The sequence below is a fragment of the Parambassis ranga genome, chromosome 13 (assembly GCF_900634625.1).
Source record: "Parambassis ranga chromosome 13, fParRan2.1, whole genome shotgun sequence".
Classification (NCBI taxonomy): domain Eukaryota; kingdom Metazoa; phylum Chordata; class Actinopteri; family Ambassidae; genus Parambassis; species Parambassis ranga.
Window position 1 is genome coordinate 18,134,036 of NC_041033.1, and position 54,213 is coordinate 18,188,248.

At 40.2% G+C, this 54,213-nt stretch overlaps 7 protein-coding genes across 11 annotated transcripts; 3 read left to right on the forward strand and 4 right to left on the reverse strand.

Moving 5' to 3' along the window:
• Positions 1 to 494: 494 nt before the first annotated feature.
• On the reverse strand, positions 495 to 7,029 carry LOC114444411 (protein sel-1 homolog 3). Its single transcript, XM_028418924.1, has 23 exons — positions 6,882 to 7,029; positions 6,329 to 6,803; positions 5,716 to 5,842; positions 5,525 to 5,646; positions 5,338 to 5,453; positions 5,201 to 5,262; positions 4,992 to 5,124; positions 4,787 to 4,916; positions 4,538 to 4,675; positions 4,237 to 4,439; positions 3,966 to 4,145; positions 3,612 to 3,731; positions 2,852 to 2,992; positions 2,702 to 2,764; positions 2,442 to 2,615; positions 2,234 to 2,361; positions 2,073 to 2,156; positions 1,899 to 1,989; positions 1,703 to 1,790; positions 1,522 to 1,631; positions 1,314 to 1,441; positions 1,123 to 1,225; positions 495 to 646 (listed from the first exon to the last, which is right to left on the reverse strand). Exons 1-23 carry the CDS (start codon positions 6,933 to 6,935, stop codon positions 557 to 559), a joined length of 3,060 nt encoding a protein of 1,019 aa, XP_028274725.1. The 5' UTR covers positions 6,936 to 7,029; the 3' UTR covers positions 495 to 556.
• A 1,333-nt stretch (positions 7,030 to 8,362) lies between these two features.
• Positions 8,363 to 27,166, reverse strand: stim1a (stromal interaction molecule 1a). Of its 5 annotated transcripts, none has more exons than XM_028418928.1 (14): positions 27,031 to 27,166; positions 26,166 to 26,298; positions 23,314 to 23,444; positions 21,488 to 21,602; positions 20,300 to 20,411; positions 19,988 to 20,103; positions 16,988 to 17,165; positions 13,287 to 13,464; positions 12,586 to 12,753; positions 12,413 to 12,513; positions 12,095 to 12,324; positions 11,172 to 11,252; positions 10,579 to 10,642; positions 8,363 to 9,813 (listed from the first exon to the last, which is right to left on the reverse strand). In XM_028418928.1, exons 2-14 carry the CDS (start codon positions 26,284 to 26,286, stop codon positions 9,315 to 9,317), a joined length of 2,094 nt encoding a protein of 697 aa, XP_028274729.1. In that variant the 5' UTR covers positions 26,287 to 26,298; positions 27,031 to 27,166; the 3' UTR covers positions 8,363 to 9,314. The 5 variants fall into 5 exon arrangements, with proteins under 5 accessions (XP_028274729.1, XP_028274730.1, XP_028274726.1 ...); XM_028418925.1 differs by having other exon boundaries at positions 9,315 to 9,813; positions 10,228 to 10,642; XM_028418930.1 differs by lacking the exon at positions 11,172 to 11,252 and having other exon boundaries at positions 9,315 to 9,813.
• Positions 27,167 to 28,304: 1,138 nt separating this feature from the next.
• Positions 28,305 to 29,781, reverse strand: LOC114444494 (post-GPI attachment to proteins factor 2-like). The gene is made up of 6 exons (XM_028419102.1): positions 29,644 to 29,781; positions 29,352 to 29,522; positions 29,004 to 29,253; positions 28,710 to 28,816; positions 28,528 to 28,636; positions 28,305 to 28,435 (listed from the first exon to the last, which is right to left on the reverse strand). Exons 2-6 carry the CDS (start codon positions 29,517 to 29,519, stop codon positions 28,305 to 28,307), a joined length of 765 nt encoding a protein of 254 aa, XP_028274903.1. The 5' UTR covers positions 29,520 to 29,522; positions 29,644 to 29,781.
• A 490-nt stretch (positions 29,782 to 30,271) lies between these two features.
• Positions 30,272 to 33,910, forward strand: chrna10a (cholinergic receptor, nicotinic, alpha 10a). Its single transcript, XM_028419101.1, has 5 exons — positions 30,272 to 30,397; positions 31,169 to 31,314; positions 31,443 to 31,597; positions 32,607 to 33,139; positions 33,210 to 33,910. Exons 1-5 carry the CDS (start codon positions 30,337 to 30,339, stop codon positions 33,908 to 33,910), a joined length of 1,596 nt encoding a protein of 531 aa, XP_028274902.1. The 5' UTR covers positions 30,272 to 30,336.
• A 1,554-nt stretch (positions 33,911 to 35,464) lies between these two features.
• LOC114445153 (olfactory receptor 52N5-like) lies at positions 35,465 to 36,355 on the reverse strand. The gene is made up of 2 exons (XM_028420111.1): positions 36,082 to 36,355; positions 35,465 to 35,952 (listed from the first exon to the last, which is right to left on the reverse strand). The coding sequence occupies exons 1-2, from the start codon at positions 36,353 to 36,355 to the stop codon at positions 35,465 to 35,467; spliced, it is 762 nt and encodes a 253-aa protein (XP_028275912.1).
• Positions 36,356 to 39,397: 3,042 nt separating this feature from the next.
• LOC114445155 (olfactory receptor 52A1-like) lies at positions 39,398 to 40,354 on the forward strand. The gene has a single exon (XM_028420115.1). It carries the CDS (start codon positions 39,398 to 39,400, stop codon positions 40,352 to 40,354), a length of 957 nt encoding a protein of 318 aa, XP_028275916.1.
• A 2,882-nt stretch (positions 40,355 to 43,236) lies between these two features.
• LOC114445156 (olfactory receptor 52B2-like) lies at positions 43,237 to 44,184 on the forward strand. The gene has a single exon (XM_028420116.1). The coding sequence runs from the start codon at positions 43,237 to 43,239 to the stop codon at positions 44,182 to 44,184; it is 948 nt and encodes a 315-aa protein (XP_028275917.1).
• Positions 44,185 to 54,213: the final 10,029 nt, after the last annotated feature.

Genomic DNA, 54,213 nt, shown 5'->3' on the forward strand with positions numbered 1-54,213 from the left:
TGCTCTTCTTATAAAACCTCTAAATTCAGTTTCAGCTGTAATGACACAATGTTTTCCTAAAAACTGATAAAGAGCATGAATTTCTTTCCATCATTACCCCCAACAACTACTGAGGCATTCCTCCAAACAGGCGCAGAGCAAATGAAACTCTCCCGCTTGTGTTAATGAGATATTGAGTGTTGATTGAAATCAGCCTCATGAGAAGTGTTGCTTGCTTGATTTTTGTCCGTGGAATCCAAATGACTAATGATTCTCTGGCATACTTGATTCTTATGTGGATACACAAAGAAAAAACAGGAAACCCAGATTTTCCAAACTGGAGTCACATGATGCACTTTGAGGTGTAGTGATGGTGGACCTGAGGCCACCTGTAGACAAACAAGGCAAGCCAAAGACTGGTGTCTTATCAAGATATTTTTTTATGAAAATCTCTTTACAATCATATCAATAACATTATACACATATACAAAAATAAGAATCATTCAAACAGTCGCTTTTATTCTTTGCAGTCATCCAGTATGTAAACACTGGCATTCCACACAAAGACCTTGGTTCTCTAGTCAGGAGACTGGACGCGCCTGCGCAGCAAACCAAGGACGATTAGGAACAGGGTTGGAGCTGCGACCACGGCAACAGCAGTGGAGAACTGTGGGAAATAAAACAAGCAACGTTAACAAAACATGTAAGTAAGCAATTCATTAAGGATTTCCTAACATTGTGTACACCGTCCTGCCTTTAAGTGCTTTTATGCCAAACATTGTTGCCTAAAAGCCCAATATTAATCTGATTGAAGGAATGTTGATGGCCTACATATTTGTTTATTAAGCCAAACATTAGTGCTAAATATGACATTTATGATTTCCAAGTGTCAGTCCTCCATCATCCTCAGCCTTTCTTTTATTGATAAGTTTTGGTTGTACATCTACGGCATGTTTATGTGGTCAGACGTAACAGGAAACTGCTCTGATTTCCTTCAGAAACTCACAGCTCTTTATTTTACAAGTGCAAAGAGTGCTTTCACTAATGCACATTCAACCCACAAAGAGCCCATTCTAAAGCAGGGAATTCCTGAGTGTGTACGTGAAAAAGAAAAACGTATGAATAGATCAAAAGCTTCCTTACCTTAATAGCAGCACTATAGTCCTTCTGGAATGACTGCATATAAACTTTGAAGAGGGCAAGGCTGCAAGGCAAGTATGAATCTGTATTTTCTGAGTCTCTGCACCTTTTGGAAGGAAAACAGAAGGTTTTTGTATGTTAAACAACACACTGCACAGCTGAGGAACACACACATACACACACTGTACACACACCTTCCGTATAAAGTGCTTAGAAGCAACCTGTCGTCTGCCAGGTACAGCTCAGAGAGGCCGAGTTTAATCAGCACAGACAGCGGCAGCCTGTAACCTTCTTCTGCCAGGAGGCCGAGGTTGTACCAACCCTGTGGATGTACGAGAAGCACATTCAACCTAACATATATGATCATGAATGAAAACACAACTTCAGAAAATTGAAGCACACCTGAGGATCAGCCCTTAGTGCTGCCTTGGTGTACATCTGTGCTGCAGAAAACAAGTCCGTCCGCCTGTCTCCCTGCCCCTCATAGAGCAGGTCACCCATCCTGATAAAGGCTGGAGAGACAACCGAACTAGAACACTGCACAGGTCTGCAAATATTTAATGTTAAACAGATCATATCTCACCATAAGTGTCAGGAGTTTGGCTTTGGATTGTGAGGTTGTAGTATCTCCACATACAGTTTGAGGCATAAGCAGGATCCAGAAAACCTCCCTAATGGCACACAGTAGTAAAAACTATTACTAAGAATAAGCATAACGGTGAGATAAACCAGGAAAAATAACAACACAAAACTCAAGCTGAAACATTTCCAGGACTCACCGTGTTTTGCTCACACAGATATGCCACATTAAATTGTGCAGCAGCGTACCCTGATTCAGCAGCCATCATGAAATATAACAGAGAAGTGAACCTGCAGAGAAGCTAGAATGTTAGTCTCGTCTCCTCGGCGGACTGATCAGGATCATTGCATGTGTGAAAGAGAGAAATTATTACACATCATTGTCCAGATAGGAGTCCAGGGCTTTCCGTAGGATGCTGCCCAAATACCCGTTGTACTCAGCTGCCCACTTTACCCACCTGCAGGCAGATCAAAAAACATTTTAGTTGAAAACATGAGGAAAGAATGATATAAAGAAAAAAGGCAAGTTGCTGACAGAACAGCGTCTGATGGACGTCTGCTGACGAGGCCAGGTATCCCTGTGTTCCAGGTGTCTGCGAGAAGAATTGCTCCCCTGATGTGTCCCCTCTCTGCAGACTTCAGAAAGTACTTATAGGCCATATACTGTAAGAAACACAAATGATTGGCCGCTTACTTTAAGAACTATAGTGTGTTAGGAGAGCGGTGAATGATGCTGAGCTGACCTGGTCGGCTGCTTTTCCTGGATAAAGACCCTGTGAGTACAAGACGCCGAGATTCAAAGCAGCATCTGGACACTGAAGGAGGTCAGCCTGCTCCCACAGCTGCACTGCCTGCTTGTAGTCCCTCTCATGCTGCTCGTAGTACCAGGCCAGGGCACTGATGGCGGGCACAAAACCCTGAAGGACAGATCACTAAATGAAGCAAGCACGACGGCGCAAAAGTGGACACACCCAACAAAAGTGAACATTCAGCCATACTAAACCTGCTCCTTTGCTTTCTTCAGGAATGTGACAGCTTTTGGAATGTCCTTTTCAACTCCATGACCCTGCAAACAATATTTATATATATTTAACTTACAAAAGAAAGAACGCTCTTAAAGTGGAATAAGATTCTTATAGATCCAAAGCCTGACCTGCAGAAGTACTATTCCATAGTCATACATTGACGTTGGGTCCTCCAGCTGGACAGCTCCTCTTTTGTAGTGTCTCACAGCCTCCTGGATGTTTGGAGACAGTCCTTGTTGACCCCAGAACAGCATGCGGGCGATAGCTTGCTGCAAAAATATAGCACACACATTTCATTACTTATAAGCACACAAAAAGAAGAAAATATCTTGAACAGAAGTTTGAAGTTCTCAGCTGAGGAAATGAGGCCATCCAAGGATGCATCACACTGTCAGAGCGAGAGTGAAGATGACATCACCAAGAAAGGAATGCCATGGCAGACAGGTGTTCCCAGATGTGCTGGCTCATTTAAATAAGGGCAAAGAAATTGGAAAGGTTGACTGAAAATGCACTAGACAAGCCTAGCAGCACCACTGGCTCAGAATGACAGAAATCTGTAGGACCCTGCTGCACCTGGAAAAGCCATTTTTATGGAAGACTCATATCCAAAAATGTATTTCTCTAGAAGCCAGATGGCTCATATATGCATGAGGTTCCATGGGCTGATATGGTCTTGGTTCCATGCAGATCTGGGTCTGCATTTCTGCTAATGGAATCCAGCCAGCATTACATTTGGAAGAGGCAGGTGTTGTTTTAGCCTAAAACACATTCTGACGAGTAATAAAAACAAGACAGCTGAAACAGAGTCCAGATTTCAGCCTCACTGCCAGTCTGGGTTTACATGAAGCAACCTAAACCCACAGAAGAAGAGATATGTTCTGCCTGTACCTCAGCCTCAGCTGCTCCTCGGCGGGCCTGCAGTTTGAGCCACAGGAAGATATGGTGGTCTTCTTTGGTCTGCAGATTCAACATCTCCTCATTGTTCAGGTAAACGGCCTCAACAAATGTCTGAAGAGGGAAAAAGAGAGGACCCGTGTTCAGGTGGACGTATTTTCAGGTCAGAAAGTCACTCTATGCTTTAAATGAAACATGAAGATTTGTAATAACGCCTCCTTTATCTTACAGTTTCATGTGGAAAGCTGAGGCAGACTTATTGATGATAAGAATCTGAGTTGTAATAACTCACAAGGTATATTAAAAATGTGTGGATAAGATGCCTGCATACAAACACACACAAATCACCTGCTGTGGTGTGGGGTTATGACGGTCATAGTTCGTCTGTTTAGCAATATTTGCATAATATGCGTAGGCCAAATCTGTGTCTGCAGGGAGACCGTGCAGTCCCTGGTGGTGCAGGTGCCCGAGCTGCAGAAGTGCCAGCCGGTCGTCCTTCTGGGCGGCCAGCAGAGCCAGGAGCCAGGCCTGCACCAGACACAGCAGGAGGTGAGAAGACGAGAAAAACACCAAAAAAAAAAAAGATGTGTGAGCTAAAGGCTGAATCTGTAAAACACACCTTCATAGGCTGCTTCTGGACTCCCAGGCCAGTACTGTAAAGCACAGAAGACATGTGCAGGGCTTGGTTATCAGCTAGGCATCCAGCTTGAAGCAGCAGCGGTAATATTCTGCTGACCACATCAGTGCTGCTGGCTCTGGCCAGCTTATGAAGCGATAAGGAGTACAGAGCTCGCCCAACAGCTGGTAGAGAAACTCTTCCTCCTGTAAGTCAAATACGTGTCAGGCATCATATGAAGCAGTCAATCAGCAGTCATTACACACCTATGCTGTGCAGCCAAATGCTCATTTTTGTATTTTACCATATTTTACAGCCAGTCGTTTGGCCAGTTTGGCTGCATGTCTTCTGTGAGGGATCTCTGCCTCCCACAGCTCACACTGGAGGTTTAATGGTATCTTCTCCTTTAACATCCACTCATGAAAAACACCACCACATGTTTCTGTAAAAACAACACTTTACTTGTACCCTCAGTACCTCTGCATGTATTTTTGAAGAACATGTGCATACTTTTAGCACCACCTAGTGGGTATAAAAGATAAAAGCCTACTACCAGACTCTGTCCTCTGTTTGGCCTTGAGAGAATAGCCACTGATCCTCACAGCCATCTCCAGACGGAATTCATGGCATGTCCGCAACCATCCAGTCAGGTGCACCTCCTTAATAACATCTGGAACTTCAGACTGCAGAGGACAGAAACCGTCAGATTCAAATGCAGTCGACACAGACAATAACAGTAACAGTAGGAGCTATGTTACCATGCTGCCTGCTGGTATTCTGTTGCGGTAGTATATCACCGGTCCAAAATAACCTTCCACACCTCGTATATATTTCCCCCCACCAATCACAAAATATCCCTGTGTGTCATCAAACAGTACAGCATGGCCCACCCTGTAAGACATGCTGTTGTTAGATAAGCACAGAACACTTGAGCATTAGTCTTAATAATGTAATTAGACAGACTTACATGTAATCCATAGATTCAACTATTCTCTGCTCCTTTTCCAGGCACACCATAGAGACACTCAGCTGGAATACAACGAGTTAATTTTGATTATCTCCGCAGAATACGCCATGATATCTCGTGGTAAAATGGTTACTCACTGTTCTGCCACGAAACGCCACACGAAGCTGGCACCACTCACGTAAAGGCACTTTGAATGAAGAGAGAAATGCAGAGGCCTCCTCAGACTGTCCAGTCACCTGGATGTGCAGCTGGCCTGTAACGATGAGGAGTCTGTCAGCCCAGACCGGGATAACACCTCAGAAAAAAAAACTCCTTTGACTCTACCTGTGTTTGAGAGCAGCACTGTTGGTGTGACATAATTATGACTGGAAGCTATGTGATAAAACACACCACACATCCTCTCCCTGCAGTGTCCGGTCACAAATATCCAGATGGAAAACATACACCTGGATTAAACACAAAAGAAGCACTAAATAATATGTTTTGATCATGATTACACATATTAATTATCGTACCATGGAAAGTCTGTGGCTTTAACACGCAAGTACTCCAGAATCTCACTGCTGTGGGGCTCCAGGGTTTTTGTGATACCGAAACCTTCTCCGGTTGAAGCATAAATTGATGACAGAAGATGTACAGTTTCTATAAAACATAAAGTGTTGACAGGATCAGGTCAATATCCATTCATTGTGATTGTAGGTGCTTCATATGTGGACTAATTTAAAGGGAGAGTTCACCCCATATTTCACCTGTAGCCTACAGTCTAGATTGTTTTTGGTTAAAGCTGAGGATGTGTAGCCCTTTCTGTGTTCTCTCCAATATAACAGATGGCACTTAGCTTGAGGTGCTCAAAGTGCCAGAAAATTACAATTTAAAAACTCATTATCAATGTCTTCCAAAAATCATGACCTAGTGTGCATGAGTGATGGGTGCAGCTGCAGAGGCTGCAGGGCGTAGAATGAAACAAAGGAGGCCATATCTCATACTGTTAGTGAGTTATTGAGTGTGTGTGTTTAGAACTTTAAGCTTCACAAGTCAATGACTCACATTAAAACAATCCAGATGGTTCTTCAGTCCACAGGTGATATATGAGTGTTTGTGGTGAACTGTCCCTTTACTCAGCGTTACCTTGTTCTGCAGCACACTGCTTCTTCAAAAACCGTGGAGTTAACTGCAGCATCTTTGTGCTCCAGGCCACACACAGCTGATGCTGTTTGATAGGTCGACTGAAGAAAGGCTTCAGCTGCAAACTCGCAGCATCCTGAGCAGTGACAGGCCTCACAGTGTCATCTGCTCCATCGTGTCTGATGGAGGCTCGAAGGATGCAACTCAGCACCCACTGAGAGTCTGGAACAATCCCGTCGGCTTGATACACCAGCCAATCCGGCAGGTTCAGCCTCACTGTCCTTTTTTCAGGTTCACCAGGGAAGCATCTCCACCGTCTGAGCGGGAGCGTGGAGGTCAGACCCGTTTCAAAGGTTACAACACAGTCAAGCTGGACTGCAGCAGGTTCATCACAAGAATAAAAGACCTCCAGCGGATGGTCTGGGAGAGTTTCCTCCGGAGGATTCAGGAGGGTCACCTTGTCTAAACACCAAACCACCTGCAAACGACAGAAGAGGTATGCTACATATACATGTCAGAGGCGCCGAGTGTCAGAAGAGGTGAAACCTGCTCCTACCTGCATGCTGAGGCAGACCTGGCAGATGTATGTGTATACAGAATGGAAATCCATGGTCCACTCGATGCCTTCATTAATCTTACCATTAACATGTAGTCAAACTGCAGTGAAACAAGAAGCCTCAAGATCCGGACTTCATCCTGCTCCACCTCTGCCACACTGAACACTAGGTCAATATTTAATGGCACACAGCTCCACCCAATTACTACACACACAGTGTGGTAAAGGTGGAGCTTTGTGACTTGGGTTGCATTCACCTGTTGATGTAGAACGTACACTTTGCTCGTCATCTTGCTTTTTAAGAGAACACAGTGTTCATCTTTCGTTCAAAATAGTTTATTGCTATCATGCAGGAGTGCCATCAAAGTCTAAACCACCACAGTAGATGCAAAATTATCATTTTCTCTGTACAAATATACTTTTCATAAATAGAAGCTGAAAGTAAAGAAAAGGAGAAAATTAGGGGTGGGGACTTTTAAGAGCTTAAGCTGATCCACTCTTTTAACCCAATATAGGTTTCGTTATGACAGTTGACATGCATCAACATTACAGTGCATTATAATGGGAGCAGACAGACGCGCACATACACACACACACACTCACACGTTCAGATGGCATAACGGATTTACAGCTCTGTCGTGCAAAAACGGAACGACTCCTTTTTTTTTTTTTTTTTTAAGTACCAGTAGGAAATCTTTTTAGCTGGTTTCGAAAGTAAAATACTCAAACATGTCTTCTACATCCAGACCACCGCTTACATTATGAGGCTGGGGGAGACTGACTGTGTCTTCTGCAGCACTTTTTGGTTGTTCATTGATCAGGAGCACCCTACGTGTACTGGTGTCCCTACTACTTAATCACCTACAACTACTGATGCATAGTTCTGTGCTCAAACGAAGCAGTCGACATTGAAACTGGCACAAAATTCTTTGTTATCATAATCTGAGGATATCTGTAAAGATTGTAAACATACTGTATTGATGACACCGTTACAGAATTAGACATTCAACGTTAAAAGCTCTGGATATACAGTACTGTAGCTGTTTGTTTCTGTGTAAAAGGGGACTCAAAGGTTTGGACAGACTACAAATACAAAGGCCTCTTGACAGAAATAGGGATTTGGCACTTTTATACGATTGGTCTTCTGCCTCCGTCACTTGATAAGCTCCATAAAAAGTGGATCAGAAGTGGTTACAACTCAAAAATCTCATACAGAGCACACACCCCTTTTTCCTCTTGTAGATGTAGCCCTTACCAGCACCCATCCCTTACCGACTGAGATGCTATTATTTTCCACCTACACAATAATACTAAAAAGAGAGAGAGAAGACGCAGGATAGCAGAAGCCAAAAGCTGAACTCGTACCCTGTTCACCAAATTAACATTTAAAAAGGACAGTACGTGCACCTGTTCAAGAAGCTAGTCTTTGAAAAACAAACACACAGAGGTTTATGTTTCTACCGTGTACAAAGCTAGTACGGTAAGGTGTATCCCAATTTATAAATTAAAGAAACTTTCAGTCATATAAGGTTACATTTCTTGGTATGATAAACACATTTTGTTAAGAATGGATTTTGGTGATTTTTGCCCAATAAATAATATCCCAACATTAAAGCTGGACACTATGAGCCAGGATTTTTATACCCTTCCTGGTCCAGTGAGATCGTGGCTAATTTCAGCAGAGACAGAAGCCTCACATGCACTATATAACCCATAAAATGTCACACTAAAATTGTCTTTTTCCAATTTACCTCTTAGCATAAAATATTTCAACTAGCAACAAATGTCAACTTTTAGTTTCACTTGTAGGGATTATGACAAGTCACCAGAGCATTCTACTGCTGCTGTTCTGTTTAAAGTTCCCCTGAATGTGTCATTTTCTCTGCCATCGACAACAAAAGACAGAAAAACATATTGTACCCATCAATAAAAACAAAGTGTAAAATAACAAAGGAGAGCGCATTCACTTTGGATTTGTAGGCTAGGCGGCTAGGTAGTAATAAAGAAACATCAACTGTTGTTTAAGCAGGTTAACGACAAGAACCAAGCAAACACTAAGAGCATTCTAGTTTCAGTCAAACAAAAGTGAAGACATGCAAAATGTTATAGATTGTAGAACAAGAAAGAAAAACCAAGTGGGAGACACGTTTCCCTTTCAGACTGGCACGACTTCCTGCATAATAAATAATACTTTACATTCCAATATACAAACCTACCCGCTCCCCCCACATACAGTATATTCAACATTGACCAAATAAGCAGAGAAAGCTGAACAGCTGCTTGCTCCCACAGTCTCTCACAGCAGGCATTGTAACCCACAAAAAGATGCAATGGCAACAAATTGTGCCATCGTTTGACCATTGATGAACCCCAAAAACAGGCCAGACAAGAAAACAGTCAGTCAGGTTTGACAGCCTGTAGTTCATGTAGCACTTATTTCTTCTGTTTCTTGAAGATCTTGAAGGTGTGTTTCTTGCGGCTGGCAGTGGAATCTGTGTCTTCTCCCGTTGAGCCGCTGTCTTCCTCCAGAGGGCTCTTCTTGGAGGACAGCTGAGGGATGCGGGTGGCGCCTTTCACCACCACGGCCCCTGTCGGCGATGGTGTGTCGGGTTCGGTGGAGTTCGGGCTGAGGGAGCGGGACGACTCCGACAGGCTGTTGATCTCCGCCAGGCTGGGGGACTTCTCCATGCCATACACCTTCTTCATGAGTATGGGGCTGTCAGACAGAGGCTCAGCAGCAACCCCCTCATAAATGCGGTTCCCTCCATTGGGGGTGTGAGCATGCAGTGAGAGGGCATCTTCTGCCCGGCTGGACAGGCCGTGCATGAGAGAGGTGGGCTTGATAAGGAGGCCTTTGGAGCTGTAGGCAGACAGCCGATCACCAACTTGGGAAAGTGACAGGGAGGAGTCAGAGTCGGAGCGATTCAGGTCCCTGTAGAGGAAAGAAACGCAGAATATTAGAAAAAAATGAAATCTAAGAGAGATCTCTTTAAAAAAAAAAAAAAAACAATGCATGCTTGGACTGTCTACACCACATGCCTGCATAAGCCATAGACATGCTGGGCACAGTCTGGAAGCTGGAAATCCACACTTGTTAGATGAGCAAGCAAAGAACACTGCAAACATGGAGAGGCTGAAAGAGTAAATGCAAAGACTCTGTGACAGATCAGATGCAATGATGTGAGAGCAAAATGAAGAAAAAAAAGTGTGGCAAACATTAGATGAAAATATGAGATAAATTGATGGCGGTATCTACACCATAACACGTGTTACAAAATGAAATGGCAGCAGGTGGTGAAAAAACAACACCCACGCACATGCGATGTGTGTGGAGAGAAATGGGTACCCGAAACTGTCGATGCACGGGGGTACTTTGGAGACATCTGACAAATCAGGAATGGGGTCCATGGGCTGGAAAGAAGTATGATGTATATGGGAGGAATGAGGGGCACCACTGCCACCCACAGAGCTGGGCAAGCAGGAGGAGGAAGCAGACAAGGATGAAAAGGACTGAGGGTTTGGGTTTGAAGCGCAGATGATGGACGGGTGGGAAACGGCTGAGGACAGAGGCGGCAGGGGAAGACACTCCAGCTGCCCAAACGAGTGGCTGCGTGACTGTCTGAGGGTGGCCCTAGACCTGGGCAGGTAAGGAGTTCCCTCTCCCTGCTGCCCTGCCAAGTGGCAACTCTCTACCAACCTCTGGGAGCCCATGGCCAGCTGGGGGTCAATGTGGCGTTGGCGCAGGGACATCATGCTGGGAGCTGTTGGCACAAAAACAGTATTATTAACAACAACTCATGAAATGCAGTCTGATGGAAAAGGCAAAGGGGGATCAGAGGAGAGACAGTCAGATGCTGGGACACGTGAAGTCTCAAAAACAACATTTGAACCGTTAATCATTAACAAATTCCAATAATATCCCAACATCTGTTTTATCTCTCTGTTTAACAAGGAAAAATATTCAATATGCAGTTATTGTTTTTATATTATAAAGACGGAAATCAAAAGGAAGAAGCTCCTGTTTAGAAATAAGAGTGGGAAGAACACAGGGTGCACTGAGGGGGAACAACATTTAGGAGGGAGTACGTGTGCAAGCAAGCAACTAAGACAAGGTCTGGTGTGTTTTTAGATGAACACAGCATGGAGTTGTTTTTTGTTTCCTTATCAGCTGTGTCCATCTGCGGTGAGTTAAAAAAAAACGTATTAAAACTAAGTGTGGCTTTAAGGCAAGGGGGGAGAGAAAGGGGTGCCAGACTGAGGGCTGAACTGGGGCATGAATAAATGGCCAACCAGGATATTTCCACACGGGCTGACAGTCCGAACCAACGGACCACAGGTCACTGGCTCGCCGTTCCAACAGTCGGTTGCCATCTGTAGTTAGGCCAATGAGACAGCAGTGGGAGCCAAAATGCCAGAGAAGAGGGTGGTGGTGGAGGTGGAGGAAGAGAGAGGGGGGACGAGACAGGGAGTGTAATTAATGTTGATTAAACGACTCACTCACTATCGCAGCTGCAAACGGTTTCTGACCTTCCACCTCCAGTTAGTCAAAAGCCTAATGTGTCAAATTTTGTCATTGCAGCAGGTCAAATATATTATGTAACAGCATAACTACAGAACAGCATGGTGGATTTCTGGATGAGATAAACATGTATGAGATGTGTTTACCTGAATCGTCCAAAGTGAAAATAATTAATTACCATTAAGCCGAATTAACGTGCACTGACTGTGTACTTCCTTTTGCGTTAAAGCTGGTGTCTGTAGCAGATATTAGGACACAACCACTACAAATACATCTACACAAAAACGGATTCACTTTAAGAAGTATATTTTTCTTGACAGTTCAATTTCCAGGAGTCACAGATGATTCTTCAGTCTCGAGAACTGGCTGAAAGTCAAGTAAACACTCGTATCAAAAATGAGAACAATTAACAAAAAAGGCAGTCAGCTGGAACTGTGTGTAAAAGAACAAAACAACTGTGTGATTTTACATTATACATATGCACAACAACACTTATTCAATCACAGACATGTTTAGCCCTCACTGCCTCCTTCAGCACGGAGGTCCCAATGACGAATTCTGGCAAAGGTAGCACTAAAAGGTCCAAATTCTCATGTGGGCTGATTTTTGGATTTTCCCAGCAGGGCCTTGGAGTGTTTAGGGATTCGTTTGCTAATCCCCACTGAAGAACCGACAGACTCGACTGAACTCTTACATTGCAGAGTTCCAGGCATGATATCCTCGTCCAGGTCGTCCATGTCGTCTGACATGATGAAGTGCTGAGGTGTAGCTCTGCCGCCCATGAAGCTGGCATCCAGGTTGAGGGCTGAGGCCAGGGAGGGCAGGCCCGGGTTGTTGACGATGGTGAAACCTGTGAGGATCTCTATCTGCTGCCAGCGATGCAGCCTCTCGCGCAGAGCAGCGGTCACCTCGCCGAGGGCCTGTCTGTAACAGAGGAGGAAACTTAGCACACAGTCGTGCTGTATGAAGACAGTAGAGATCCAAATCTGACTTATAACAGAGTTTAACTTACTTTGCTGCTAATATTTTGTGGTCCACATCATCAAGAGAGGAGCTGTGAGCCACATGGAAAGTCCCAAAGAGTGTGTTCCTTTTTTTCTTTATCTTCTCAGCCTGTAAGTTAGCCAACATTAGATAAACTTCCTTCCTCTTCTACATTTTAGGCAGACATGTTTGCGTTCTTACCCCTTCTTTGGCCAACAGGAGCTGCCGTTCAGCGTTTTGCTTCTTGATGTTGTAGTACTGCACTTCCACCTCATGGGTGAGCTGCAGCCACTTCTGCAAAGACTCAGGTGGTGACCAGCTACTCCGTGACTCCAATTCCTTCTCTGCTTTCTTCAATGCCATGCGCACCTGCAGCAAGTTACAGGCTTTTTTTTTTACATTTTAATAAACAGATAAGTCCTATAAAATCCTTGGATTTTTCAATCTTACATTCTTAAAAGTTAAATTAAAAAACACTTATAGTTATGTCTTAGGTCAAGCTTTCTGAATATAGAAGTTGAGTAAGTGTTTGCTGGCCATGCTGCACACCACTGAAGTTCCTCTCAAATGGCCTGCAGCTACATGGAAACTGAAGCCCTGCCTGGTTCCAGTTTATCCCTGTGCTTATGAACGAGACAAACACTGTGACACAAAGGTCTGATAATCCTTCAAGCAAATATTGATGTTTTTTGTCTTCATGTGTGGACTGTGCTGTTCCTGCCAAATTCCCAGAGGACAAAGACTCTAGTGGGTGTATTTATACAAAAGCGGACGTGAATGTGATAAACCTAAACATACTGTGTAGCTGCAACCTTGGAAGTTTATATAATTCGGATTCTGTCTGTTTTACTGCCATATCTTTGTGTTTAAATACATTTAACCGAGCAGTCATTGGTCGGTACCTGTTCTAGCTCTTCTTCGGCATACTTTTGGCGGCTCAGTTCATTCTCTGTGCCTTCACGCAGCTCTCTCAGACGCTGAGCCTCCTGCTTGGCTGTATTTATTTCATCCCTCAGCTTCTGCTCCAGGTTAACCTTCTCCACTTCCACTGTGCGGTGCTCCTCCTGGGCAATCTGCAGCCTGAGGACAGGGTGTGAGAGATGGGGATAAACAGTTAGACGTCATTTTGTCTTTGAAGTAAAACACTGGAGGCTTCTCATTAGAGCCATGCAAAGAGACTTAGCCTACTTGGTGCCAGTTTCATTTTCCAATTGGCAGACATTCCGTGTAAGCATGTGAGTGCCATGTATGTGTGGAATGTAGGCACTTCATCAGTTGTGCATCACCGGAAACAATGGCTATCATGTAGAAAGCAAAGGGCCATGTGGTCAGCTGCTAGGCAGCTCACAATAAACTAACATCAAGAGGGTGCAGAGCCAGGAATGGCAACAGCTGTCAGTGTGTAACTTTAGACCAGTACAGTGTTTTACCCAGTGCTCCTGTAGTAACCAGGAGAACATATGTGTTGGTGGAATATTTTTAGACAAGTCTCATCAAACTCATGATATAATTATTTCTGTTTAGACTGTAAAAAGCTGGCCTCCGACTGAAGGTATTATAATTTAATACTTATAGTATCTAATAAAAGTTGTTAGCATGCAAAATTGTGGATTCAGGTTGTTATTCAATTATTCAAATGGAGGTGTGTGGCATTATACGAGTACCACATTGTCACACAAAACAAATTCAGCCTTAAAACTTTTCTTTTAATGTTTTTGTAGCATATAAGGGACTGAGGTAACACCTCCTTTCAGTCACTAGGGAGCAGCACTTTCCTCCTGTTAGGCTGAACACAATGGCAAATAGAGCAGAGAAATGAAAGTTGATCCAGTCCACTAGCTATGGAAAATGTGGCCAGTGGGCAGTGGGCTTTCCACCCTGACCTCTGCCATTCTCTAGCTTAAATTTTAAAGCACTGGCACAGCTACAATGTCAAGACTAAACGCTGTTCCGGAGGACTACTACAGCACTCACATGACACAGACTCCGTGCCGCCACAGACTCTACAGGAAAATTGTATTACATCATTATTCATTGTAAACTTGACAAATAAAGGCGTCGTCTTCCCTGTCGCCAGTGATTTTTTTCAGGACGCCATGTGTCAGCATGCCACACAAATCCAAATGTAGGTGAAATGGGGGAGCTGACATATTAGGCAGTCATGCTTAACACCATCACCCAGCAGCGAGGCAGGGACTGGGTCAATCTGTCCTGGAAAAGGCACCCAGGAAATCCAGCTCTTGTCAAAGCTTCCTCCCACTGTCTCCCTACAAGGGAGCCATGTCTGGGCTACTTGATACCACCACAGGATCTGCTTGAAGGTATGGAAAGAGTGCAGCTGGCAGCAGGGATCAGGAAGAAAGGCACAGCTCCAGACAGAGGACATACTTCTGTTTTTCTCTCTCTCCCAGCCTTAGAATCATACCCTCAGCAAGATGAAGGTCTCTTTCTGCTGGTCACTACACAATATAATATGAACTCCAACATGCCTGTAAAGGCTGCAATACATGTAGCAGAATTTTGAGATTGTAGTAACTTGTTTTTGCCAGTAGAATCTCCAAAATTGTTCTTCTACTGACATAGTGCATTTGGTTTGTTCGGCCCATCTCTGTGCTCTTGCCTACCGCAGATTAGCTGCAAAAGCAGCTGCACAACATTTTTAAATTATACTGCAATGCTGAACAAATAACTCAGGGACATGAGCAGAATGCAGCCTCTGCACTGGATAAAGTTCTTTATGTGAAGCACCACAACACTGCCCCAAATAACGAACAAGGTATTACAAGCAGCTATGGTAAGTCTGAATACTTGTGCTGCATGCTGAACAATGTCTGCACTTGCTGACTCTTAGTATTTAAAAAAAGGCTCCCTGGTTTGATCTGCAGAGAAGAAGTAAGTATGAGAAATTATAGCTTAGCAAGTCAGGTACATTAAAGCCCTCTTCAAAGTTGGTAGTGGCATATGTGTTACAAGTGATCAAAGTATAAAACCCACAGAGGCAAGAACACACAGATTAACCTGGCAGTTAATCAGACAGAATTTGACCTGACTTATTTGTCCCCCGCTGCAGCGGTCAGTCTGCTCTGCTGGCAGATCCCACAAAATCACTTTCACCTCCCATATTACATCTCATTGTGGTTACACATAATACACACACAAAGGAGGTATGGGTCTATCTTTCGTAGCAGACACTCATGTTACAAAAACATGTGTCCTACACAGCCAGCTGATAATAAGGGTAGCAAGCGTAAAACTAGTTGCCTCTCTCCCTCTGTTCAAAGTCCTAAAGCATCAAGGCAGGAATGTCATGCAGTCATGTGGCAACCACTGTCATTTCTCCTTCCTGAGGGCGGATAGCTTGCCTGAGATGATCTCCAGTTTTTAATCTAACAAAACATGACATTCCCAGAGGTTAAACTCTCTCACACCTGATTAAAAAAATATTAAAACATTTTAGTGGAGCACCAATTGTCAGTCTCTTTCCCTCTTCTAGACTTCATGGTGCCATGCAGGTGTCTATTAAAATTCTTGTCCTCTGTCTATGTACTGCTAAATGTAAAACCCCACTGAACTGTTATTAAATTGTTCTTCAATAGAGATATTTTGGTTGCACAATCCCAGCGTCCTCAATAAACTCTGACCAGTGTAAGAAACACACAGCTGAGTATCCTTTAAAGGAATAAGTGGACACACTGCACGCTTAAAAGCACATTCTAGGCATTCCTTGAAGTATTACCAGGACTAAAATAGTTAAGATTTCTCTTTGTACAGGAACTTTCAATTATACCATCTGAGACAGCCAGGTGCTTATGTGCATTGGCTCATCAGAAACTTTAACCCACAAAGGCTGCAACTGCTTGATGGCCAGAAAATACCAAATACCATGATAGTTGACATCACCCATTTACCCACATTTGTTCCCTCACAACATATAAGATAAGGTTAAGGCCATAGGCAAACTAAAGATACTTAAGTGCTTATCAATAAATGCAGCAAGAATAAATAAATGGAATAAATGGAGAAGATAAATGTACTATCCTGTGATTTTATAGTCACTTCTAGAAGCTGACCTACCCACAATGATACAGCAGCATTTGTTAGTGAGATCAGCCCTCATCTGCTAGTGTTTAAAAAAAAAAACAAATGATAAACCAATTATGCCCCCCGCTTTGATCATCACGGCTCAAAGCAAAGTGTTCTGCATTCATCCAGAGAGTTAAGAATGGATTTAATGAATTCAGTCACTGACTCAAAACATATTTGTTCATTCGTTTTTGCTTTTTGCCTTAAGAAGTCTATATAAAGGAGGTCCTAAAGTAGCCTAATGGTTTGGGCGCATAATACATTACAGCAATAATCCGTTTAGGTCAGCTAGAACATTATTAAGTCATAAATTGCTCTATCCTACCCCTATAAAGCATCTAAAAAGATGATAAAGATATACAAAGTTGACTCAAACATTTATGTTTAAAAGAATTTTAAGTTTGACTGAATCAGATTAATATTAGTCTGTGTAAAAGGCAGGTTAAGGTATAGTATAAATGTATTTTGCATTTTATTAACTCCATGTGAAGTCAAATATTGTGGTGGGAAAAACCCTCACTTCTTTTGTAGGTCATGCAGACTCTGCTCAGCTCTCTGCAGGCCCTCCAGGTCTTTCATCATCTTCTTCATGTGGTCCTTAGAGTAGCGGTTCTGGATATAGGCAAACCAGCAGCCACCCATTCCTATGACTATTGATACCACCAGCATGAAGTCCTTCAAGTGGTTGTGTCTGTTCACTGACAGAAAGAGAAAAACAGATTCATTTAGTAAGGCAATAAACATGAGCTAAACTCAGAGATGCATCATAGCCAGGCAATATACAGTAAATCAAGTTCACAGGATCAGGTCTAACAACAAGCAAGCTTCACAAAGATATGGTGTGAAGCTTGAACGCAGCCCAGTCATAGTGCAAGTGTTGTAGAGGGACACAAATAGAAGAGTCAGTAGCGCAAGTTCAGGTTGCGGTGAGAGAGGCCCAGTGCAACAGACCAGGATGACAGCTTAGCACAGCCTATTTCAGTCTGCTAACAAATGCTAACAATCATGCACAGAAAAATCAAACAAGGGCAACTATAACATCATAGCCCACACGAGGCACTGTAGCTGCCATTTATCTGAATAACAATGAGCATATGCAGTCACAGCAGATTTCAAAAAACAAACTACATCGTTTGTGAGACACCTTAGATCAATTTAGAACAACTTTCATCCAAAGATATATCTAAAGGATCTCTTAAAATAAAACATAAAAAAAAAAAACACAAAAGTTCCTTTGTTCTTTAACAAGTCAGTCAACCAGCAGCCATGCAACAACTGCCAAATGGCCTATATTTTAGCCTTGCAAGCTACACAATGAGGCAAGTTTTTCTTACAAAACCTGCGTGGGGGTGTGACTTCAACTTCCTGGAGTGAGTCAAAAGGAAGTAAGTGAAAAAGTCAGTGCCTTTTTTCCCCTTCATATTAGGAAGACATGCCACCTAGAAACACCATTACAAACACATTTCTGCTGTTGACAAATGTTCTTGTAAGACACATGTTTAAGTCTCCAGCTTGTGCTAAATGATCTTTCAGGGGAGCTGTGTATATTCCCGTAGACTTGCTTATATAGTCCAGATCAAACACAGGTTCATCAAGAGTTGGGGGGAACTAGCTGTGCCTAGAAAAACCACAAATGATCTCTTCATATTTCTAAGATCAACATGATTGCACTACAGGACGTGTGCTTGGCTGCTGCACACAGATCATTACACCCTAATCACAAAGAGTCCAAAATGAGGGTATAAATGAACGAGGTACATTTGTCCTGGTGTGCACTGTGACTTAGGAGACAAATAAATAATATAATCACACAAATACCAAGCATTAGGTCTGTGATGCTATGAAATAACTTCCTAATGCGGCTCTCCTGCTGGTCTATTCATTGTTACATACAGTGAACAATCACTCTGAGGAAAACAGAGAGGGGGCATTAAGTTATTTTTAATTAAGCACAACACTGGAAATAACTGGACCCAAATGTACTTGGGTTAATTATTATACAACTGTCCCCTATATTTAGCTCAGCCTATTGTGAAGTGTGTCTTAAAATGCTGCTGCCTGATACAGTCTGTCACACATTCAGAGGGACGCCCTGCCCCTGGCTTTGAGAGGCTGTCAAAGCCAGACATCCCTCGCTAATGTCTTCCCTTTGGCGTGATTCTAACAAAACGGTTTCTCAATGACACATGCCAGACACAGACCACTACACACTGTTCCCCTGTGGAGTTGTTTCTTTTTAAGTCAGATGCCTGTTTGCTATAAGGCTTAAGTATTTTGTTCTTTCTTTAACAGCTGCTTAATATATGTGATCTCAATAATACTCCTGATTAAAGTATGCACCCATCAACTTCTTTTATCATCTAAACTGATCTTCAGAATACAAAATGTACCATTTTGTGTAAACATAAATTCAATAATATCGATCTTGGAGCATGGTCTCCACTGTCAACAGTACATTTTAAAAGAAAATCCAAATTTGACGTGACTGTCTGGAGGTATGTTTAGTTAGAGAGTGAGCCACAATAAACACCTAAAATCTGTGAAGGCAGAATTGCAGCTGTGATGGTGAAGGAGCCAAGGAAGAGGATGAGCAGTATGTTTATTGGTCTCAGTACGCAGAGGGGTGTGTCTGGAATATGGATCAGTGTGGTTACCCCCTTCCTCACTCTCTGACATGGATACAGGATCTTATTGCATGTCAAACGTTGAGCAAGAAAATGAGTCACGATGTAAATGAATGAGAGAGTGAGTGAATGAATGACTATCAACATATGACAGGGCAAAGAGCTGATGAAAACAGCAGCAGCAGGCAACAGCAGTCAGGGTGTTGGCGGCTGTTCATATGAACTCCTTTACAGTATTATTCTTTCTGCAACAAATTCATGTTTCTGTTAAGGAGGTAGACATGTTTAGTTAATTACTTTAGTTGGGGGAAACTCTTTGAATTTTCAGTTCCAGAAACAGATCATTTTGGATAATTGTTATTTAACAAGGACTAAGTTTTGTTTGCTAACACACTTTTATGTTAAGACCACCAATGCAAGGACAAAACCCCTATTGCCCAAGGATTCTGAAATAACTCCCCCAGTGTCTGTGTTTTACCTAAAATGCATATTATCTATCTCATTTTCTGTTAAGTTTGTGTTATTCTGGAGCTTTTTTGTTTTGTTTTTTAGAAGAGGTTCCCACGCTCATTAGGGACATAAATCTACTGAAGTTACATAAAAAACACAGCCTTGAGTGTACTGACGTGGCAGGGTTGCACAGATTAACACCACAAACAGCCTCCACAATTATTTACAAATCACCAGAGGTCCCCTAGTGACAGATGGCACCTCATCTCCAAATCAGACTCTTTGTGGGAAGCAGAGTAAAAAGCCATACGCTGTAACTTGGCATCTGGTTTCTGAGTGTAGCAGTTTTAAGATGCCAAATGTGACCACCTGGTCTGGAACTGAAAATCCTTGATGCAAGTATAGATCAGTGGTGCCAGAGAAATCATAAAAGGAATGTTACATACTCAGGGGTGCTCCAAAGAGTACGGTGTCCAAAGCTTTGAGCTGCAACTTTTGCACATGGCTGCGATCCAAAATCTTCAGAATAGAGAGTGTCAGTGTGGTGTTCTTTACAGCAAGCCTGAGAGAGAACAGACACATTCTCATTTTGCAGGAAATAGGAAGAAAGAGCAAAGGCTGCAATCCATTTTAAGCTTAGTGTAATGTGATCCCTTCAAAAGTCTTCTACAAATCCAGGAAGTAGTAATGGTTGCTGGATATGTTAATTGTGATTTCTTTGTTTGGAAAAAACCCACATACTTCATCAATTTTCTTACCTTGCCATAGAACTTCCATTGAAACTCATCTTCCGAAAAGCGTCCACATACTGCGGAAGTTCTACGTAGGTGATGAGCCATTCCACCACCTTATCCACTGTCCAATTATACACTGGGGGCAAGAGGCAAAAAGGGTTCAAAGTTAGTAGTTAACCCACACGCCTATGCCAACAAACTTAGCAAAATGCATGCAGTGTGTCAAGTTAAGTGCTTCAAGCAAATAGCAACAGTTTTTTTCTCCCCTAATAAATCAGCTTCACAACACAGGCAACAACATGCCTACAGAAAGTAGTCAGCAAACAATGCAGAGTTAGCAAACAGAAAAGTTAGAACAGACACAAATGTCCTCTAAAGTGCTTTTTCTGTCTATTCTGCTGGTCAGAAATGTTTAAATTTTAAACCAGTGTGACACTATTGCAACATATTTAACTCGGATGTATATACAGCTTGACAAAAGGTGTGTTATATGACTGTGTGATATGAGCTACACCATTACATAACACACAGTGTCTTGCCCACAGTAATAATGGGAGAAGTAGAAATATATGAACTCCCCACCTGCGGGCAGGCAGTCAGCCGTTGCCTGTGTTAACGTGTTAGTGTGGGTTGCCTGTGTTAATGTGTTAGTGTGGGTTGCCTGTGTTAATGTGTTGCTCTCTTGACAAAAACCCCATTTCCTGGCTGAAAACCCCCTGAGCCTTGTCAAGAAACTGCAATGCAGGGTAAGTCTGCGCTGCGAGCAGAAAAAAAAGAGGGAATAAAAGCAGCCAGAGGAAAAAAGGGTGTGAACAGACATGAGTGCCAGATACAGCACAGCTCATGAAACATGCTCTCAGTAAGTACACGATAGCCAGACAGATAGTCAGAAGGAAGTGTGAGTGTGGATGTGACTTTTCTGCTGACAGGCTCAATGATGTCTACTCTGTCACTGACTGCAGCTGATAAGTAGACTGCACTGTGTCTGACATGCAGGCTGATCTAACACAAAAGAAAGAACACTCAACAACTCCTAGAAAGACATTTGAGTTATCAGTACACTAACAAACAGTCAGTACTGGTAGAGGATGGTAGACATAATGTGCAAAACAAGATTTTCATTCCGCAACTCAGACTCATAAATACTAAGAAAAGCCTGTTTGTGCAGCCACTGCTTCCCTTTAGGGGAAAAAAGTAGCCTCGGTGCACTACCTTCAGAGCCCCTCCATGCATTCCACAGGTCCTCCACACTGATAAACTGGTCATCCCCGTGAAAGCTGTTGTGCTTGGCTTTAGGGTCATGGTAGTTTAAGTCTTCTCTCAGGAACTGTAAGAAAATAAGGACATTTTCAGTAATGAAAGTAGTAACAAACTCTTGGTTTCTGTTCCTCCTAATTCAGGAACCTAATGTTGTGATGTAATACTGTAGTAAATATGTACAAATTGAACAGTCAGACTGAGTGTGGGCTTCATTGAATGAAAAAGCTGGACCACAAAGGCCACACGTTGTAATGGTATTGAGGGTTGAATTTACTGTGAGCACTGTGACCAATCACTGCTGTGATCTTTACAACCCTCATAAAAGTAAGAAACGCAGTTATTGTGGCTTGTGTGTGTGTGTATCTGCCATACTCACTGTGAAAGTAATATAAAACTCAATAAATAACTGAAACATGACTTAAAAAATATTCCACTCACTGTTTAATAGAGCAGAGCAGCCCAGAACGCCCTCCTGACTCTGGATAATAACCATTATGACATCACTTGTGCTGATCACCAGCAGCTAAAAGCCACACTGTGACACTCAGGCAAAAACGAATACTTCCTGTATATTTCACTGTGCTTTTTTTAGTGCAGCCACGTGTGAATAATCAGTTATGTACTTGCCAAAACTATATTTAAATAATAGGAAAAACATCTACACATTAAACTTAGAAAGCCTGGGAAAAGATTACACGCAACAGCTGCTGATGGATTCCTAGTTGCGCAAGCTTTCACAAGATGCATTCAAGGACCACAGAAACTTTGAAGTTAAAATTACTATTTTGTTTTTACAGTTTCTGGCAGTAAAGAATGGGCTACCCTTTTTCAAATGTGTATATTAAAGCTCATCTCTGCTTGGTTTGAACAGTTAATGTTCATTTTAGGGGGAATTTATTTGTAGTATTTGCCAGCCATTGATAGGTTGGTGAGCTCCTTCTGACAAAATAAGTATATAGAATATTTCTGTATTAAAATGAGAACTCTGCATACTTATTAAACATAAATTAAACCAGGATAATACAATGGGTTTCATTCTTTTACCTACTGTAAAAGTAACTGTCAGAGCTCTGGCCTATGGAACCACACTGTGCTGAATGCCCACTAGATTGTAGGTTTTCTTTTTTCTAAATAAACCCTGAGTAACACCTACCATTCCCACATAAGCTGAGTCATACAACATGGGTGAAAGACAGTAATAAGCGATGATGCCTTCCTTTCTTGATAAAATTGTGTGGGAAGATTTACTACAGTGGAGAGCGAGAACCCGTCTGTGCTACAGGTAAAAAAAACTGCACAAAATATATTCCCAGGAAAACTGACAGGACTTTATACTGATGCAGATAAACTGCCCCCTTTATTTAATCACTGTGCAACAAAAGGAAACAGGAACACTGTCCTGAAGTTCTCCTAATGATTCTGAGCTTTCTGCTTCATGGTATAAAAACCACTGCAGACACGAGTGGTCAACTCATTCTCTGCGTTAAGGGTAACTGCATGCCAAGTGTCCACAAAATGGAAAGAAGCTCCATCAAAAGTCAACTCAAGGCCACAATCTGGACCAAGGATGTTAGAAAAAAAGAGCTACAAGCATAATCCTGCCCATGATGTCAGTGTTTAATGTGATAAATCCAGTGACGTATCAGATGACAGGACATCAGTAATGATGTCCGTAAGCCTCTTCAGGCTGGATGAAGACTTTGTGACTGCGCCAGCCAGACTTAAGACACCTTCCCTTTAACAGTGCTGCTGCTGATGATGATGCTGCTGGTACTTACACCGTCTGTCTCCACCACGTCTACGTTGCCGTTTGCGTCATCATCCATCTGTTTATGGATACTACGAATGGCCTCGAAGCTGAGGATGGCGTTCTCATCCTTGCATAGTGGCTCATCGATGCGACAAAAATCTGGAGGGAAAACAAAGTTGTTTCAAGTCAAGCTGTACACGTGTCAACATTTTCCTCAACTGACTGTCACATTTTTCTACAAATACTTGGACTGTTTTTACTGAACTGAATCACTCTCGAAAATTACAATTATGATGCTTAACATCACTTACAAAGGTTGCACTTAATTTGACATCCAGACAAGTAGACCTGAACAAATCCTTTGAACTATGGTTCGTTGCATTTAATATTGTGTGCTATTTTGCACAAATGCCAAAAAGGTCTGCTCACAGTCCCGTCAGACTGCCCTCACGCAACTCACTGGTGCTTGCAAAGATAACTAAACTGCAAAATTCTTTGGCTGCAGACAAACGTTGTGTTTATATAAGGCCTTTTACTCAATGCTGGGATGTTAGCAAGAAGTCTGCATCTGTCAGATATATCTGGATCTGTTTATAGACCAAACAACAGGCCATGCACCAAGGCGGGTCAGTCTTAAATATTGATGGGTTTTCTATTCCAATATACTGTGTATTGTGAATATTAATAACATTTATGTACAGATAATTATAGAATATCTGTGTGAATGAATTATGAATTTGTCAGCCCACAGTGTTCCCTCCGCTTCCTGAGGGACCACAAATCCTCAGTCATAGATCAGAGATAACGCTGCCACTCCCAATAAAGGAAACAAGTTTTGGTATGTACTGCAGACACACAAGAGTTGCCAAATAGCACGAGGTGCTACCTGCGACAACAAGAAGAATTCACTGAAAAGGGGACAGCGAAAGCTTCGGTATATGCTGTGTTTCTATATTTTATTTACAGCTGCTATCTTGGTCCAGATGCTGTTATAGATTGAAAAAAAATGTACCTCAGTGATGTATTTCCCTCATTAAATTATGTTTTATAAGAAGCATTATTAGAACAACGTGTGCTTTGTTTCACTGCATTACACCCACAATAGAGGAAGATAAGGGTCAGGGTTAAGCAGGAAGTTGCTTTTGCCCACCAATATAAAACAGCAGCAGACTTCCTGGCTCTGAGTGTATTTGTTATTTTTCTTTTTTATCTTGAACACACTTCTGAAGAAATATAGAAAAAGAGATTGACCAATTCCAGTCAGTCACACAACCTTTTCAGCCGTTAGTGTGTGGGTATGATCTGTTTTTCATGTTGCCTGAATCATCCTCACAACGACAAGTGTGGAAATTACACTCACTTCCTCTTGTCCTCAGGTCCATATATCTCAATGGATGTTATCAGCAGTAAGCATTACTAACAGAACTGTGGCGGAATAATTGTAGGCATTTATGTTTCCCCCTCCCACTAATTGACTCATCGTATGATCGAAGTGAAACTTCACAGAAATTAAATTCTAAAAATGTTAAGTCCATGGAAGTGGGCCTGCAGTTTTTTTGCTGTTGGCAAACTGTATATGCCTCAAGTGAAACCACTAAACCAGAACTTGGAAAGCTGAACGTAAACTTCCTCATAGAGAGAAGTTAATTTTTGAGCCACGGTGTGCAAACTCTTCAGCTTTAGCAAACCTGCAAAGCCACATGCCACAAAGGCAATTGCTTTCTCTCCATGTTAAACAAAGAATGACAGTTAACCTAGTGAAAAGTCTACCACCTGCAACCCTCTCATACACCCAACCTGGCCCTCTTTCTCATTTGGCTTGCAAACCGCCGGAGACACAAGATAAGATATTTACATACCAGTCAGCCTGCCTTATTTAAGAGCTCAGGTTACGCAAGCTATTCTGTGAGCCTGCATGCAGATGAAGAATATACTGCACAACTCGGCCAACTCATTACTGCAACAGATTCTATTGGTTGTCGCCTTTATAACAATTGCCAAGTTTTAAAAATCACTGTTGCATGGAAAAATTAATCATATCACACACTGTGGCATGTTGAGACTACCGGTCATCGTAAAACCGTGTGTAGCACATTTTTACAAATGTGTGAAAGCATGTTGGACAATTTCCCAGCAGTTCTCATTTAACCACACTGTTAGCAAGACACCCAAAAGAGCCCAACTGAGCAAGACAGTAGCAGCAAGTTCTTGCCCAGTAGCTGCATAAGTTAAGTAAATTATAACAACCACCTAATTATACACATTTATTAAACAGACACAAACTGTTACTCTAAGGCGTGGTATGTGGTAAATGGCTCATATGAGCAACAGATGCAACCAGTAAAATTACTTCATGGACTAAGAAAATCACAAAGATACACCATCTTACAAAGATATTTATCATTAAAAAGGAGCATGCAATCTCACACAGCATGTCTGTACTTGCTAAAATACATGTGTGACTCATGGCAGTAAGTCCCTGCAGGAATATGCTACGAAGAACAGAAGAGACTCTGTACACATATTAATAATAATGATTTAATATTTGATCATTCGAGTTCTGAAGCAAATTCTCTGAACATTAGTTTTCATATTTTATGACTTAACTTAAGAATTAGTTAAAATCTAGTAACTTCCTAAACCTCGCTGCACATTAGACCAATTACCTCCTGTTTGACTAGGTGGCTTGATCCATGTTGGAGGACAGAGCTTAATGGCAAATGCCAGCTGGACTATTCTCAGCGTGGCCACATTTAGTGACTGCACAATCACAAAGATGTGGCACAAACAGTACTACTCTGTAACTGCCAGTCCTTAAACAGGTAGAGGAAAATAGACTTTAAAAATCTTACCACAGAACACTGCTGTTTCATTACTCACCTGACACCCCATTATCAACACCCGGACTGTCTGTTGTTGATGAACTTTGTTTTTCAGTCCAACTTTCTCCAACAAGACAAAAACAAAATATCCACAAGGTCACCAATTTGTGGAGCTCCATGGCTGGTGAGTGCTGTGAGGAAGAAACAGAAGAACCCATTGATATTTAAGATAATTCCAGCAGAAATAATAAGCAGTTCTGTCCAGGATCATTAATATGCAACGCAATTATGCAACTGGGTTGATCCTTGGGACATATGACAGCTTTCCCAGGGAGAGGAAACTAAACCAACCGGCTATGAGCAGATGTAAGTTATCTAAAAGAAAAAAAAGAAAGAAATCCTTTCACAAGTGTAATTCTTCTTCCTGAATGAACCAACAGTTTATAGTTAGCTTGCTAATACCTGGGGTTAGCTAAAGAAGCCACTGAACCCTTTCCTTTATCTGTTTAGCTGTGATTTGGGATTCTTCGCCGCATGTTTGTAAACACTTGTCACCTCAGGGTGAAAAATGACAACATTAAGAATAGTAACACCAGCCTGTTCGGTCTACGTTTTGTGGTTATGTGTTCAGAAGTCTCGGCTAGCTAGCTAGTTAGCTAAACATTTTTGCGAACTAGGAAATAAAAGTGTAATTTAAAAAGGGGGAAGATAACAGACCTCCACAGAAATGCTTCTGTGTTTTTACAGATAAGTTAATTCGGTGTCGGCTCGCTACATTTCCTACAGACGCGCATTAGCCTCGCAGACGTTTAGCTAACCACAAGACACTGACCGCTCATGAATTGTAGTTTTAGCTAGGCTATGTTGTATTGTATTGTTACTACATGGACGTTACGGCGTTCTTTAACTGAAAATAAAGTTACCTGTCATATATCAGAGCCAGCAGATCTGTAGTCTCAACTCTGTGTTAACATTGCAGCAGATGCCTGGTCCCGCGGAGCTGAAGCACTGCGAACTCCACCTCCTGGTTTCGGTCTTCCACCTACCCAGAGACTGAACTGAAAAAGCCGCAGAATGTGGACAGCGAGCTCGTCTTCCTCTACAGCGTAAGGCCACAGTTAACCATAGCGGTGAATGGTGTCCCCTAACGGCCTGGAGTGTTTACTGCACGGCGCAGCAAAAACATACATACAGCAGAGTGGAGCCATCTAGTGGCCATTGCTTATGATCATTTCGCCAAAGTAAAAACATTAAATTAAATTAAATTAAATTAAATTAAATTAAATTAAATTAAATTATTATAGTTAAATATAGTGTTTTTAAGGTTTTGTGTATGCATAACTATGTATCTACTGGATGAATGGATGGATTCCCCTTTTGCATTTCCTTCTTTTATGAGAAGCACAGTAATGAAAAGGCCACAAAGTTCACTGTAAACCCAAATCCTGTTATAAAAACTGGCTTTAGTCTGAAGTCTCCTTTCAGTCGCACTGCCAGTGGGCTGTTGTGTTTATTTTGCCACATCATGATTAACTAGAAACTCTCCATGTGAATATCACAAACCCTGACACAGTGTCAAAAATACTTGAGTAGTTTAACTTCACATTTCACATTTTTAAACATTCTTAGTTGAATTTAATATATTTATATAAATCCAATAAGCTGCAGGCATAACATGACCTTCTTTTGGCATCTCTGGATTACCTACTTTCCTGTGATACCTGTGTTTTTATCCAGCAGTATTAACTTTTAGGTCACTGTTAGGTAAGCAGTACGTAATAATACCTGCAATGGATCAAGAACAGAAGGGCATTAGGGCCTCATGTCATACAGAGATTTCACATGTGAAAACTGCAGCACACATTCCAGCTGACTCCTGTTTTATAGGCTACACATTGGACTGGACAGTTTCTGAGACCCAGAATTGAAATAAAAGCCAATAACACATGAAGAACTGTCTTTACTTCACCACATCTGTTGTGCAATGTACAAAATTTCACGTTTACAAACATACTGTGACACTGAGGCAAAATAAATGCACTCACAGCTAATTGTTCATATTTATTTTACCTCATGGAAAAATATGAAAAAGGCCTTCATCCCACTCCTCCTCCTCCTCCTCCTGAACAGGATCTATACTGTTATCTTCAGGTGATTTAGTGGTTGTACAATCAGTGCTCAGTCCTTGAGTTCCTAGTCAGAAGTCTTTATCTTCAGTAGAGGAAACCACCATGACCTCCCGGCTCTTGAAGTCCCACACAGCTGTGAGGTGGAAGGCCATGTTGGAGAAGACCACCAGATACTCAAACAAGGCAAACAATGTATAACCTATTTAAAAAAACACACACACATGATGACATGATGACACGTTTATTGGCTGAAGATTCTGCTCAGTGAGAGAAAACAGATGAAATACTTACTCCCTGATTCACAGTACATATTGTGCTTCCAGTAAAAGAATCCAGCGAAAGCACAGAAGCACACGTTCATGAGTAAGAAACGCACTTTCCAGTGGTGGGACTTGGCATCCTTTCAGAGAGCAAAAAAACAATAAGATAGCCTGAAATGTTTTTAAAGGACATAATGTGTGATCATATCTTACCTCAGGACTCAGCGAGTACTTCTTAATGGACTTCCACAAACGGCAGGTTATCAGCATGTAGATAATGGAGCTGATGATGAACAGCACGAAACCTTCCTTATGTACAACTGAGAGACAAATAGGAAGAGAAAATGTGGTCATAAAGGAGTGAGAGAGAGAGAGTCATTTATAAACAAGGCTTTCTTTATCATATATACCATCAAATGGATCCTACCTTATTTATTTATTTATTAAAGCTTCACAATGTGCAGCGGCATAAACAAAAAGCCTCTACAAAAGATGCAGGTTACTCACAGTATGTCTCAGTTGATGACACGTACGTTAGGAGCAGCAGGCCGAGGTTTTCAGAAATAGAAAAGGCCAGGTTCAAGTAGCTGAGAGGACGCTCAGGACTCTTAGAGGCAAAGCGTGTCTTGTAAAACTTAAAGTAAGTAAAAGCCACAAGTATCCTCGGAGCAGAGTGCAGTCCGATGCAGAACCTCCATATGTGGCACTCAGGACTCAGGCTTATCGAGGCACTGATGGATGGCAGGTAGTTAGGAACCTGAAAACACACACACACACACACACACATGGGGAATTAGTGTTTTGCATCAGAAACCACATGGTGAGAAGAAAAAAAACCTGACTAGCATCTTTCACCTGGCAATGTGTGCCAGTAGCATCCTCAAAATGGAAAACGGAGGAAATGAAGACACAGGTTATGAGTCCGAGCAGCGGCAGGCACACGGTCCCCAGAACACAGGTGGCGAAGGAGACCCTGATGACCAGGGGCCTCTCATGCCCCAAGATATTTGAACCCTGCAGCATCTTCTGCAACAATGAAAAACACTGAGGCTTGCAAAGGTGATCACACACACACACACAGGCACTGGGTGTGGCAAATACGAAAATATGTGTAAAATCTATGCAAAGGTGTCTAAAGTCAGCCTACCTGCTCTCTGTGAACCACCGCCTCCTGCCCAGCTACACGCACTGACTGAACAATGATCACGCTGCTACGACATTCACATTCATTGCGTCAGGCTGCACACTGGACCCTCTCAGACACCATTAAAAGGGGCAAACAAACAGGACCATCTTAAATCCCTGCGACATTTCTACACGCGTAAGATTCCAGCTGGATGCTCCCAGCAGATGATGAGAGGCCGGAGGCAGCAGCATCCTCCGTGTGTGAGGAGGAGGAGAATGAAGGGGGGGCAGCAGCACCCGGAAGAGAAAGAGAGCGGAGGACAGTGATCGGATGGCCTGTCAAAATAATGCACGGAGCACATGCTGAATAATGTATAAAATATGAGTAAATGTAGCCTGAAGACAAAGCGTCACCTGGTAACAGCGTGTCTGTTTGTTTGTTTGTTTGTTTGTCTGTCTGTAGCTCGGAGCTCTCCGCGGTGCTGAACCGCAGCAAAAACATGATTGTTTTTTAATTCACATATTTCTTCTGCTGTGTTTGTTTTCTTTTCGAGGTTAACATGTGGTGCCAATCCCCTGCCCCGCCTCTCTCCCTCTTTTTTTCAGCGCATTACAGCTGAGCCGCCATCAGTTCGCTGTATTTGCGCTGAATGAAAGTCGTTTGGCGCAGAACAGCTCAGATGGTCTTTGGATCGTGATAACTGTCGTCAGCAAGATGAAACGATGGAGGCTTCAGTCTTTGTGTCGCTTGTTTCTGTGTGTCAGTATTCTACCAGGTAAGTCTGGATTTTTCTTGGATCTAATGTTATGGAACATTTTGGTTTGATGAACTCCTGTTACTTGCTGTCCCAGCAAAAGATGACAGTTTTGTAATTTATTGAAATGTTCATAAAGTTTGTCCACCTTCATTTTCTTCTCAGATTTCTCTTCCTCTTCTATTCAGGCTCTTACTTACAGCCAGTTGTTCAGGGATTAATCCCACAGACCGTCTTTGTATCCAGCTCAAAGGTTTTATTTCAGGGCCAACATCTGGCTGGTCCAAATCCACTGCTGACACCGGAAACAAGCTCCAGCTATGATACAAATCATAATGTTTATTTATTATTTACACAACTTTGTTTTGAATTTTAATAAACATATCATTTGCTTAGCAAATATGAGTTTTAGAGGTGCATGTAGCATACTATCCACCATGGCTGTCTGTGATCTGATTCCTATAAACTGCATGTTTAGTCTCATTTGATTCTCATATGTTATGTGTCCAGTGGATTAAGCTTTCAATCAACACATGTTAGATTCCACATGCAGCCTCCGCAGGCAGGAGGAGAGAACATCACTGTCTAATGGCAGATTTGCCTGATCTCTTTCCAGAGCGTAGGGCACTCTAACCCCACATCCCCTTTGTCCCCGTCCACCATCTGTCATGCATACACATTTAGTCTCATGCATGTCTCTCAGTTTGTCCCACCACAGCAGCATCGACCTGTACAGTAATAACAGCAGTGAGGTGACCTTTTAATTAAAAAGCGTTTCTCTTCCTGTTCCAGCATGTTGGTGTGCTCATGGGAAGTATGCTCAGAAGCTCCTGAAAGATTTATTCACCAACTACACCAGCGCTCTGAGGCCTGTGGAGGACACGAACAAGATCCTGAACGTGACTCTGCAGGTTACACTGTCCCAAATCATCGACATGGTACAACAACACAGTGATTGTCTGAGTGAACATGACACCCACACAGCAACATGACATCATCTGCTGTTTTATTTGCGACGTCTCCTCTGTTGTTGTCATGACTTTTCTCAGTTGTTGATATTTTCCAGGACGAGCGAAACCAAATTTTGACTGCATATTTATGGATACGGCGAGTGTGGGTTGATGCACACCTCAAATGGAAAAAAGATGATTACGATGGACTCGATACCATCCGCATACCTAGTAGTTATGTATGGAGACCTGATATAGTCCTATATAACAAGTAGGTCGGACTGGTATTGGGTTAATCATAAATCAGTTATTATCAGAGGATGGTTCTTGCCGGTCAGAGGAAAAGGCACAAGCTGAACATGCCTTAAAGCCATGTTACAGGAGTGTTCAGGCCTCTGTCTGCTCTTTATACCTCAGTAATGCAACCTACACAGTCGTCTGGCTTAAAACAGAAACAAGAATAACATATTTAAATTTGATCGCAGCTGCTGCAACTGCTCCTGCTCTTAAAAAAGCAAGCCCTATTTATCGTAGGCAAAAATCTACATCAGGTGTTGAACCTACAACCTAAAACATACGTTTGATTAGTAGGACATATTAGCCAGTGCAGTAATATGGCATCCTAGTAAAACTATCACTCAAATATGAAATTATTCATGAGCATGCAAACTCAGCTTGGTCTAAGCTGCACTGAATGATTTTGCAACATTAGCTGACAAAGTACAGTAGTACACAGTAATTTTATTATCTTAGATAGCTAGCAAGCTAATGTTAGCACTTGACACTCAGGTGCAAGCGTTCTGTGCAGAAACTCCAGCTTTCAAATCAGTCCACGAGTCTCATTTTTTAAGTTATACATTACAAACTGTTCCCACATCGAGTTACATCTGTGAACTTCAAATGGTCTCATATGGAAAATCAGAAGCACTGCATTCATTAGTTATTGAATAGTAACCCTATGAAGATTCGTGGCCAAGCAGTGTAACTTCTTGATTTTGATGATCGGATTATACTGATTACCACAACCTAAACATCATGCAGCCATATTTATATAAGCACATGTTGCATTATTGAAAATATATAAGTAGCAGACTCAAAGTTGAGGACTGAGTGCAAAATGTCTTGACTCCCTCCTCAGCTGGTGAACTTGTGCCTTTGTATCCTGCCCAAGTTTCTCTCTCCAGCTCCCTCCATTAAGCTTATTCTCCCCCTCCTGCTGTAAATATAAACTGTGTTGCTCTAATGTCTTTTTTTCCAGACCAGTTTTCTTTGTTTTTCAGCGCAGACGATCATTTCACTGGCCCCATGGACACCAATGTGGTGATCCGACATGATGGCCAGATAATGTGGGATTCCCCTGCTATCACCAAGAGTTCCTGCAAAGTGGATGTGTCTTTCTTCCCCTTCGATGCTCAGCAGTGCAGGTTCACATACGGCTCCTGGACCTACAACGGTAACCAGCTGGACATACTGAACACCATGGACAGTGCTGACCTGGCTGACCTAGTGGAGAATGTCGAGTGGGAGGTGCTTGGCATGCCAGCTAAGAGAAGCATTGTTCTGTATGGCTGCTGTGCTGATCCATACCCGGACGTGACCTACACATTGAAACTGAAGAGAAGAGCATCCTTCTATGTCTTCAACCTGCTCATACCCTGTGTGATGATCTCTTTTCTGGCTCCACTTGGCTTCTACCTGCCTGCAGACTCTGGAGAGAAGGTTTCTCTGGGTGTCACTGTGATGCTGGCACTCACTGTCTTCCAGCTGTTGGTTGCAGAGATCATGCCACCTTCTGAGAATGTGCCACTTATCGGTAAGGACTGATTAACTCTTTATATGGGTGATGACAACAATGTGTAACATTTCATTATTTCCTTCAACAGGAAAGTATTACATTGCAACAATGACCATGATCACAGCCTCCACTGCCCTCACTATCTTTATCATGAACATACATCACTGTGGCCCAGATGCTAAGCCTGTTCCAAAGTGGGCAAAGAAGATCATCCTGCAGTACCTCGCCAGGATGTGCTTTGTTTATGAAGTTGGTGAGACCTGCATGTCGCCACAGCCGGAGAAACAGGAGCCGCCGCTTGCAAAAAACACCAACGCAACCATGAATGGTCAGGCAGGTCCATGCAGAGAGGAGTGTGTCTTCAAAATGGAGAGAGGACAAGAGACAGCAAGCACCATGACCGCAGAGGAGAGAGAGGACCTGGATCAGATGATGAGTCCGATAGGTTCAATTGGGAAGAACCCTACCAACCTTTACAGCACATGGAAGAATGGCATGTTCATGAGCATGGACTGTGGGGATACAGGCGGCCCGAGGAGGTGCAGGAAGGGAGGCGTGAGTGATGGAGACAGAAAAGACAAAGAGGTTTCCTGCAATGCACAGTGCAATGAGAGGCAGCTGCTGCGTAACATAGAGTACATCGCCAACTGCTACAGAGAGCAGAGGGCCACACAGAAAAGGACTGGGGAGTGGAAGAAGGTGGCCAAGGTTTTAGACCGTTTCTTCATGTGGATATTTTTTATAATGGTGTTTCTCATGAGCCTTCTCATCATGGGCAAAGCCATCTAACCTGTAGGACTGTCTAAAAGCTGATCTCAGTAACAAATGCTGTACATAAAAGTGAAATAATTTTATCACCAGTCGGTGCTGTTAGACGGGCTGTGTCACCCCTTACTGGAGTCCTACCTGTGAGTAGAGTTGTATGTGGATGTTTAAGGGTTTTGTTATTGGACTTTTGCCCCCATGCTAAGTGAAAGTATCCACAAAAAGTAAAACATCTAAACATCAATAACATTTTCTAATAAAAGTTGTGTTTTCACAACTTCTAAGCTTTGTGTTTTCCTTTAAATAAACAAAATACATAAAAAAGAAATGCATGGCGTGATTGAGCCCCACCTTAGGTCGATATATTTAGCAGTATGCTACACTATCATCCCACTAAATGGCTGTCATCACCTACTTATATATCTTATTAAAAGTCTACCAGTAGGTGCATTATCATTCATTCCAATAAGTCTTCTACACTTAATAACCCTAAACTATCCTCATCTAACTCAATCGTCTTGTTGTTGGTCAGGTGTTAATTTGGTTATATTTGGACTTGGTTATGTTTAGAAATAGATCATGCTGCATGTTAAAAATTCACTTTTACACAAATACCTTAAGGCATCGACAGACAAATGACCCACATGGGGTTCTGTACAGAAATGATCTCAATACATGACAAACAGCCACAGAAACAAAGGATGATGAATAAAACCTCACTGTCTGTGTAGGGCCTCTGGCCTCCAGATAATATTAAGAGGGCCCGGATGACCTAAGTAAATGTGGAATAAATGCAAAAATCCTCAAACACGACTATGAGCCTGAAGAGACTATAACAGTAATCAGCAAAAAAGTACACAACTCAATTACCGTATATAGGAGATTTAAATTGATAAACAACCAGCTCTGTGTGCAAAGAAAGAAAGAAAGAAAGAAAGAAAGTCTCAGTATAACTGTATAACTCAGATTAACAGATTATCTGTTAAATCCTCTGGATTGTGCCCATTTGCCTTACTCTTCATGTGTATCATCCCTGGTCTTTATGTTGGCAAATTTTTCTTTAATCCCAATCCGAAAAGGAAAAATAGAACAGTGCACTAAAATGGACAAAGTGACCACCAGAGCTGGAGGATCCTGTGACCTGTGCTATGATGACAACATCCCTCATCTGTCACTCAACATTAGTAGTTGTCATTTTTTCATGAGTTTATGAACCACATATAATAAAATATTTTTTTCATTGTATTATATTAAAGCAAAAAAAAACATCACAAGCTCTTCTGAGTTTATAGTTTAATAATGCAATGCAATAATGCAAATTAGTGAACAAACATGCATGCATATAATCTAACAGCATATTTTTTAACATTAAATATAGAAATATCTGTCAATAGAAGTGTGCTTTTATTTGCAGTGATCAAAAGTATTGAGGTGTGTTTATACGAGAGGTAGATAAAAAACATTGGATTGTAGTTCACAGGGCTTTTAGTGTAATTCCCTCACTGTATAGTCATAAGATGCTGTTAAGCACACACACTCATCTGCAACTTTTACTTAGAAATTACCTAGAAATGTAAATTATCTATGTATGTCTTTATGTTGAAGCCTTGGAGCCACTTTGCGCTGCAGAATTTGGAGAATTTTATCCCGTAATGATCTTGTTTGCATCCCATAAATGATTGGATTCAAATTAGCAGGAACAACATGAAATAAAATATATGCAATCTTTCTTAAATCTGGGTAATCTGGGAAACGGTGTAATATTATAGTCAAAAAGCCCGACCAAAGCATGATAAGATACAGAACAAGGTGGCTTGTGCAGGTTTGCAGAGCTTTGTTATTCATTTCTTTGTTTTTCCTCACCCAACAGATGAGAGCTATTCTCAAATAGGTGACAGCAATGCCTCCAATGGAACACGAAAACAGCAACACAGTGAAAAAGAGTCCATAGATGTTGTTGATGGACACATCCTCACAAGAAAGCTTGAACAGTGAGGCGTTGTCGCAGTAAGCGTTTTGTATGACTGATCTACAGCGAGACAGCCTCACTGTCAGACCTATCAGCACAGACACAAGAACCAAGGACACCCCCCACGCCGTAGCCGACAGTGAAGCCACAGCTCTGGTTGTCATGATTGAGCTGTACCTTAAAGGATGACATATAGCCACGTATCTGTCAATTGCCATGATGACGAGGATCATATGTGAGGCTGATCCGAACGTGTGGCTGTGAAAGGCTTGAAGCACGCACTGTTTGTAGGTGATAAACCGCTCGGTGGAAAGGATGTGAGCCATCAGCTGTGGCAGCAGCACTGTGTTACCTATCAGATCATTAACAGACAGATTACAGAAGAGAATGTACATTGGTTGGTGCAAACTCTTCTCAGTGACGATAAGTGCAAGAACCCCAATGTTAGAAAAGAGCAGGCAAACATAGACAAACAGCAGCAAGAAAAACAGTGGATACATGTATTCTGGAGAAATGTCAAATCCTTGTATCTGTAGGATATCAGAAGGAGCTGTTGTGTTTTTTTCCATCATGTTTGACTGGTGGAATGATTTGAACCTGCAAAAATAAAAATATTGAAACATGCACATTTGAATTTAAGGATTAATCCTAGCTTGAAACACTTGGGTCATGGCTTCAATTGTGATCTGCAAAGGCAGATAAATCAGACATAAACATACAGTATATACATTAAGGCTCAGATGTTACACCATAATGATGCTGATTTTTTCTCTTCAACACATCCTTACAGTCACAGTGTTGTAAAGCATGTTAAGGTAAGTACCTTGCCTGTTGAGGAGTGAATCCCAAGTCAGCAACCAGGGCTTGACTACTTTTATATTCAGCGTGACTAACATGACATGAAATCAATGTCCCACATGTATATGCCTGAAGTCTCTCACAGCAACATTTTTTACATTTCAGAGAGAATGAGATGACTTTTACAGCTCTGGTTACATGCACATAGTTTTTACTGCCTAAGAGAGAGAGAGATGGAAAAATGATCCCTATCCTTAAACAAGCAACAAGTACAAATGACCAAGGTGTCAGCTCACTGTGGTCCTAAAACTGTGGACCTGATGAGAGAAGCACACACACATCTGTCATGTTTCTGTTGAGACATAGCTCCATCACTTCCAACAAGAGATACAAAAGCGGTCAAAACAGTCTCACCCAGCCTATTCACCTGGCATGTTAAGAGTGCTATCTGAAGATGAATGATGAACACTGTGTGATTAGCAATTTGACCTTGTAGATGTTGACATGCTAACTGATCTGGACTACAAAATAATGGAGTCCCAGGCTTGTGCTCTTTTATAATTCTGTAGAATCATAGCCTACTTTTAATCTAGTCCAACCTGTCCAAGAGAAATACTTCTTCTTCTTCTTCTTCTTGGTCCCTGAACTCACACTAGTGGTAAACCATGTTAGCGAGTGGAGCTACCTTTGCTCACATGTAACAAATGTGTATATCTGAAAATAAACTTTAACTGTATTTACGTGTAAACTTATCAATGAGAGAGCAGATACACACCCTCGCATGTAAAACCCTTAGGCCTTTCACTGACAAAAGATAATGTAAACTGCACAAAACTATTAAAACTCTCACACAACGACTTCAGAGCCAAGTGATATCAAATATTATGAACACACAAAATAACATCCATGTGGATATTTCACTTAAATTTAACACAAAAACCCTGCAGACTTAAACACAGGCCTGAGACAGCAGAGCGGCTCTCATGCTAATCCAGAGAAAGAGCACAAAGCCATCAGAGGGTCAAATCAATTATCAAAGTGGCTCAAGACCAAATCGTGTCCATTTCTCAGGGGTGAGATAATTAGCCTGTCCTAATGTCCTAAATGCCCTTCCTGTGTGACTGAACACTCCTTGTTCCCAGAGGCCTGATGTGACCACTTCAGTGCCATGTTTTAATTAGTGTGATTTCTGGCAGGACATATAAGCTAAAAGCCAAAAGCTAAATTAATAGAAATGTATTTGATATATTTTCTATTATTAATTATTATTAATTAATCACAGAATGGTAATGCAATGGATAGTTTGTGCTTTTGCAGAGCAGATGGATGTGAGAAAAAAACACACAAACGCAAAACCAATTTTATTTCTACCTGAATATGTAAAGAATTTTGATTTTTAAACATTATTGTATGAACAGCAACCTCGCAAAAAACAACTTGTAAACTTTGGCTATAGTGTCCCATAGGTGTTATTAAACAACACGCTTCATTAGCGGAAAACAACAGTATCTCATCATCATCTGGAGGCTTGTTGTTTGTCCAGGGATTCATTAAGAGCCGAGACAGTTAATAACGTCATTTATCTCAAAGGAGCTCATTAATAAAAATGTTTTGACAAAGTAATGAGGCATCGTGCTGATGTAACCCGAGCTGTATCTGATTACGTAATAGTTAATACAACTAATTCGTAAAAGAATCTATGATATTAGTCAAGTCATAACAATTCTTACTTGTGTGTCCATCATTAAAAGCAGCAAAGATATAGATATAAAATGTTAATTCTGACACGGACGATGATCATCAGTCTTCAGATTACATGAAGGCCATCATGTGTTCACACTTTATAACAGAACTTTGCTCTTATCTTCTGCTTGTGATTGATTATAGAGTCTCTCTGCATGCAGCCTCACTATAATACTTGACTCCCTTTACAATGCTGTTACACATTCATTCAGATGGTTGAAGGGCTGGGCATCATTGATCACTCACAGAAAACAGTACTGGTATATTTGTTTATCTGTCAAGCTGTAAACTCACTGCTTTCCTTTGTTGTTTGCTTTTTAGTGTTCCTTGAGTTTTGAACGGTAAAATGTGATTGGACATTGAATAATAACACTTATACTCACAGATGTAATAAAGGGCATTATGTAAAAAAGTTAAAGCCACATAAAGGGTCACATTACATTAAAAATAACAAAGTTTGCATTATTTAATGAAATTCAAAGTTTAGGTAAACAATTGCTGATCAAACTGCTACATAGCAAACTGCCTACTTAGCTAATTTGCTAGCTAATCCTGTTAGTCCAGAGAGAAGTAGCAAACAATGTGGAGTGGAGAACAGCCAACAGACAGTATTTTTATTTCCAGTTATGTATTTAAATTAAATTAAAGTTTGAGAACAGTGTGGTTTCTTCACTCTGGGTCAATAATGTACATCACTTGATGCTTTGAGAAAACAGAGACAGTAAACATTAAGATGACTGTTCACATTGCTGGTAAATTATAATTAAAAATAATCATAAGTGTCTTTAAAACACGTTTCTTCATCCTGTATTTCTGATCCAGATTGTTGTATTAAGTTTATTCATCTTTACAAAGCCGCTGATGATCCCAGAGGAACTAAGTGACGTGAACCAGTTATGGTTCTGGTGACATTAAATGTGGGCAGGATGAGCTGGTGCACCTCTTTGTACTTTGGGTTGTCATTGTGACTGATTGTGTCTGTTTCTTTTCACTGGTCTAAAATGGAAAACACATCTTTTGTATTCAGTTCTGTACTAACTCTGGACCCATTTGTCATTCCACCTGGAGGGAAGTATCCCATATTTTTTTTTGGTATTGCCATTTATTTTTTTGGCATTTCTTGCAACTTGACTTTGCTGTCCCTGATCATTCTGAAGAGGAATCTTCACAAACCCATGTATTTCATCCTGTTTAGCCTCCCCTTCAATGATCTGATAGGAATAACTGCAATGCTCCCAAAAGTACTGTCAGATATAGTCACAGAGACACAGACAGTTTACTATCCTCTCTGTGTTTTACAAGCGTTCCTGCTCCACATGTATGGAGGAGGAGTTCTGTTTATTCTTGCTGCAATGTCTTTTGACCGTTATGTCGCCATCTGCATGCCGTTACGTTACAGCTCTGTCATGACCCCCAGAGTTGTTGTCTCTCTTATCTCGTTAGTCTGGGGTCTTGACTTAATCCTGATCGTGTCGCTGTTTTCTTTGCAGTCGCAGCTTCCCAAGTGCAAATCTGTCATCATGAACGTGTTCTGTGATAACCCCTCTCTCCTGAAGCTCACATGCGGAAACACAACGATCAACAACATCATAGGGCTTTTCAACACAGCTGTCATGCAGGCATTCAGTGTGTCTGTTCAGGTGTTCTCCTATGTTAAGATCCTGATCACATGTGTGGTTTCAAGGAAATCCGAAACCAAGATGAAAGCTGTCAACACGTGTGTGGCACAGTTGGTCATATTGCTCATATTTGAGTTTGCGTCAACTTTCACAATTTTGTCTCATAGGTTTAAAACTGTCTCAGCTGACCTGCAAAAGATAATGGGCATGTTGATATTTCTTGTACCCCCACTGCTGAACCCGATCGTCTATGGTCTGTACACGACTGAAATACGAAACACTCTGCTGAAAGTCTTCAAAAACAGTAGAGTATTCTCCCAGACCGTTCAATCCTTTTAAACTGCATTTTCCATCTTAACTCTGTATTATTTCTGTGATTACACTTGGAACAATGAACATAAACTAAACACAGATTTTGTTCTTTGTTGACACTAAATGGAAACACAGGGAATCCTGTTTTTTCTTTGAATCTAAACACGGCAGCTGGATTCCTTAGAGTTCTTTAAAGACATTATGCTGCTCTTGCAGGCAGATTTACCAGTTCTGATTGTTTGTTTATCCATACTCTTAAATAAATGAAAATTCTATTCCTAATTTTTAGTTTTATTGATATTTTTTCACTTTTTTATGATATAATGCAACTTCTTGAGACGTCAATGACTTAAACTGAAAAAGTGAAACTTTCAAGAAAATATTAATCCCTGCTATGAACGTCTGGGTGTGTGTGTGGGGGGGCTCTTTTTCATCTTTGTGCCATTTCTTCTCAGATGGTGTGTACAGCGCTTTGTATTGTTTAAATACTTAATATTTCAAACTAGTCCCGACTTCTTGCTTCTTCCATAAAAAGGAGAGGACGTGATGAATACAGACCTCATCTTAGGTAAATAACTTCTTAAACAAAAATGTCTGATACAAATGATTTGTGGTATGTTGTGGTCCATAATAAATCCAACTGTTTTGAAACAAAGTTCATGTTTATCTAGTGTCACTTCAAACAGATCTAGAACTAGAAAATACTATATAAGAAGAAGAATAGAAGAAGTGATAGCACTTTACCACAATGCTTAGATGTCATCATTCAAATGAAAATGATTCAACTTTTTTTTAGGGTCCGAGCTGCATTTTGTGGTCTCTAAATTAGGAATTTGGAAGCTTTCAAATGTTAGTGATTCTTTTACCTGTGATGTTATTAGAACAATTATGAGATGAATCTGTCATAACGTTTCTCTGTTTCTCCACCTAACACTGAGAGGGAAAGCTCTGTGAGGGGCTTCATAGTTACATAAAGAATTCCTCCTGAATGTGATTTTCTAGCACAGATACAGCCTAATGCACAAGTGATAAACAATATAAAGAACAGTAAATAAATAATACATACAAAAGTAACAAGCAGGTTGAGTGAAAATAAAACTCAAGTGAAGATAATTATCAAAGTTATATATGTCAGCAAGTCAGTAAAGTATCAACCCTATGGACTCTTCTCAGCCACAGATGGTCCTTTTAGGTTAAAAAGTGAATGTGCTGAAGTATATGTGGTTTTTCTGTGATTACATATCACACCATCAGCAGGGACTATCATACTAACACGCTGCTCAACGACCTGAAATATACAGTTCTGGATTTGTGTGAAGTTTATTCTGTATGAAATATGTTATTTCTGTTTTAAATCATTGATTAATTCAGCACGCTGTGTTTGATATTGTTCCAGAATATGCCTGCTGGCAGTTTTCCATCTTCACCTTTCAAATAGGTCAGGTTTATATTAAAGACTGAAGCAAAACAAACAAACAAGACAAAAAGTTCAAGACAAAAGGTGTGTGACAAAAAAAAAAAAAACTAATTAAATAAATGTATTTTAATAATGGTTTTGATAGTTGTAATAAGAATTTTTTTGGTATAATGTGAGTACAAAAGTAATATATATTGTTAATGTATTGCTTTGAGATTAATTATCTATTTAAGACTGCTTGTGATGTTTGAAAAATAACACTGGACACTGAATGCTGTCTGATCTGCTAAAGATGTACAAGAGTTTTAAACATTTTGTGTAAAATAACTGATCAAATTAGTAAGTAATTGTGTAATAAGTTGGATAATGTGCAGTGATAATTAAAGTAAAGTAATTTATGGGAATTCAACACCTGTAGGATGATTATGAATCCTCTGCTGTGCACTGTGGTCCCACATCACCCTGTCAGGGTTAAGTTCCCAATGAGGACCAGTTCACAGCACATTCATTCCTTATGTCATAAAAATGAGTTATCTTCCTAAACTTGATATCATGCCCTAGTTTCCATCACATTAGATTTAGATATTACTCATTGTAAAGGCTTACATCTTCCTTTTGTTATTAAAGTGAAGATAACATCATCGTGTCACTTTTCGGAGTGCATACATTTTCCTTTTCCTTCATTTGTCAGCATGAATAACTACATATCACAATAAAGACATTTTTTATTCTTTAGGAGTGGTAATTTCTTAAAGCTTGACATACTGTTTAAGTTAATCATTATGTACTATACATGATATGAGGGTATAACAGCTCTGCTCATTTAAATACCCTCCTGTAGCATTAAGCATTATTCTGTAACTAACCTCTTAGAGTAATGTATAAAAAAGTCCCTTTATAATCTATATTAATATAACATTCATCTGTTACTGTGTATTTGTTTATTGGTGTGTGAGGCTGTTGTAATCACATCCTTCAGGAGCACCCTGTGAGCCAGTGTTTCTGTCAGTTCCATGACAAGGTAAAGATGAACTTTATGATCACCCGGAAGCCTCCTGGGATCTGCCTGCTGTTCAGAAAAAATTAAATAAAGCTGCTAATCCCCCTGAACATCTCACCAGTTGGTCACAGCGCCAGCTGGGAAACACAGAGGATCTGCTCTGTGTTTATATACTTAGTCTGCTTTGAGGTGAATGAATGAATGTGTGTTTTCTGTCTGTCATCTCTGAGCATTTTGTCCTGTTTTAAATGTTTTGAACAGTTATCATTCACTGCATACTATACAATGTGTGGGTATATCTGAAATGTGTGTGGTATAAGAGCAAAGTGGAGGGGACTTTCAGCTTTTATTTTGGTAAGTTCTTTTCTTGTAATTCTTCTATGAGAATGTGCTAATTTGAACTGATATACAACTTGAGTTTTTACACTTTCATTTTTAATTCATGCATTTCTTACTAAACTGACGTGTGTGTTACTGTGAAAGAGCAGAAGAATGGAGACTCTGTACAACACGTCCTCTGTTTTACAGCTGAAAGGCTTTAATCTCTCCTCAGAAATTGTGGGTCCTGCTTTTCTTTTTGCAACTTTAAACTACATGATCATAGTCTTCTGCAACCTCCTCCTAATCATCACCATTGTGCTGAACAAGTCTCTACATCAGCCCATGTATCTCATTCTGCTGAACCTCCCTATTAACGACCTCATAGGCTCATCGGCGCTCTTTCCACAGGTCATTAAAGAAATCCTGACAAACAGCGGGACATTTCAGTACTCAGCTTGTGTTACTCAAGCTTTTTTCATTCACATCTATGCAGCAGGATCTGTGTTAATTCTGACTGCTATGGCGTATGACAGATACATTGCCATATGTTGTCCTCTGCAATACAACAGCATAATGACATACGGCCACATTATGAGACTGATCACAGCTGTATGGGTGACTTCTATATTTTTAATAGGAGTGCTTTTCTTCCTGCTTTTGCGTTTACCTCGCTGTCGGTCTGAAATTTCACATCCCTACTGCGATAATCCAACTTTGTTGACTTTAGTCTGCAGTGACAAAACCATCAATAACATTTATGGGCTTCTGACAGTTGCTGTTACGCAGCTGATTGCGAATGGAATGGTTCTGTACACATATCTGCAGATACTTGTGGCATGTTTTAAGTCTAAACAGTCAGACACCAAAACCAAAGCTCTGCAGACTTGTGCTACACATCTGACCGTTTTCCTCCTGCTGGAGTGTCTTGGACTTTTTACCATCATATCATACAGATTAGAGAACATTTCACCACATTTAAGAAGGTTTTTGGGGATTATGACATTAATTTTCCCCCCAACACTGAATCCAATCATATATGGACTAAAGACAAAAGAAATTCGAGAAAAACTGTTACACTTTTTTAAGAATAAAGTTTTTCCACGCACGCATGTCTTTTAAGATTTTTTTTTTATTTCCTACAAGGTTTTATTTTGCCCTGCTGCTATTTGACTAATAGCTAGCTTTTATTGTTATTTTTCCAGTTATCAAAACAACACTGTATTGCGCATCATATTGCTATGATTGCCCTAATATAACATGTATCTTATAGTTAGTGTGTTTTGTGTTTCAGCATGTGAAAACAATCTGATGTATAACCATTTATTTTGTTTTACATTATCTCTGTGTTGCTCTTGATTTTTTGTGTGTTTTGCCAATGTTTCCTCCCAGATGCAGCACAATTAAATGCATGTATGACCTCATACTGTATGTGATAGCAGAGAAACTACATATTGTCTTAAAGTCATTTTGGATGGTTACAGGTCATTCACACTACATTATAAGCTGCTTAAAATCATTAAGTGACTCATCTCTGTCATGACATATGTGTTGTCATTCTATTGAAATCATCATTAACATGCACATGATTGTGCAACACAACAAAAGTACACCAGAGGGCACCGTGAGTCCACACTCACATATACCAGAAAATATTCAAAAGGGGTTTCTAATGGCTCAACACTGTACAGAGTGTTTATGTGATTTGCTGCCCTCTTGTGCTTACTGAGGTTATTAAAACACAACGTAAACAAAGTCTTTGAAGCACACTGTCAGGATGAATTGTCAGCTATAATATAAAATAAATATGGTTTAGGAATCTAACTGAGCACTGACCAACTATGAACAGTGAGGGCTTCTGATTTTAACACACACACAAACACACAAACACACACAAACACTAATCACTGTTAACCTTATTATATTTTTTTTAACTATTTTTAAACTCACATATTGTGGAGTGTTCCCCTAAGTGTACTATATGTTTCCACACAACACTATACCACAACTACATAAAACAGAAATTCAAAACTATTAAAAACAAAAATGCAAAACAAGACATTAAAAATTAACAAAATATAACAAATAACTAAATCTATAATCACACCCTTGTTGTTGTATGCCTAAATGCACAATAAGGACATTTCCCAAGTTTTTAATACTTTCATCAAGATATAATGGGCACATAGCGTATGCTGGCTTTATGCAAGGCTCAGAAAATGTGATATGTAATAAAATGATGAGATTGTAGATAATCAAAAATCTGCAATCCGCAACAAATGATCCAAAACAAGTTTTATTTTTAACCTGATAATTTTATCCATTCACTAGACGGTCGCTCTTACTGTGATCGCATGACTCTCCATTTCCCACAGAAACATATAAAATATAATTTTCACATTTGTAAAGTTATAATTTAGCTTATTTGTTTGGGGTAACACTGTAGATTATGGTACACATATTAGCCATTAACTACCTGCTAATTAACATGTGCAGGATGTGTGCTGCTAATATTACCCCTGAAAAAAAGACATCATAGATCATATCATAGATCATAGAGGATATGAAATCTAAATCAGTTCAGTTGTTGCTCAGTTAGGTGACTCCATGTTGCACTAGAATTGCGAAATGTAGGAGATTTTATTTTACCTACTATAGAACGCCTTTGTATATTGGGTTTATATTTTTTCTTTGTGGTCCTTCTGTACACAGCAAAACAGTTCTACATTGTAGAGAAAGTGAAGTCTGTACAGTTTGTTGCCCTGTTGTTTGTTGCAAGTTGTATTTCCAGAGATACTGCTAATTTGGCTGTTGTTATGGATTCAGTAGTGGAGGCAACTTTAGAATAGGGATCATGTTCGGGTTAATAACTGTCCAGCTACTTGTAAATTAATTATGACCAAGACTTCAGAATAGGGAACATATTCTGAGTTAAAATGACTTAATTCAGAGGTAACTGGAGAGTGTTGACACTTGTAGTTGTGTGTCCTATTCCATCATAACAAACTATGTTTACTAAGTTATTAAGGCAGAATGACTGTTCATGTGGTACAAGAGCTATACTATGCAAAGCCTATTGAGATCATAATGTATGTTCAACAACATCTTTATTTACTGTCAACAAGTAGTAATTATGAGGTAATATTTGGTAAACTCTTAGTTAATGGTATAATAAAGGCAGAATATGGTCCTGCAGAGTAAGGTATTAAGAAGTTCTTTGTAATGACTTTTAAAAAGTATTCAGTTACAGAATACAGATTACATGCCTTAAAACGTAATTTGTAATGTATTCAGTTACATTACTCAATCTGAGTAATGTATTCTGAATACTTGGATTACTTACTGAATTGCATTTTAAGTGATAGAGTGCAACAATCAGCCCCCGCTTACTACAGAGGACGCTATTAAACATTCAATAGAAAATGTCCAGATTGTTCCAGCTGACTGCATTCACATCAATGTTCTTCTATTTAGAGAAACAGAAACAGAACTTAATGATGTCATAATAATATAGTTTTAAACAACGTAACCTAAAGTCATTTTACAAATGATTAAATAGTTGAATACGTACATAAACCAGACTCATTTTACCATGTATAAAACCAGCTGACTGCAAGAGACACGTTCGAACTTAAATGTTAATCAGCCTCAGTTTTGGACGGAGTTAGCTAGCAGCTAACAGCTAACTAGTTCACTTATTTAAGTGATGCTAACCGTGTACCGGCATCATGACTGAGGAGCATTAAGCATGCAGCACTTCATCCTCATCCTCAGACTCTGACCCCCATCAGTCCGCCTGCTCTGTCCTCTCTGTCACCCGCAGCTGCAGCTTTCTGTCCATTTGGCTGATATGAACCTAAAACTTTAGCTTTGATCAAAGATGTTGTATTGACAGTAAGAGCTCTCACTCCAATGACTATTCACCATCATACACAAGTATATGACCACACAATGAGACAAGTGATAAGGAGAGAGTCAGACAGCTGCCATAAACAGGATCTTTGTTGTAAGAAGACAGTGATTTTTACGTGACTTTTTTCATCCAGCAGAGTGAAAAAACACTTAAAGTACTGTCATGTAATCCACTGATTTTAGCAATGTAACTGTATTCTGATTACCATCTCTTTAGACTGTAACTGTAACGGAATACAGTTACTATTTTTTTGTATTCTAATTATGTAACGTCGGTACATGTAATCCGTTACTCCCCAACACTGGTAATATACATGTTTAGCAGGTAGGTACTGGCTAATATGTGTACCGTAATCTAAAGTGTTGCTTTATTTATTCATCATTATTAATTAATTATTTCTTACAATGTGTTCACCGAACACAGAATCTGTCAGAATAGTGTGTGCAAGAGAAGAAGAAGAAGAGGAGAGAGGGGGAGAGCAACTCTCTCTCTCTTGCTCTGTAACCTGAGGTGGATTTCCGTCACCCTGTTTTTAATGCACATTTTAATATGTTATCATAAAAGTAAGATGGAAACGCTGAAATTCCAAAATCAAAACAAATTCTCGAGTTTATGGTTGGAACACTTATGGTTGCACGAGAGTGTTTGATCTATGTAGGGTTAAGGCATAAAATAGGAAATGAAAACCCATCTGCCCACTAAGTTCTGACACAACAAACAGTAATCTTACATATTAGAAAAAGAAGACCATTGATCTGATATGACAACTTCTTGTGCTGGCAGCGTCTTTCCATGTTCCTATAATGCAGGAAATATGGACCAAAGAGGAGACAAAATCATTCCCTAGTCGTATAAAGTATAAAACAGTAATGTTTGATTATAAATAACATAAAAATGCTAACTGCCAATCTGACTTGCTTCTTTTCCAGTCCTACTCCTGCTACTTTTTAACTACAGCCATTTTATGGTATGTTGCCTATACTGCCATTGATAGAACTAGCATTGTTCAGTAACACCAACCAACTGATTGGCTACAGTCTCTTACTCAGAGAGAACGTGCATATAACACTCAGCCCATCTTCACCTGGAAAGCGTAACATGAGGTTGATATTTCAGTCCTTGAAAACAGGATGTGTGTGTATTTCTGGCTGCATCTCTACAGGTTCATCTACAGGTTCATCGCTGCAATGGCAGTGATTCCCTGAAAAATGTGTTTAATGTTATGAATTTGGTGTTTTGACAAATCCATGATCTTTACAACCTAATTCAAGCTTGACTAGTAGTTTTTAAATGCCTAACTCCAACCATGAGTGAAAAACAAACATAGTCATGGGCAAAAAGTAAGCTTAAGAGCAGATGAATACAAAACAGCTCTTGGTGTCAGAGGAATTCAAACTACAGAGCCTAAGCAAAGGCCTAAAAAAGAATCAAAAATGTATGTGTACTTATGTACTTGGGGTTATTCATATTCACACAAATTGGACCCCCACCCACCCAGGACACAAACTGTCTGTTACAGGAGCATCAGAACGCACACCAACAGACTGAGACACAGCTTCTTCCCCAGAGCTGTGAAATCTATCACCCCACTTTCCCATACACATCCCACCCACCCAAAGACTGAGCAATAAACCTCTGTATACAGACACTGTGCACTTTAAACCATTAATACACTGCATTTTGCATATTTTAAGCATGTCTCTCTTTTATTATGTGTCATTGTGTCCACATGTGTCCACCTGTGTGCCTGCTGAACAAACCTTCACTGTGCCTTGCATAGTGACAATAAAGATTCTTGATTCTTGAAGATGAACTTGTATGATAATTTCGATTGTCACTAGAACTGATATCCTTGAACAGAACATGAAAACCTAAAACTGATCCCTTTCACTGCTCTCATTCATCCAGGTCACAGTCATTTCCAAGAGTTCTTTTGCAACTCTTGGAAATGATCACTTTATGAATGAAAAATGTACCTTTCTGCTGTTATAAATATAAAGAGAACATTTGCACAGTATATGTTTTATACAATTTTGTACAATTATAATGCTAAAGTAAATCAGAAATATAACAAAAAGCTACTTGCAATGTAATCTGTGAACCTTAGGAAACACAGAACCAATCACATGTATCTTTTAGTATTGTTTACCACAATCTGATTGGTCTGTGGATTCCTCGCCTGCAGCAGAGCCTGTTGTGTCCCATGAACTTTGTTACTAAGCGAGACACAGACAAGACTCTGTGTTGTTGTAGTTACCAGCACTTGGTTACTGTTTTTAATGTGACTCATTAGGTTAATGACTTTCGTGTTTACAAAGTGTTGATAGGAAGGATGTGACACACTCAGCCCTCCAGAGTGACTGATCCTCAGTACATCGCAGAAGGTAATGAACCTCAGAGGGTTTGATGACACAACAGTAACTGTGTTGTTTTGCAACATTACAAACAGTGGATGACAGAAAAGTTTGATGTTATTTTTATTTGTTTAGGTTTATTCGTTTTTCTAATAACAGTTTACAATATGAATAAAACCATATTCAGATTAAGATAAATTAAAAAAATTAAAGTTCTTTAATTAAAATGTTTCTTTAAAACAAACAAAAAACATTTTTAAATTGAAATTTAGAGGACTTTTTATTACTCTTAAATTTACAGCCTATTTAAAATAATATGACATGTTTATGTTTGTGAGATTATATCTTTTATATTCTCAATATCGTTAAAGAAAATGTTAAATTAAACCAACTGCTCTATTCTGTCATTAATACATATTTTTGCTACCACAGGGAAAACCTCTCTACAGAAAAGAATGTTTTTTTCGTAACTTTCGTAACTTTTTTCGTAAGTTTAAAAATTCACTTTAGGAGGTAGTCTGACTATCACCCAGGAACCCACAGTAGACTTTCACCCAGAAGTCTGGACTAGCTAGTCCACTAGTCATAGACTAGCTCCATCATATCCGCAGGACCTGATAGTACTGTATGTTCCTAATAGAACACTCAGATCTCAGAGTGCAGGTTTACTTGTAGTTCCTAGGATTCACAAAGGTAGAATGGGAGGACGAGCTTGTATCTATCAGGCACTGCTACTGTGAAACCAGTTACCAATCCGGGTTTGAGAGACTTAAACCTTTTCTGTTTAGTAAAGCATATGGTTAGCCTTAAACACAGTGTGTAGGGCTGATAGGTATAGATACAGGCACTTGTCGACATGTCCTCAGCCACAGATATAACAGGTATCACAGGGCCAATAAAACTTTTAGCACAGCTATGCTGGCCTACACTGTCGGGGGGCACAAACATGATCCACTGAGCAGTTCCCTGTCCCCTCAAATCCCCCTCCCACCCTCTTACCTCTATTCTTATTAGTCTAGTTCACACTAGTGATTCATGTCATAATGACTGCTGTCTTCCTCACAGTTTTGTGCCTCGCTCTCGCTCTCTCTCTTTGCAGGTCTCCAGATCTGCATGCTGACCTGCAGTCCGGCCCCTGAAGTCTACAGTGCTCATTGACTTCACCAGCCTAAGCTGCTCCATTACTACTTATGGACTGACGATCTCCTCAAATCTCTACTCAAAACTTCATAGACTCAAAAAGTCAGAGAGAGTAATGCTGATAAAGTAGTAGTGTGTTTTATACAGTGGCCACAAGAACCTGGGTAAGGAAACTATTGGTTTTTCCCATTGACAGTAAAACTATGGACAGAACTTCCGTGACGTCACCCGACGTGACGTGACGTTTCTGAAGATGTGACGTGATGACTGCCGCCATGTTGGTAGCGTCATGTCTGCCAAATCTCCAAATATGGACAAAGAGGGGGAGCACGAGCAGTTGACGCTGTGATACGTCAACTGTCTGTCACTCAAGTGGCAACGCCCAAAATTACACGTAATTTTAAGTCCGAATACAATTGAAACGAGTGAGTTGTAAAAAAATTCACCCCCCGTACAATTGACACTAGAAGAGAACCTATCATCTGAGACCAGAGTGGTTTTTGTACCAGGCTGTAAACATGTTCTTTCCTGCTGTGAAGTCGGCCATTTTAACATGGGAGTCTATGGGAAATTACTCGCTTTTGGAGCCAGCCCCCAGCGGTTGCGGCGTGAATTACAAGTTTTGACACTTCCGCATGGGCTTCAAGTCTGAGCCCCGAAGGTTCCCGCTTGGTTTTTCCTTAGGACCCCTGATTTATCAATAGCTGACAACCATTCTTTGGTTGCCTTGATTGTGGTGTCCTTTAGGGTGGAGCCATTTGTGATTCCGAGGCTCTTTGTGGGTTTCTCGGTAACTGATGGGATACAAAAAATCCAAAAACAATAGAATACTAAGAAGTAAATTGAACAAAGTAATTAAAGTAAGTAATTCGTAAATACAAGACTTATGCATAAGATTTTCTTCTGACTTCACTGTGAAACTCATTGTCTTCTGTCCTTTTAACACATCATCTGTGTAACCAGCAACAGAAAATGTCATATTTGTAAGGCTTTTAATATTGCAGATCGAGAAGGTGAACATTAGGCGCTTATATTTACTATCATACTCTTACACATACTATCATACTGTCTTACATTTATTACAGTCTGTTTACAGGTTCTCCTAGGTTCTCCTGCTTTAAATCCCACACAGCCATCACTTGCATCAGGCCTTTGTCAATGTTTTGCCCCATGTGGTCTTCAGGAAAAAAAAGAAGTCTGAAGACACTTTGCCTTGATAGTGTCACTGCTACGCTTACGTCACAGGAGAGAATGAGAGCAACACGCGAGCAAGGCGTTTGGCACAATAATCGTTTTGTGTCGATTATCTTGTTTTCATAATCGTAGGAAGCCAAAATCTAAATTGAAATAATAAATTCAATTAATCGCCCAGCCCTACTATAAAGTGGACAGGGTGTCAATTTATGACCAAATACAAGATGACAACATTGTGATTATATTAATCAGTACTTTGGGAGAACTTACTGTTTGTTCTTGTGCTAATAATAATTCAACACATTCTTAATTTTGTGATATGACATAAGTATCTAATCATGCTGAGTTCAGTGCAACCATCAGAAAGTTTTGTCAAGCAGGCAATGACATGTTTGTTTCAGACCAAACTGCAATAACACAAATGAGCTCCAGGAGGAAGATAATTAGTGTCTATGTCAGCAGTGATCTCTAGTGTGTCATTAAAATGTGCTTGTGTTGTAGGCTTGTGTGTGTGTGTGTCTTTGTACCTTAGTGAATACTCACTTCAAAACAGTCTCATAAAATGTTGTTGTCTCCTAAACTTTTGTTTTACGTCTTAAAGACTATTTTAGAAGCCAACTCTTCAAAATCGCACCTACACATATTATAAAATTTTAGTTTAAAATACTAATATAAATACAAAAAATACATAAACAGTACAACAGTTACAATTTTACTTATTTATTTATCTATTTCCGATTTTCCTTTAGGAGTGTGTGAACAAGAAACAAAAATAAAATTCTGTAGCTTGAAATTTGTTAGAGGAGATACATTTGGCAGATGCCCCTCGTTGAAGGGCTCTCTCATAAACTCCCATGTTAAAAATGACACCGAAATTGCTTAATATTTGAAAAATTATATTTTTTTTGAAAAATCCGGTTGACCCGGAATGTGCTCTGTGAGTTGAACATTTTGATAGTTGAACGGCTGAAATCGGTCAATGTATGCTGAAGATACGCTGCGCCAAAAAACGTACGGAAGAATAACAAAGAAAAGAAGAAGAAGAAGAAGAAAAGGGTGAAGAACAATAGTTTGATTTTCTAGCAACGGCAATCAAACTAAAAAGCATAAAAGCAAAGCATAAATTCAAAGCATGAGAAAAATCGAAAAGTTTAAAAAATGGCAGATTTTAATTGTTTAGGTCTCATTTTATCTTATCTTTCTTAAAAAATGCAAGAACCATTGTGCTACTAGTGCCGTTAATCAATTATTTTACTTCCCATGACTATTTTGTTATAAAGATATGCTGTAAAGAAATACACTCATATTGAACACATTGTGTGTTTGGAGGCCACCATTAACCGCTGGGGATATTAACGCCCTCTTCCTAAGTTTCACTTTAGGTACACAGTAGAGCTTTGCTAAAGTGCAGCTGTTTACTCCTGTGGGATTTATAATCTATTAGCATTATTAAATTATTTTTTTTAAATGAAGCTGTTATGAGGTTTCCCTGCTGACTAATTAAATGATACTTACTATGTCAGCTAGAGCCCAAACAACAGAATAAGACCCACTGAAACAGAATTAGATAATTAGCAGGGAAACTGGAAAAAGGAAAGTAAACTGAAACATCAACAGCCTTCAGTACCATTGTCCTTTTTCTATGACCGGTCTAAATCAGTGTAAATGTTTTATAAATTGATTTAAGTCATGCCACTGTGGCCACTGTTACAATTATGGATGCTTAGATCTAATTGTTCAACACAAAAGTTCCAATAAAAAAAAAAAAATGTATTTGGCCATGTTTGTGTGTTGTGATTTGTCATTTACATTTATCAAATTCCTGCATCATTTTTAATTACAGTGAGTAGAATTTGTTGTAAGTACTTAATAAAATGAGAGAAAGAAAGAAATTCTACTTAGTTCTTTCATAACTAAAAGGTAAAATTTACTTAATGTTTTGATTAGATTAATTATTTTAGGTAACATTAAGCAATTAAGTAACATTTACTTAATATCTTCACAAAAGTAGGTTCTAAACTTATTAGTATTGAGTAAACTGTACTTAAATCTACAAAGTAAGTCTTACTTATTATTGCAGCATTAAAATTTGCAGCATTAAAATTTACTTAAAAATTGTAGATTTTTTTAAGTAAATCTTACAAGTAATTTCTTTCAGTGTGAGCTGGTATAAATTAAAAAAAACTGGGCTTTAGTAGCATAAGAAAACAGTACCAGGTCTTAGAGTGTTTCTCAGAAGAACGCCATAATTCGTGGGGTTGCACAAGCCACATGTTCAATCTAACACAACCCAATACCAATAAACTATGTAGATAGCATAAATAATGTGGAAAACAGTACCAGGTCCTAGAGTGTTTCTTTGTCCAGTGTGAAAGGGACTGAATGCATGTTAGGCCTGAACAGGACTTGTTATTGACAGTCATCTACTGATGGGTGCCTGTCTGCATAATAAAAATGTAGTTGTAGTTGTGGAGCAATTATTGACTGATTACTCTCAGTCCTCAGAGACTAGGATGAGCAGCTTTCCTTTAGATGGAAGTCTTTTTAAGA

Bases quoted from the DNA above. Each gene is read 5' to 3' on its own strand.
- LOC114444411 (XM_028418924.1), bottom strand. From the start codon at position 6,935: ATGGATTTCCATTCTGTATACACATACATCTGCCAGGTCTGCCTCAGC. The intron at 6,804-6,881 runs GTAGGAGCAGGT...TGTCGTTTGCAG, and splicing joins AGGTCTGCCTCAGCATGCAG to GTGGTTTGGTGTTTAGACAA. The intron at 2,765-2,851 runs GTCAGGCTTTGG...TATTGTTTGCAG, and splicing joins ATGGAATAGTACTTCTGCAG to GGTCATGGAGTTGAAAAGGA.
- stim1a (XM_028418925.1), bottom strand. From the start codon at position 26,286: ATGGAGCTCCACAAATTGGTGACCTTGTGGATATTTTGTTTTTGTCTT. The intron at 12,754-13,286 runs GTACCGACCAAT...AACTTGCTGCAG, and splicing joins CCGAAGAAGAGCTAGAACAG to GTGCGCATGGCATTGAAGAA. The intron at 12,514-12,585 runs GTAAGAACGCAA...GCTAACTTACAG, and splicing joins TCCTGTTGGCCAAAGAAGGG to GCTGAGAAGATAAAGAAAAA.
- LOC114444494 (XM_028419102.1), bottom strand. From the start codon at position 29,519: ATGCTGCAGGGTTCAAATATCTTGGGGCATGAGAGGCCCCTGGTCATC. The intron at 28,817-29,003 runs GTGAGTAACCTG...TTTGTCTCTCAG, and splicing joins GTCATCAACTGAGACATACT to TTGTACATAAGGAAGGTTTC. The intron at 28,436-28,527 runs GTAAGTATTTCA...TTTTTTAAATAG, and splicing joins TATGTACTGTGAATCAGGGA to GTTATACATTGTTTGCCTTG.
- chrna10a (XM_028419101.1), top strand. From the start codon at position 30,337: ATGAAACGATGGAGGCTTCAGTCTTTGTGTCGCTTGTTTCTGTGTGTC. The intron at 31,315-31,442 runs GTACAACAACAC...GATATTTTCCAG, and splicing joins TGTCCCAAATCATCGACATG to GACGAGCGAAACCAAATTTT. The intron at 33,140-33,209 runs GTAAGGACTGAT...TTCCTTCAACAG, and splicing joins TGAGAATGTGCCACTTATCG to GAAAGTATTACATTGCAACA.
- LOC114445153 (XM_028420111.1), bottom strand. From the start codon at position 36,355: ATGTATCCACTGTTTTTCTTGCTGCTGTTTGTCTATGTTTGCCTGCTC. The intron at 35,953-36,081 runs TCGTCATCATGG...TTCTTGTGTCTG, and splicing joins ATCAGCCTCACATATGATCC to TGCTGATAGGTCTGACAGTG.
- LOC114445155 (XM_028420115.1), top strand. From the start codon at position 39,398: ATGGAAAACACATCTTTTGTATTCAGTTCTGTACTAACTCTGGACCCA.
- LOC114445156 (XM_028420116.1), top strand. From the start codon at position 43,237: ATGGAGACTCTGTACAACACGTCCTCTGTTTTACAGCTGAAAGGCTTT.